The sequence below is a fragment of the Crinia signifera genome, chromosome 9 (genome assembly GCF_055691185.1).
Source record: "Crinia signifera chromosome 9, ASM5569118v1, whole genome shotgun sequence".
NCBI lineage: Eukaryota > Metazoa > Chordata > Amphibia > Anura > Myobatrachidae > Crinia > Crinia signifera.
The window spans coordinates 82682395-82754483 of NC_139225.1; the positions used below are offsets into that span (position 1 = coordinate 82682395).

Below are 72089 nucleotides of genomic sequence, written 5' to 3' on the forward strand. Positions count from 1 at the left end.
GGGCTAGAGACACGGGGCTGGGCTCGTTGTAAAGCCCTGGTCCTCAGCTACAAAATGAAATGACAGGGGGGGGCACGTGCCAGGGTGCCCCCCCCCCTGAATCCGCCACTGATCATGCCTATTGGGCATGTCTGTTACCACCTACTGGGCATCAATGTAGCGCCACTTAAACACATAATGCCCTCAGTAGTTCCATTTACACACAGTGCCACTCACACATCTAATGCCTTCCTGTAGTGCCACTGACACACGTAATGCCCCCTTTAGTGCCACTTACACATATAATGACCCCCGGTAATGCTGCTTACACACTTGTATAATGGCTTATACCACTGTAAATCATTACTGATATTATGATAGTGTTTGAAAACAGCAGAGAGTTTCTAAAAACGGGACATACATTTACTAGATGGGCATTTTATTGAATATGGGCAGTTGCCTGTAGCAACCAATCAGATTTTAACTATTACTAGCTAAGCCCGCTAAAAGCAAAAGCTTCAAAAGCTGGTCTGCTACCTTGTGATTGCTTCTGTGTTTCTTTTTGTGTGATTGCCTCTGTGTTTCTGTATGTGTGAAAGAGATGTAGTTTCACTCGCTGCCAGCAGATGGCAGTGTTTCGGTTACACACAGACATTAGACTATATATAAGATCTTCTAGAAGGTTCTAAATAAGAAGTAGAATCTGTTTGGTTTTCATCTTTATTATAACTTTCATCTTAGTAAATTTTCCCCAGACTGTCTTTATCAGTGAACATTTTAGAAAGAAGGAATGTGTTAAACAGGAAATGTTGAATGTTAGTCGAGTGCCTCCAGCATAGGTACTAACTTTGTGGTCCTTGAACACTACCATAAACCAATATATGTGCAGTTTTTGCCATAAACTATATACTTTTTTGGTAATATGGATAAATGGACGCCCAGTCATTTTAAATTAGTAAATCGACCAGGTCATCAATATATGTACTCAGGGCAGATTGAGGCCTAAAAGTGACCCATGAAAAATTCTGGAAGTGGCCTCATGTGGGAAAAATCATAAATGTGAGGAGCCAGCATAACAGTAGGTGGGATTACTACATCAGTATACCTATAAACATTGATGACAGTCAATGCTAAAGCATTGGCCGGGGGGTGGCAAATGCAGGCATAGTGGTGCGGAGTGGGGGGCATGCTGCATTGTGCATCACAGCCTTCATGCAATATAGTAGAAATAGACTGCGCTGGACAGTCTATCTCTACTTGCGATACCGACCATGCATCGGTATTGCAAGCACCTTAACATTGTGCGATTTTTGCTAACTTTCCTTAAGTTTTTGACTATATGTAGGCAAAAATTTAGGGCATAGGGAAGGAGCATTGCCATATATTTGTATCATGCGACATGATACCCCACACTGATCCAGGTAGAGCCCCTCAGACACACTGCACCAGGTTTACACACACCCTAATGCCAATTACACACTGTCACACTGCAATGCCCGTTACATATTATGCCACACACCGTAATGCCTATTATATATTATGCCTCACACCGTAATATGTATTACATATTATGGTAATGCCTATTACATATTCTACAACACACCATAATGCCTATTACATATTATACAAGACACCATAATGAATATAACACATTATGCCATGCATGGTAAGATCTATTATTTATTATGCCACACACCATAATCCCTATTGCATACTCTACAACACACAGTAATGCCTATTACATATTATATCCCACATATCTATTCCATATTATGCCACATAACTGTGGCTTACCTACATGCTTGTTGCCAGGAGTTACATGCTCATTGGCAGTAGTTACATGCTTATTATCAGAGTTTTCATGCTCTATGCCAGGGGTTACATGCTCATTGCCAGGGCTTACATATCTAGATCCTGGGGGTTATATGCTCCTTGGCAGAGGTTTCATTTCAGGCTTGTTTCCAGGAAGGGGGGCGGGGGTAAAATGCTCATTACCAGGGGTTACAGACTCCTTACCATGGGTTTCATGCTCGTTGCCAAGGGGACTTACATGCACATTGCCCAATGGGGATTACATACTTGTTGCCATGGAGAAGTTACATGCTCATTGCCCATGTGGATCTACATGCTCATTACCTAGAGGGAATTACATGTCTATTGCCCAGGGGGAGTTACATGCTTGTTGCCAAGGGGGAGTTACATGTTCATTGCCCAGGGGGATTTACATGTTTGTTGCACAGGGAGAGTTACATGCTCGTTGCTCTGGGGCTGTTACTTGTTTGTTGCATTTGAACCCCCCGAATCCGCACTTCTGGGTAGCACTGGATGCTCAGTGCTCCCCAGATGCTAGAGGCACATCTTTGGAGGGGCGCAGTGTCTCTGTATAAGAACAGAGGCTCTGAGCCCCTGAGGCACTGTATGGCTCCTGTAAGTTATTTTTTTTATATGTAAGGAGCCATGTGCTTGGATCTAATGGCCTCCCTGGAAACATCCTGGGGATTTTAATGGCCAATCCGCCATTGTATTTACTTGTCCAGAGACCTCTTTTAATAATCAATAGCTAGAAAGTTGGTCATGCTTTCATGCATTTGTGATATGTTGTTGAAAGTGTTAAAAAATGGTTATGTTCATCCAGTGTCAGACTGGGGTATATAGGGCCCAATAATTGAGTGCAGTTGTAGAGGTCAATACTGATTGTGCATGTATGATAACGTAGACGAGTTCAACATAAATTATATATCTGTGATTGCAGATGCTTAATATGTATCTTTACCAATAAAGAATGTGGAGTAGCATCAAGAAGATTAAAATGATAGGAGGCAGAAGAAAAGAATTCACTGATAAAATTAAAACATCCATTAAAAGATATAGATTATTTCATAGAATATATATTATACTAAACTAGAATGAGTGAGATTGTGTGAATTTTCTGGACACATGATCAAACATCCACTTGTTCAGTTACAGCTTAGCTTTTCTGCAATGCGTGTTCATGTATAAAATATTCATGATTCAATGGTTCTAAGTAGAAAGAAATATGGGACACACATTAAAAGAATATTGGTGGGAAACCATCTGGAGACGAAAATATGTGTTAATGTAGTTTAACATTTGGCAAAACATGTAAAAAGAAATGATACATTTCAGGAAAGAGAAATTAACACTTTGCTATGAGATAAGATAGATTTGTGCTTCATCACAGATACTGCTATGTCCTATTAAACTGGACAGGAAATTCTACAATGTAATGACACATTGCTCCCTAATGACTGATCATTTGAATGCTGGTAAATGACTTGGTAATGTTTGTGATTCTCAGAATTCTTATTGTTTTATAAACTGTTTATTTTCTAGACATTACATAAACAGAATTGATCCGGGAAAGATTCTCAAAATTACATAGTAACTGCTTCAGTGCATAACTTATCTTGAAATATAATTTTTTAACCAATTATATTTTAAACTGTTGCCTGTGAGCAGAAAACATCATCATAAACTTAATTTAAAAAATGAAAAACATTTCTTTCTAACACTGTCAGTGTCACAGAATAACATGCTATTGGTGACTGTACCACTTTTGGGGCAACACTGACAAATTAATTTATTTTTCTTTCAGAACTGGACAGATACTTTACAATATTTGGCTGCACTTTTGGGTCGGAGAGGGGGGGATCAATTACCCATGGTAAATCATCCTAGAGTTACAAATTGCACAAGTTGTGTTTACAATAGTGATCTAGAAATCCAGATTTGTTATTAACCTCTAAACGTCCTGTATGCTTTCTCTCATGTCATTCATTCAGCCATGCAACCTCAGTGCTACAGCAGTCATCTGACTTAATTCACCAATGGACTTCATCATGTTACTATTTAAAACTGGCACTCCCAGCAAACTGGGTCATAGCAATGATTTCCCTCTGGTACAGTTCAGGATCAAAGGTCTTTGCTACCTGTGTACTGCAAGTGCTACAAAATATATTTGTCCATTTCCAAGATCCTGTCCAGCACCTCCATGTGCCCTGTTTCAGTGCTGTCTCCAGCAGATTTTTTGTATCCTGTATAAGAGTATCTTGAGATATTCTGATATCCTGCACCTGCAAGCAGCCTCATTATATCTGCATATCCTGCTACAGGAAGTGTCTTCAGTACAGCAGCATATTCTGCATGTTAGTACAGGTAGAGTCTCCTGTATCCAGAGATCTCTTATCCGAAATTTTCCAAAAACCTTGTTTCTTTTAGAATATTTAGGATTTTTCAAAATTATTTCCCCCCCGCCCCTTTCTTCATACTTACCAAGTCCCCCGATGTCCACGGCAGCCTTCAGGAGCTTCTTCAGCGGGCCCAGGAGTGCATTGCACGGGTGCACTGGTGACATCACCGGCGCGCCTGCAAACTCACGCAATGCACCCCTGGGACCGCTGAAGCAGATCCTGAAGGCAGCTGTGGAAGCTGGGGGACACGGAGGATGCAGGGGGACACCAGGGGACCACAGGGAGGACCAGGTAAGTATGTAAAAAAAAATCCCAAAACTGTAAAAATCCCTTATCCAAAATGCTCGTGGTTTCGAGCATTTCGGATAAGGGATACTCAATCTGTATTTCTAGATATACTAATTACTTCATTATACTGCTTCAGTTAATTCCTACAGTACAGTATATACAAGTGATCTGATTTCAAAGTCAGCACTACCCTGTATACTGTATCTTTTTATGCAGCATTTATATCTACACCTACAGGGCCATTCACTCATGAACTTGTATTTAAATGCCACATGTAATGGTTGGTATGTTTTGTATTATCTTTGATTTTTTTTCATAGGCTGGTGTCCTCCTCGGATCTTCACTAAAGGGTTATTCCTACCTGATTCAAGGGATGGAGTGTTTCCCGTCCTCAGGACCTCTCAATGTGGTGCTGAAGTCCTGGATGTTGTACATTCTTGTCCTGTTCTGAGTTTCTACATCCATTCTATGTTCCCTGCTACTGTTGTAGGGGTAAATCCAGAGGATAGCTAAGCCTCGCAACTCATACAGAATCTCTCTTACTGGTGAAGTGTACTGGGAGAAGAAGTCCAGGTTGATTACTGTGCAGCTTTGGGATTTCTGTACAGTCTGCAATTCATCTATACAGGTTCAGCCTGCCCTTCATCTATACAGGTTCAAATAAGGCTATCAGGATTCCAGTCCAGTATCCTGGTGGTTATCTAAGGTCTGAATTTGTCATCCAGCATAACCCTCTAACTATCTAGTTTCATCATTGCCTATCACTCCATAAGCCCCCCATATTGCTTCCTTATCTCATCAATCACAAACAAGTTTCAAACCTTAAGGTGCCTTGATAAACTACCTTAAAGTGTGAAATGCTTTGGAGGTAAGGGAAGCACCCAGAAGAAGACCTGTAAGAAGCTAAAAAGACATTGCACAGCCGTTGCCACATGCTCCGGACTCGTCACAGACTCCAGCATATACATACAGCAGCCAGCCTGCCAAACCATAGGATAAGTTATGGAAAGCATCCCAACATTACCCCAGCTATCGGGTGTACTCCCAACTAAATACCTCCACAAGGAGTGTAAACATTTAAAGCAGGCATTCCCAACCACGGTCCTCAAGGCACACCAACAGTGCAGGTTTTAGTGATATCCAGGCTTCAGCACAGATGGTTCAATCTGAATCCCTCAGATACTAATTCAGTCACTTGTGCTCAAGCCTGGATATCTACAAAACCTGCACTGTTGGTGTGCATTGAGGACCGTGGTTTGGAATGTCTGATTTAAAGTGATACCGCTTTTATCATTTATTTTATCATTTTATTTATATTTGGATTGATTTGGTTTTTTCTAATTTATCAATATATTTTAAAAGTATTTATTCATTTACTTTTATTTTTATTATTATATAGAATTTGTTTTTCATTTCTATTATCATTTTAATTTTAATTTTCATATCTATTTTTATTACCTTTCACAATTGATATTTCCTCTTCCTATAAAAACTGCTTTACTCCATCCCCACCTATTCCCTCCTGAAACCAGAAACAAACTATCTCAGCAGCTACTGACTAAGCGTAACCCCAACAAAGGAAATAGTCATTTCATCTACCCACTTGTTGTGTGGTTATTTTATCAATTTAATCTTTCAGATGATGGCAACAATCTGTCATTAGCTTCAGTTAGTGTAAAATATAATACAGTTTTATTTTGCCTGCATTAAATTATTTTAGAATAGAACAGTCTATTTCAAAGTCTGTGGCAAAAAAACTGTTTTGTGACAAGAGAAAGTAACTGCTTACACAATAAGGAGGAGAAGAGAAGATGTTGGACAATGTGTACATATGTTATAATTCCGATGTCAATTTGATTATCTATCTATCTATCTATCTATCTATCTATCTATCTATCTATCTATCATCACATTTTCAAGTAAAGATGTTTACAAATATATTAAGGGTACTGGTACTTGTGTATTATCACGACGGCCATGATCGCAGATTGAATTTTATGCAAATTGCATGTAATATCGCGTACAATTTGCATACGATTCAATCTGCAATGCAATTTAGCACAGCACCACTATCCCAGTCAGCCCGAAGCCTTGGGACGCAGTATGTATCCTCCCGACCTGTTCATACCCCCACTATCCACATCGGTGTGGAGTTGACTTTATAAAGTGTGGCGAGCGCAGCGAGCCACCGAGCCCGAAGCATGGAGAGCGCAGCAAGCCCTGTGACGGGATGTGAAAAAGGAGCCCGAAGCATGGTGAGGTGACGCAGAATACACATCAAGTAATCCATGTTCCCTCGCGGCGTTCGCTGTGCTTGCCGTGCTTTGGGCTCATTTTCCGCGTCCGCTCGCCACGCTTTGGGGTCGTTTTATGTGTCCACTCGCGAGGCTGGCTGCGCTTGCCACACTTCCGGCTTGGTGGCTTGCTGCGCTCACCACACTTTAGAAAATCAAATCCACGCTGACGTGGATAGTGGGTTATGAACAGGTCGTGAGGATGTCCACCGAGATGTGCTAAATCGCACCGCGGATCGAATTGTATGCAAATCGTATGCAAAATGTATGCAAATAGCATCCGATATATATATATATATACGATTCGATCTGCTGGGAAGTGATGCCGTGAAACTAAACAAGTACCAAAATTAAGATTTTGGCTTAATTTATATTAACTTGATTCATTCCATTTTACTAAGCTAATATTGCACTTTTCTTCATTGAAGAAGTAGATCTAGAGTTATTGTTTTGTTAAAACTCCCCAGTAGTCTTTATTACCACAGAATTACAATGTTACAACCTCTTTTATATCCCATCTGTTTAACAAAACGAAATCTTTCTTTAGTAATTAAAACAATAATTGTATACATTGACTGGCATAGCGATGTAGCAAATGTTAAAGGGATAACATTATCATATAATCCATTTAATACACTGTTACATTTTAAAAATAATGGTACTTGTTTACTAGCAGGGTGCCCAGATTTCTTATGTACGCTATCGTAGCGAAATCGCATCGCATGGGCCGTGCAATGCGATTTTTTTATGTCATATATTCACTGCTCTGCTGGCCCCAGGGGATTGCATCGCATTGCATCTCCCGCAAAATCGAATGCGATCACATGCGATTGTATAGGGTGCGATGCCATGCCATTAGCTATACACTTGTATGCCATACAATGAGGATTTACTGACCCTTCCACTATCCACGCCACCCTGAAGTGTGGTGAGCGGTGGCAGAACGCGTCCTCCCAACCTTTTCATACCTCCACTATCCACATCGACATGGAGTTGATTTTATATAGTGCGCTCGCCACCGAGCCAGAAGCTTGGTGAGCGGACACAGATTACATTACATGTATTCCGCTACGCTCACCACGCTTCGGGCTTGGTGTCGCTGCACTCGCCACACTATATAAAATAAATTCCACGCCAACATGGATAGTGAGGGTATGAAAAGGTTGGAAGGACGCATTCCGCAGCCACTCGCCATGCTTTGGGGTGGTGTGGATAGTGCGGGTATTCCTTAATCTTATAGCGTCTCATATAAGTGTATAGTAAAGTAAATGGCATCGCACCCTCTAAAATCTCATGCGATTGCATGCGATTTTGTGGTGCGATGCGATTGCATCACACCACCCGGGGAATAAAATAGCAGTGAATAAATTACATAAGAAAATCGCATCGGATCGCATCGGATGCAATTTTCTTACGCAGAATCGCTCGCTAAGCAATTTGCTTAGTGGGCTCCCTGCTAGGAAACAAGTACCAAAAAAACACATTGCGGGGGGGCGTGGCCTGGACGTCTATGGAGTAGGCGGCAGATCCCCTGAGCTCCCTCCATACATCCTGCAAATTCATCCTGATCTGCTGACTACGTGGACCCTGTTCCCTACTGTTCCCTACATCGGGTGAGGGAGATCCTGCCTGCTGTTCTGCACCCCCGCTGGTGGATTCCTGGGACCATCTGGCTGCTAGATTGGAGGTAACGGGGACCACGGCCTACATCTAGGCACCGCTGGCTTCTGTCTGCGCCGCCGAGGCTCCACTCCAGCGCTGCCTCTCCGGCGGTTGTAATGGGCGAGAGAGATGGGTGCCGGATTGCTCCCTGTAAACAGAGCGGAGTATGCGCGAAGCGCTCCCGTCTGGGTAGCGCTGCCGCGGGCCGCGCAGGGAGAGCTGGCGCCTTCTTGCCCGCGAGACTACCGGGCTGTGGTGTCTGCATTCGCCTGATAAATATCCTGCTCGCCCCCTCCCTGGGGAGTGGATGTCCTACCTGCTACTTTGAGACAACAGGGTGTGCTCATTGTGGTGCTTTACCGGCTGGGTGACCTGCTTTTCATCCCCATTGTGCGTGATGCTGAGCCGGGATAGACCTCGCCACGTGCTCTGAAACACTTCTCCCTCTACTGCGTCTGTAGCTACAGTTTCTCCAGTCTCCCCACACAGAGCCATATACCTCGCGCAGAGGGGACCAATATTGCCTGTTGCCGACTACCGTAGTGGAGCTCTCCTGGGTACTTCGGACCTCTCTACAGATACATATATATATATTGATACATCTTATAATCTCCTGATTTGTGACAGTGGTGGGCACTGATAGCGTGCTAGCCGCTGCCATCCCACTGCTGACTCGTTTGGTTGGAGTTTTGGTCTGTCTGAAGCGCTGATACCCTCATAATGGGTTGTGTTTTTCCAGCCAGTGAGAGCAATTTACAGAAAATCCTTTGTGCCATTACTATTTCAACCCAGAGGCTTCTCCAGTTATTTGACACTGCTCCTGTGTATACTGCCACACCATGCTGTTTGAGCGGACAATGCAGAGAAGGAATTTCCCTGGATTTACACCCAATGTCTGAATCTGTCAACCCAACAGCACCTATGACCGAATATACTTTGGACTCCTTGACTTATATACCTGTCCTAAAAGATGAATCTGTCTGTTGTTATTCTGCTGAATATTCTGATGAGCCTTTACAAAGTCCATATATACTGTTCAGTGCACATGCTATATGTTCTCCTGCTTATTCTCTTACAGGATGGGACAGTATTACTACTGATTTGCTTCTACAACACAGGCTGTATAGTACATGTGCGACATGCTCTTATGTTTATTCTCAGGAACAATGGGACAATACTGTCTTTCTACCTTCTTCCTTCAATAATGCCGAATACTGGCCAGATTAGGGGAGGATATGCGTGCTTGACTCTGCTGTTATTAAGAACCTGGCCGGTCTGACACGTATTTCCTTCTTATGTGCTTTTTCCTATTATGCTATTCATATGTTTGTATTCTGTGTTTTTTTTGTTTTTGTACGACAGGGTAATATTAAACTTCTCTCCTGCTGGTTATGAGAGAGATAGGTTTGCCCTATCTAATACCATGGGTCCACCGCCCCAGTCGATCCACATTGCTATGCTCCTTAAATTGGGTGGGTGGGGGAAGGCACACTGAGTTGATTTTTTTACATCAAGAAATGGAGAGTTGGCCTTAATATTTTTGATTATTCATATTTTTTTTTATATATTTACAGTACCTAACTGTCATGCATATATATATATATATATATATATATATATATATCCTGTTTTTTCTTTTTCCTTATGCTGCGTACATTTCACACTCTTTGCTGTGGCTAATTTCTATAATGCAAGTTTGTCTGTAGATTTTGGGTACATATATTTAACAGATACTGGGTCATTGCCCCATACAGTCCATTTGTCTGTTATCCGTGCATGGGAGAGAGGGAGGGTGGGAGGGAGGTGGTTTAGATTAGTATATAGTAGCTTAGTATAGCTCTAGGGGGGGGGGGGGGGGGTTAAGGTTACTGGAATCCAAGTATTTCCTAGGTTGGGGTTAGGTTATACAGGGTGGGGGGTTATGGGGAGGTTTGTTTTGGGTAGTTATGGGAAGGTTTGATTGGGGGTTTGTTCATTTTTACTTAAATAGGTAGACAGTCATTTATTTTTTTATTCTAACCGGATATGCTATTATCCTAGGTCAGCTCAATCCAGGGTGGCTTTGTACTCTTTAATATCCACATCCTCCATCATCACATACACTTGTTTATACTTGTCTAGCCATCCCCGAATGGCACCTTCGGGTGGTTGGGCTTTTATTTACTTGTATTGGTAGCAATTTACATATCCTGATCCCAATGTACTGTATATATTTTCACAGTCTGTATTGCCATCTGATGCTGGAATGTTTCATATCCCCTATGTCTTAAATGTCTACCCTTAGCCTTGTTTTTGGTATAGGTGTATTCCTTTAAAATTCAATAAAAATTACTGAATTAAAAAAAAAAAAAAAACACATTGCGACATTTAAAAAAAAAGCTATTGTTTGTATTATTTTTATTATTATAATACAGGGTTTCAGAGACAAAGAGCACAGATGTCATGGATAATAATAAGAGAACAAGAGGAAAGAAGCCCAAAGGCAACAAAGGTGAATAAGTCCCAAGGCGGAAACACTTTTCCTCAGCCGAGTCCACAAAGGAAGGGTCACCACTCAACCCTGTATTGGTGCAACTTGTTTGGAGAAATGGACCAGGGGCGATGAAATGTTGTCGACACAGCTATTCGATGATCTCAGATGGGTGAGATATACAAAACAATAAAGGCATGTATCAGTGAAAGATCCGTATATACAATAGGATGCTTCAAATAATTCAATAGATGGGTATCTACAAGCGTATCCTCACTCTCGATTAAAATGGGTAAATGGTGCACATAAAGGTTTCTTTTATGCCTATTCAGGATTCACCACAGGTGCAAATTCAGAAGTGGGTAAAGGATGTGTACCATAGTCACAAATTAATGTGCTATTATAGACGCATCTGGGTATCTTTTAAGGGATCTCCTGTCTCTGGAAGATTTCTCCTCCCATACAAAGATATGCAAATGTAAAGACAGAAATGCCTCTTTCAGTGTTGATGGTACAAATTTAATTATTCAAAGAAATACACACATCAGCTGGGATTACAGGATGGAAAAAGTCTGGTACCTTGTGACTGGGGTATTGGCCTTATACCCCAATCCGTAACCGTGCACATGCAGTAATTCCCAGCATACAAAACAATACAGAATTGCTGTTTTGTATGCTGGGAATTACTGCTTGTGCAAGCATTGCTTACATTAAATAAAGATGTTCCTTTACAGTAAAAAGTGTAATAATTTGGGTAATTAAACTAAAATGGTGTAATCCACTATGGTACTGTGCAGGGGATGCAGTTACGAATCACAGAATCCCGACGTTCAAAATCCCACCGCCGAAATCCAGAGAATTTCTCCCTCTGTGGGTGTCCACGACACCCATAGAGGGAGAATAAATGAGTGTGCCAAGCGTAACGAGGCACAAGGCCCGCTGCGTTGCGAGTGAAGCAGGCCCGCTGCGTTGCGAGTGAAGCGAGCCCGCAAGAGATGGTCCCTGATGAAAGGGAACCTCTGCCGGCGGTGCCGCAGATGTAATCAACTGGTCGCAGGAGCAAGCTCCTGCGAGCAACGATTAGAACGGGGCTGAAAACGGGAGCGCGCACCCAGCGATTTATGGGCGGGGCACACTGCCATCACTGGCAATATGGTCTCCTGCGACCATATTTCCAGCGATTTCAGCACCTATCGCCCCTGTGTGTGCACAGATTAAATATTGGTGATAATGTATAGCAAATGGTTTATGGTATTTAAACACACTTACACCAAAGGTACATAGTAGGATAGTTTAGAAATGCAATTACCTGAGAAATAGCACATTATGATCTCCATACGCATCAGATCCCTCTTCCGCGTACTCCTAAATACCGTAGGTTGGGTAGTTTCAGCTTCCTGCATGACTAAATGCATTGCCATCCTCCACATAACGTGGTTGGGAATAGGCAATGTTATGTAACATGCAGCAAGCCTGGAAATCATCACTACTTTTTCTGGGTTGTAAAGCAGTATACCTGATGATCTGTCCAAACACCTGAAATGACTTTTCAGCCCCCCGATGTTGCATTCCATGACATTGCGGGTGGAAATGTGTGCTTCATTATATCGGTGCTGTGTAGGGCCTTGCGGGGATCCTAGAGGTGTCATGAGCCATGGGAGACACACATTTCCTGATTTACCTTAAAAGAAAAAAATTAGGTCAGTACAGTATATGGTAACATATGTCCATTTGTTTTTAATGAGCAATGGGAAAAACACTGATATTCAAAGAAGTATGGTAAAAGAGTGGGACTGTTTACACCTATATTTTGGACATATCGGAAAACAAAACACACTAAAGTGCCTCTTCAGAAAAAAAAACATGCACTATAGTAAAGGTACACTTACTGTTGGTAATTAGTGGATTTAAAAACAAGCCTACCCATATTTTAGCCAGACTGACATCACCTTTAAAAGTGATTGAGGGTTAGATACATTTCTGGGTATACTTTACACACTATTCACACACTACTCAGGAGTGCATTAAATGTTTAGTATGTAAATGAACACATAATAGCACTATACATAGTGGCCAATGATTTACAAAAATTAAAATGTACTTACCAAGTAGCCAGCCCTCCGGCATTTGGTGGTCCTGGAATCGATCCCAGAGGGCTGAGTGATGTAGAATATAGGCATCATGGCAGTTCCCTGATTAGCCTACAACCACACTGAGTATTTTGGGGTTGGCATCACATACCACCTGCACGTTAAGAGAGTGACGACCACGCCGATTGACGTAGACGTGTCCCCTCACATGCATTGTCCGAAGCCAAATGTGGCTGCAATCTATGGCTCCCAGCACATTTGGGAAAGCTGAGAGCCATAGAAAGTCAATTTAAGGTCCTGCCACTCGGACTCACAACGTGGGAATCTGATATATGTGCGCCACAACTTATTGAAAGCAAGTAACACTTGAGTTAAATGCTTAGAGAAAGTGGCTTGTGAGACCCCCAATGACCACAGCCTTAGTGGAGCCTGTGGCCACGAAGTAGAGTGCACACATTAAATTCTGCAGCCCAGACACTGCATAGTTGGCACCCCCATAAGGGTCCAAATCATCTCTCACCTGCTCATATACTGTAAGTTCAAAAGGTTAGTGCGGTTGAGCCGAAACCTCCCCACAACCTGTTGATCAGAGAGGGAGTCCAGGTACAGCCTAGCACGATACCTACGTGAAGAATGCAGTATTCGGGGTACCTGTATCTGGCACGCAGCAGCCTCTCTCCTCTTGCGCAGCTCCTCCAAATGACCAAAGTCACAAACAGCCAGCTCAACACCACTCTGCACAATCTCCATCTCTCAAACCCTCACAAGTGTCCTTAATGATGTTTGGGTATATGTAGGAGAGTTTATGAATACAATTGTGGACACCTGTGTGAAAATTAACCAATTCTGCATTTGTACAAAGTTGCTTTTGGGTCAATTCGCTCATCAGGACCTGGTCTGCATCATTGGCGATTTTTAGACACTTTTGAAATGCGAATTCCGTTAGCGCATTCCATTCAATAAGCAATTTGTAGAGTTTTCAATGCAAAAAAATTAATACCGGCGAGTGAAAAAGTGTGATTTATTGCACAAATTCGGCAATTTACATGACTTAGCGCACCCTATTAAGTAAGCGGTTTTGCCAAATTGTGCGAAAACGCCATTTTGTTGCCTAAATATTGCACAAATTCGACTAGCGCATCCTATTAAATGTCACCCAGTGCATCTACCATCTATTGTACTTCCTGACTCTGAACCATCTGGCTCTCCTGCATTGCAGAAATCCCCAGCTTTAAGCTATCTGGCTCACCTGCATTGCTGTAATCCTCAGCCTCAAGTTACCTGGCTCACCTGCATTGCTGGAATCCCCAGTATCAAGCTACTTGGCTCTCCTGAATTGCTGGAATCCCCAGCTCAAGCTATCCAGCTATCCTGCCCTGCTGATGACTCCAGCCTGAAAGCCACTCAGCTATCTTGACTTGCTGGAATCCCCAGCTCAATCTAGCTGACTATCCTGCCCTGCTGCTATCCCCAGCCTGAAGCTACTCAGCTATCTTGATTTGCTGGAATCCCCATCTCAAAATAGCTGATTATTCTGCCAAGCTGGCAACCCCAGCCTGAAGCCACTCAGCTACCCTGACCTGCTGGAATCCCCAGCTCAAGCTATCCAGCTACCCTGCCCTGCTGGTGTCCCCAGCCTGAAGCCACTCAGCTATCCAGACCTGATGGAATCCACATCTCAAGCTATCCGGCTATCCTGTCCTGCTCTTTCATTTTATCCACAGCCATTCCTCTTAGCTCTAGTGTGAGTGCTTCTAGCGAGGGGATGTAACCTGCTGTTCATATGCAACTACTGTAAGTCCAAACCTCCTTGTGGGGGTTCCTGGTGAATACCACAGTTCAGTTAGACTCCACGCCCTCGCCAAGAACTTTAGACAAGACTCGCATTATGCTAAGCACAATCACATCGCTGGCATCCCCAGCATCTAGTCATAAAGACTATCCTACTTCGCTGGCATCCCCATCATTCAGTCATAAAGACCTTCCTGCAGTACTGGCATTCCCAGCTTCAGTTATCTGGAAATCCTGCTCTGCTGATAAACAGCTTCTCGTCTTCCAGTCCTCCTGCTGGGCTGACATCCCCATCTTCAGTCATCTGGAAATCCTGCTCCACCGATAAACAGCTTCACGTCCTTCAGTATTCAGTCATTATTCATATCCTCAGCTCAACTCATCTGTAATTCTGCTATGCTGATATCCAGTTTCACATCTTTGAGTATTCCTGCATTGCTTGTGTCCCCAGCTTCATTTCCTTCTAACCAAAGACTGTTAACCTGTCCTGTCTTATGAGCAAATCTTACATTAAACCCACTAGCTTCTGTCCTCGCTACTCCAACCCACTGGCAGCCTATCCTCATCCGGTTTCACAACTTACCCTACCCGTGACATACAGGAACAATCATGAAGCAGAAACTGCTAACATGCAGTTACAAAAGTTGAGCTGAGGTGCAGATGAAGTTGCTTGTAAGTAATTAGTGACTATGCTCAGGTATGGCAATAGCTGCAGGCTGATAATCACTGGCTAACTGAGGTGAGCTGATGCAGCTGACAATCAAGACACATACTGTAGGTACATATCTGAAATAAGGAGTCAGAGCTGAAGTATAGTAGAGTGGGCTGAAAGCTTCTATGAATGGCAAGGACACATACAATAAATACATACATAAACTGTCCATACCATAAACTCCAACATGACCCATTCCATTAGGTACAAAATGATCTGCTCCTGGAATTCCCTCTTAATGTATGATTGCCATCATCTGTATCTAAGTACCCTTCTCCTAAATTAACTAATTCAACACAGGTGATGACAATCATACATTAAGAGGGAAGTCCAGGAGCAGAGCATTTTGAGCCTAGAGGAAAGGAAGGTATGCTGTACAGCAGGTATTCCTGCTCCTCAGTAACAGCCAGGACCATCAGCCAGGGCATCGCTGCAGCAACCCAGTTTCTTAGCATCAGCTAGGACAGGGCAGCAGTGTGAGCCATTGGAAGTAGCGCAGCAGATAATAACATTATGATGATGAGGATGATGATAGTGATGATCATGTTGATGGGACTGAATGAAGATTTTAAGAGGGCATTGTTTCCATTTATATTTGTTTTTATATATATATTTGTAACTAAGTAAAGAAGGTTTGCAACAATACTGGGAAAAGTAATCTTACAAATTAATATACTGTAACTTTTACAATGTGCATTATGTATTCAACAAGCCACCAGAAGTAATTTAGCAAAATGGGGTGAGTACATAGAGTAGAGAAGTGAACCAGCTGAGGAGTAGCTTATATCAACCAATCATCTTCAAGTTATCTTTTATAAAAATAATTTTGTAAAATTATAGATAGAAGCCGGTTTGATGCTATAGCCAAATTCTCAACTGGTCCAATCTTTTCACTACTTGATACATCACCCCTAATAATGTGCTGCATTGCTCATTTCATACTATTTTACATACATTTGTACAATTAAGATCCCTTCACTGCTGAGTTTTTTTTCCTCACTCCCATGCTATGGCCATTTATCCCCTTCCCCCTTGTAACATTCTAACATAAGTAATCTTATACAGTTCCATAATAATTATAGCATGTATTTTCTAGAAGTCATTGCATTTTCAGAAAATAATTAGTGTATTTGCTCATATTATAGTAAATCATCAAATTGATATTAAATCAAAATGACCAAAGGTGTTTATTTTTCTTCACAATGCAAGATATGCTAAATACATTTTGGGAGTTATTTTGGTTCACTCTTTCTGACAAATTTCTTCTTAGATGAACAAAACTATGTGCACTGCAGGTGGGGCAGATGTTACTTGTGCAGAGAGAATTCGATTTGGGTGGGGTTTTACTTCAAAGTGAGATCGATATTGCAGTGTAAAAATAAAGCAGCCAGTATTTACCCTGCACAGAAACAAACAAAATAACTCACCCAAATCTAATTCTCTCTGTACATTGTACATCTGCCCCCCTGCAGTGCTCATAGTTTTGTCCATCTAAGAAGGATTTTGTCAGAAAGAGTGAACCAGAATAAGGCCCTTTGTCCAAATACAAGCAATGCAGTCTAGTTACTGCTTAATCATGTTTCCATCTATTAAAAAAAAAAAAAAAAAAACAGGATTCTACAGTATGTGGAGATTGTCGCAATGCAATCACTTAAAAATGATATTACACTCTTTTTCTTTTGATAGTTTTCATCACCTGAAAATAAGTGTATTTACAATTTGGAGAATTAATATGATGTTTCCAATCACTGTTTAAACCAGAAAACATATCACATTATATGATGGGACATTAGATTATCCAGTACATTGGGATAATGCTATTTTAGCCTTAAAGTATATTATGATTTGAGGATCACAGACCAGTCTGTGCTCACCTTAACCCTTTAAGTGCTGACATCTGTAAGAGATGTTCAAAATATCCGCTATATAAATTCAAATAAAAAATGTTGTGTAAAAAAAGATCGTATTATGATGAATAAAAATGTTTGCATGCCAATTTTCACACCTATTATGAACAATTCACTTGGCACTCAAAAGGTTAAATCATGATCTGTGATGTACTGTTTGCATGTAATATTTTGCAACCTTAATACAATCTTAAATAAAAGTTATCTGTAATAGCTGTTTTAGTACCTGAATACTTTGTTAATAATTTTTTTCAAGGGTACTGTTAACCTATGTAGCAAACTGGACAGCCAAAAGAACAATTGGAATTCCAATAATGTTCCTAGTTATAGTCACCTGAGTATTGGGATAATGTGAAGCCTTCTTGAAATTATACTCAAGTCAGATTTAATAAATTGTACAACTGACAGCTCATATCCAAGGCTCCCCAGAGCAGTATCTCACAGACCTCTGCAATTCTGCATGACTTTCACACAAAGCATATTTCTCTTCTCCATTCTTTCACAATGAACATTTATAAAAGGCAAAATAGCTCCAGCAGTTAGAAGTGCAACCAAAATGGCAGTTAGAAAACTTGACTCAAGGCCTGATTCCGCTTTGTCAGCAACGCAAAAGAGAACAAAAGTGGGCCATGTTGCACTGCAAGTGGGGTAGATTTAACATTTGCAGAGAGATTTAGATTTGGGTGAGGTGTGTTTTATTTTCAAATCTAAATTGCAGATTAAAAATAAAGCTGCCTAACATGTGTGGACTACATGCAAAAGCAGCCAGTATTTATCCAGCAGACAAAAATGGTTTGTTCCAGACACTTGCTTTTTTGCTTTACAGACTTGGACCCTCGGTTTTTCTTTTCCTTTGTATTATGGAGCTGATACAAACCCATTCATTTGGGTCCAAATTCATTCCTGCCACCGATGTTCGGGGTTTGGTATGCACCTGTGCAAACCACAGGCGCGAACAGGAAACATACACTCCAGGTAGGGAGGGCCGGTGGTGGGCAGGGGACAATAGCAGGTAACTTATGAGCATCCCCATAAAAATACTGGCCATTGCCCTGAGAATGCAGGTATGGTGATGCCTGCTTGTGGTGGACAGCTGACATCACATGACATCAGTGCCCACACCGAATTTGGCAGATGGCATCAGGGATAAAAGTCAGTCTAGACTGACTTTCATTACCGAAGTGGAGAAAAATCATTTCATGGGCAGCGACCACATGTGTTTGCCTACACATCCCCTGGCATTCTAGTGAGGGGATTCTAGTGGCGGGGGGCATTCGTTCAGCCAGGTGGCGTTTATCTGTTCTCTAGGCTGTGATTACATGCCTAGTGAACAGATTTGAATCCTAAGTCTCTAGAAGTCCCTTTGTATGCTAATAAATTTGTGTCTGTTTGTTTTATACATAAGCAAAGTGATTAATTATTTTTAGTAACAGAAAATCACTTATCTTTGAATCATATTTCTGACATGCTCTATATATATATATATATATATATATATATATATATATATATATATATATATATATATATATATATATATATATATATATATACAGATAGAGCCATCCTCATCTGGCCCTTTAATGGGATTAAGTGAGCCAAAGTTTTCAGAATTAATCTTCTGCTGCTGAGAACAATAGACGATAATAAGCATTGCTGAGCCATGGCTCACCATGGCTCTCCAGAGAAGTTGAAGAAGGCTCCACCTGTATCTTATAATGCTAAACATTTATTAACATAATTTCAATATATAGTTTTAAATAATTTTCTTCCTTAAATTCTGTATGATATTGTTATTTAATTAATAGCTAATTCATTCTGACAAAAAAAAAATCTTAATGAGATGATGGGTTATAAATTTCCAAAGACGTAATACGCATGCAGTGTATTTTTCTTAAATCGATTGTATCATTGATATAAATAAGGGTTTAATAATCATAAAATATATAAATTTTTTCACTAAAATAAAATATAAAAGTTGAGGTTTTTTCATTTTTAATGTTTTTTTTTTTTTAATGTGGATAGCAAACATTAGTCTGGTTCTGTTTACAGTTTGAATTTAAGAGCACATAGTTAAATATTCTTTATAATTGAAACATTTAGATTCAATACACCTTTTTGCTTTACTTTTTAATACACAATTTAGGGATAGGCTGAAGGGGAGACAGGATTAGGCAGTGGCAGGGGAGGTTCAGACACAAAAAATGAAGGGTTAGGCACTAAGGGGGTTGTTAAGGTTAGTCTGCAGGTACAGGGATAGGATCAGGAAGGTCAGTAGGGGGTTAGAATACTTACCTAGCAGGTGTTGTGAATCTGTATATCAGGATGCCACTGTTGGTCTGCTAACTGCTGGAATCCTACATGCTAGCATCTCTTAGCCAAAATGCTAAAGCATAAATATATGTTCTCACAGTCAATCAAGGAACTGCTTACAATAAAGAAAAATACAATGTATTTTTTTACACACCAGGCTCTCATTTTTATTGGCTGCATATGAGCTACATCCTCCTCTATACAAAAGTGAGGTTAGATCAGTCTTATGCCTGATTGTGTAATGTTACAAATGCATTCTGAGACTAACTGTGCACATATGCAGGGTCTCTGAAATCGTACAATAGAGCCCACTTGTGATTAGATAGTCTTAGTGGTTGACAGAAGGTGGGTCCTGATATAGGCTATATAAAGTTCTCACAGTTATGAAGACAATTGTCTTATATGTCGCAGATGGAAAGATATAATATATAATTTTAATTTATTTCTATTAACATCAAATTAGAACATTGAAAGAAGCCTTATAAAATATAGATAAGAGTTAAATTAAGACAAAAGTGAAAATGTGCTTAAAACATATCGTGCAAAGGTGAGTCCACTTAATTCTCCCTATAGAAAATAAAATTCTTACAGCAAAAAATATTTCTGGTGCATTTTTCCTGATATACACAATTGCAAAATTAGTATACTGTATATATATTTTCCATCTCATTTTTGATAGATGACTTGCTGAGAATACTGGTGTATTAAATCAAATAAATGAATAAAGCATGTAGCCTTCTTTTTGTATCTTCTCAAAAAACATCTATCACCACTTCAGAAAATACTTCAGATAATATAGCTCAGGCAGTGGCAAAACTATACATTTTGCTCCCCCAAGCAAAAAAAGTTTGTGCCGCCCCCGCCCCTGTGTGTGTGTGTGTATATATTATATATGTATATATATATACAGTATATATAGCAGAACGAGGGACATAGGCACTCCCGGGGCTTGAGTAAATAATGCAACAAGTCAAGGCTTTGTTCAGCAACGTTTTGAGCTTTAATGCTCGTCTTCTGGCTCACAAAACAAATGTAATACACTCACCTTAATAGAGTACCACCACCGTGCAGGGGATCCCACGCTCCCGTCCCGGTGTCCAGCTCCTATGACGTCGCACCGTCAGCGGCGCATAGCAGTGTCTCCGGACTCACGGGCGGTTGCTAGGCAACCCCTGTAAACAAAAGTGAAGAAAATGTTAAAAACAGTTAGGACGAATGTGAATAAGATGCTTGAGCATGTCATCAATACTTATAATACAAGAGAGCATGCAGTTTCAACAATAAATCAGACAAATCAGCTGCCAGCAGGAAAAGGCAATAATGTGAAATAAACAGGATCGTAGGAATCATTCCTGAGGTAAACCAATAAAGGAAAAATCATAAGAAGCATGTGAAACTGCAATATTCATTAAGACCCGCTGGATGGACCGTGTTGAGTCGGTGAATCCAGCGAGTCTCCCTTTGCAGCAACAATTTACTGCTGTCACTTCCTCTGATATTGGTGGGTATATGGTCTATAATTTTAAAGCGTAAGGTAGATAAATTATGACCTTGTTCCCTAAAATGTCTGGGGACGGGTTGTTCAATACCAGATATTTTGTCTTCCAATGAGTGTCTAATGGTAGACCTGTGGGTGGCCATCCTTTCTTTTAGGGTACAGGTGGTCTTACCCACATACATTAAGCCACAGGGGCACCTAATAATGTATATAATATAGGTGCTGGTACAAGTCAAGACGTGTTTAATCTGGATTTTTACTCCCGAATGGGGGTGGCCAGCACCTATATTATATACATTATTAGGTGCCCCTGTGGCTTAATGTACGTGGGTAAGACCACCTGTACCCTAAAAGAAAGGATGGCCACCCACAGGTCTACCATTAGACACTCATTGGAAGGCAAAATATCTGGTATTGAACAACCCGTCCCCAGACATTTTAGGGAACAAGGTCATAATTTAACTACCTTACGCTATAAAATTATAGACCATATACCCACCAATATCAGAGGAAGTGACAGCAGTAAATTGTTGCTGCAAAGGGAGACTCGCTGGATTCACCGACTCAACACGGTCCATCCAGCGGGTCTTAATGAATATTGCAGTTTCACATGCTTCTTATGATTTTTCCTTTATTGGTTTACCTCAGGAATGATTCCTACGATCCTGTTTATTTCACATTATTGCCTTTTCCTGCTGGCAGCTGATTTGGCTGATTTATTGTTGAAACTGCATGCTCTCTTGTATTATAAGTATTGATGACATTAAAGCTTGAAATGTTGCTGAACAAAGCCTTGACTTGTTGCATTATTTACTCAAGCCCCGGGAGTGCCTATGTCCCTCGTTCGGCTATATGTCAGCTTGGATTTATCCCTGCTTATCATAGTGCACCAGGGCACTTCATGAATTTATGATTAAGGGAGTGCCGACCCTCTTCACACTATATATATATATATATATATATATATATATATATAAAATCACAAAATCCCCAATATTGCGCTTCTATAAAAGAGTGGTCGCTATTAGACACTTAGATCCCTACCAGCAGGAACTCACAATTTTTCAAATACCCACAAAAGTGTCTTTCAGCGCCCTATGTACAATATGTAATGGCCATAAAAGATATATCAATTAAAATATGAAATAATCATACGCCTGTAGCTCCTTGTTTTCTGGAACAATTTTCTGTTTATTTTCAAATATTTTGAATGTTTCGTTCCGGTTAGGAACTTCATCAGGGTTTTTTTTTTTATCTCTTCAAGTATTATTGTCTCTCATAAATTATGGATGCAGACATTATCTCCCCAATGGTGACGTTCATTGACCTTAGATTACTTAGTGGAAAATAAGGCCTTCACAAAAAATAGTCTCTTTCTGAGGTAGAGGTTCTCCTATATTATGGGTGAAAAAAGTTTATTCCACCTCAGAAATGCTGTCAACTTGATAGTCCAATTGTAAGCAAGTAAACAGACTCAGGTGGTGGTTCCAGGTCTATGTGTGTTCCTTGTGTACTCCTTGGAGTTCAGCCATCAAGTGATCAGACCGAGGCATCAACAACACTTCCTGTTTCTGTATTTGTAAAAGTACAGGATCATACCCTCTGACAATGATATTCTCGATCAAGTGATCCAGCCTATCAGAGATCTTAGATGTATCACTCATCACCCTCGCTATCCTCATCATTTCAGACCGAGGAAGGCCTCTCTTAATGGCCTGCGGATGATTGCTCAGGGCCATCAAAAATGTTTTCCTTTCAACATTTTTATAATACGCATCAGTTGATAATACATTATCCTTAAGACACACCGCCACATCAAGAATTTGTGTCATAGTATCATTACAGGAAAAAGTAAACTTGGTGGTTGAGTCCCTGGAATTGACTTCCATGATCAAAGCATCAAATAGCTCCTGTCCACCCGTCCACAAGACAAAAATGTTGTCTATGTAATGGGTGTACAGGAGCATGTGCTTCTTAATCTCTGGCCTATCCAAAAACATATGTTCCTCCTACTCAAACATGTAGATATTAGGATCCCATGGTGCACCCCCATAGCTGTAGGTAATACCTACCGTCAAACAGAAAGAAATTCTGTTCCAATGTAAGACTAAACAATTTGAGAAAAAGATCATGGTTAAACACAGTATTATCTAGATATTGCCCTAGAAAAGACTGTACTGCACGTAATCCTCCTGCATAAGGGACTGACGTATACAGACTAGCGACGTCTAAGCAGCGCATTAGAGTACCAGGTTGGACTACAGAAATAGGAAGATAGAGGAAAAATACTCTCTTTTTTTGGGGCACTCTTTAACTCAGATTACGCATGGTAATCTGTGTGTTCAGTAGGTTATATTAGAATATTATAGAGGCAGGAGTTGAGGTAACCACACTCTTCACTTGTTACTGTGATGCCAGGTTGGCTGGTTGGTACTTCTCATGTGTGAGAAGGGTGCTTATCTTGGGCTACTGGTTGATAGCTAGTATACAATGTAGTGAGAAAAGGGAAAGGGGAACCCAGGGCCGAGTTCCCAAAATCCCCGGTTTGGGTATTATTGGATTCGTAAAATATAACTTTTAATCAATACATATTTAAAAAATTGGCTAGACAAACATGTTTACAAGACATGAACACACGTACATATAGACAAATATGTTAAACGGTAGTATACGTATTGTACCTCCGTGTATGCGGCAAAATATCAACAATCCTCTATCGATTCCGAGGAAATTGTCTGTATTGGCCAGCAATGATCTCTACCGGTTATGGGTCCCACTTCTCCCAATTAGGCTCAGAAGATATATTCAGTGCAAATGCTCCTGCTGATTTGGCAGAAAGGAGAGAGGGGAGAGATCTGGCAGGTCCTGAGGGCAGAATGAGAGGGGAGCAGTATGTCAGCTCGGTTAGACACCTCCTAATTAGGTTAAACCCACTTACACTCTGTTCAGGCCACTAGTCTGCAAAAGGAATCTAGCAATCCTAGAAACCTATTGCAAATGGGTACCTTGTCTGTTCATTGTTATACTTTCAGAGTTTGTTGCCAAAATCTTGCAGCATTGATTCTGCTACAATTTTTCCTAGATAGGGAAAATGTGTTAGTCATATGTGTACACTGAAACCTTCATACACACTTGCAGTCCTATATCTGCCACGGAGGGCGTATACACGTTGAAATTTCACAGTTCTGATACATTTACAACTGTCACATATCGCATTGTGGAGTTGACTGAATGTGTTGACACAATATTGGGGTATTAGTACTGAGTTATTGGCACCCCATCACTGGTGCCAGTGTTTTAACACATTCTAAATTAATACAGCAGAGCATGGATAAATATTTGAAGCAGTTGTAAGCACCTGTGGGGTATGGGTCTAGTATGCCCGCTAGTGTTTACGGCTCCCTTCCTATGCCTCCTGTTCCTATACAGGTTTTTGTGTCAGTGTTGGAACCGAGGTAGAGCAGAGAGAGATAAAGTAGTCTGACGTTACCTGGGGGGTTAGATGAGGTGTTCCCAGACCAACTTTATATACCCAAACAGAGAGGTAGTGGGGTCTGGTCATGACAGGGAAGGTCCCCCTTCCCGTCTGGCAGGTCCCTCGAATCCAATGGTCAGCTGCCACCTAGGTGGGCTTTTATGGGTATTGTGGGGGAACGCCTCCCCTAGGGGTGTCAGAGAAAGTAAGGATGGCTTCTGGGGGCCCTTAAGTGACAGGCGGCTGCTGCCCAGCTTTGTATACCTACTGGTCAGGGTGGAATTAATACATTTATTTTTGAAGAGGTCACCCTTCTTCAAAAGATGTTTTCAATGCCTCTGACAGGCTGCCACCAGATTGATTTAGGTGGGCCCTTTGGGTATTGCGGGTGAGCGGGCCTGTGTGCACAGAAAGGGGATTCCTATGGTCGGAGCCGATAAATGGGGGTACTGCTGCCCAGTATTATCCCTATGTCCCCCTGTTTAGAGAATCTCCAGTGCAGGGATAGGTTCTGGGTGAGTGGCCCCTGAAAATAGTGAGGTAGCCAAGAGGGCCTTAGTGGTAGTGCAGGGTAGTACGCTGCTGCCCCCCTACTTGTAACTGAGTACAGTGGTGGGGGATGAGCGGTACTTGGAGGGTTACTCCGGCGGAATTAGTGATAGTTATGAAAAAGAGAAAAAAGAGGTTTAGCTAGAGTAAAGGTCCCAATGTCGACAGGGGCTACAAGGGTTAATAGTATAAGCCTCCAGGTATTTGAGATTTTCCCGGTTAGACAAAGTGTACATATATATCCCGGTGTAGGCAAAGGTTACCAGGGTGGGTACTGTAGCCCTCTCGGGTGTTAATTGTCCCGATTTGGAGTGAGGAGTATACTGTCTAATGACGGGGCCGTGTGCGGGCAGTTGCTGAGATACTTTTCAGCATAGATTAATCTATATTGCCGGAGCCGTGTAAAGGCAGCTGATGCTGGGGTACCTCTCAGCGCGCTGGTGCGCTTGTGGTATCTGGTTCAGTCTTTTTCGGCTGCCGGCTGCTGGTTCCCATCGGGTGTGTGCGCTGATGCTTGGTTGTACCCGTGCAGGGTTGAGACACTGCTAGCTGCTGCTGCTGTGGGGAGGCGCACTGTGAAGGCGTCACTCCACTATCACCACCAACGATCGTTTCACCTTGGGGCAAGGCTTCTTCAGGGATATATATATATATATATATATATATAGAGAGAGAAAAAGGGGGATGTATGGCGCCACCTGTGTTTCTGGACTAATAAATAACCTAGTAGTATGGTTATGATAGGTAACCTTTATAAAAAAGGAGGGGGTTGTCAGCTGGTCCTTTAAGGAAAAACACCTTGGTAAGGGGTGTAAATAACAATTAGCAGCAAAATTGGATAAAGGATAGCGACTACCTGTACCTATATAAAAAACGTATCCAGTTGTAAAAAACAAAGGATTTTTATTCAAGTACACAGTACTAGTTAAAAGAGCAAACAATGGGTAAAAATAGAAAAAAAACACTTTTACGTAAAATATGCAAAATATTATAAAAAGGCCTACAACAGAATTCGCTATAAAAAAGGGGGTGAAGGGGGAGAGAGATAAAGCTGTAATAAGTAAATAAAACAGGATCAAAAAGAAAAAAACGTTTTCTTAAAAGCTGAAGTGGAGTGTCACTTATCTAAAAGGGAGGAGTCAGCAGGCTGTACCCAACGCGTTTCGTCGTAGAGACTTCATCAAGGGGTGAGGGAGGTGAGTGCCTGGAGCTCTATTTATACTGTATAGGTATGATGGACATAGTTATGAGGTCACTTCCTGTGGGATGTGCCTATCGTTTCTAAAGTGGGCAGAATCGTGAATAACTGTCTATGATCTAACTAGGTGTTTATGTGGCACGACCCTGATGCTTACTGTCTAAAGCAAAATTGTTAAAAGACACATTAAATAGCAGAAATAAAGTTAATAACAATCGTGGGTACAATGCCCCACTTCCGGTGGGCGGACGTTACTTCCGCCCCACTTCCTGTGTACAGTGATGTTAATAGTCTGTTCACTTTCCGCCACACATCGGCGGAAGTGTATGCATGCCCCACTTCCTTCTTGCAGTGGGCTGCTTCTCATTCGTTTTTGCGAGTGTCAATCATTGTTCAGCCGGGCACTTGGTTTTTTTTCTCTGTGTATTCGGATATGTTGTCTCCCGGCGGCGGCCATTTTGTGGGGGATTTTCATATCTTTTTCATGGTGGAGCGGCCATCTTTCTGGAGACAGATGTGTGAATTCAGTGTTCATACTCGTTTTAGCTCATGGGATTGTAGTGGCGATTTCAATTAGACATAGGAATGGAGAATGAAATATATTAATATAAATTCATAGTTATATTAACACAATATATTTACAAAAAGAGTTCCTAATAAAACGACTAAGTATATATGATTATAAAACCATAAAGATATATAAGCATATAAATTGCATAAAAATAGCAGCGTTTTTTTTATTTTTTTTATTTTATAAATAGCAGCAGTGATGAGACCAATTAGTATAGCAGCAGTGTGGTATATCAAGGCTATAATAGCCTGTGAATAGGTATAAGATAAGTGCAATGGTATTTTTAGGGGCAAAAGTGCCTTGAAGTGATAAGAGGAGTGCAAATAATACTTGATGAAAATATATAAAAAATATATAAAAAAATTATACATTTTTTTTTTTTTTTTTTTTTTTTTTTATTTATACAGACATATTGTGAATAAGTGAGACGGTGGTACTACGTAAATCATTTTTTATATAATTTACTTTATTTTTTGATGAGAAAAGTGGGAAAATACATAATGAAGAAGGAAAGAGTGAGAGAGAGAATAGAAGGAGAAAGAGAAAGGGGGGTGAGAAGTCCTGGTGCCAAACGATTGTCCATATCATGAGGTTTTTCTTCCTTGTGCTGTCTGTACATTACAGAACCTGTTCTTCTCAGGTGGTCACCCGTCCTGGTACTGAACAGGCCCAGACACTGCTTGGCTGCCAAGATCGGACGGGTTTGGGCATTGCCAGCGTGGTATGACTGTAATGTCTTTTTCGTGTGCCCAAAACCTCTCGGACGTAAGTGCCTTCTTGTTCGGACATGAAGAAGGACAGAAAGAAGGGGGGGGAAGAAGGGGGGGGGGCAAGGAGAGAAAAAGAAAAAGAGACAAAAAAAGAGAAAAGAGGGTAGTGTAGTGAGCGTGAGGGAGTGAATTATAAGAACTGAAGGGGGATGTGGATATAATGAAGTGTATTCTTACGGAACCTTTACAGAAATGGAGCGATTTCATATCCCTCATTAAGACCATTTGGGTGTAATGTCTGGAGCTGGAATATCCAGTACATTTCTCTTTGTGATAGCTTCCGTGCCAAGTCGCCTCCTCTTTCTCCCAAGTATACATGTTCGATAGCTTTAAAGGTGAGATCTTCCGGATTCGATGCATGTGTCGTATTAAAATGTCTAGGGATTGCATGATTGTCCAATTTATTCTTGATGCTTCTCACATGTTCTTGTATTCTTATCTTCAGGGGGCGCTTGGTCTTACCGACATATTTCTTCCCGCATGTGCACTCTAGCAGGTAGATGACAGAAGTCGAGTTGCAGTTCATGAATTCCTTAATTTGGAACTCCTTGTTGTCTCCTGTGTCTGTGAAACTTCTCCTGTTCGGATGGAGGTATTTGCAAATCACACATTTGCCACATTTGTAAGATCCTTTGCACTGAGGTAACTTTGTAGAAGGTTTAATGGTCTTTAGCATACTGGGTGCAAGTATGTCCTTTAGGTTCTTGGATTTCCTGTAGACTATGTCAGGTTTAGGTGGTAAGATCTCTTTTAGTAGGGGGTCCATCAGAAGTATCCCCCAATGTTTCTGTAGAGACTTTCTGATGGTGTCTTCATGTCTGTTATATGTAGTAATAAAGGATACGTTTTCTTTTCCTCTTCTTTGTTCTTATACGTAAGTAAAGTAGTGCGACTTGTGTTCCTTGTTCTCTCTGCTGCCTTTTGGATGAGGTTGGTCGGATACTGTTTCTCCTCAAATCTTTGTCCATACAGGGTAAGTTGTTCTTCAAGGTCTTCAGGTCTGCTGCAATTTCTTTTAATTCTATGAAATTGTGAATATGGAATGTTGTTCTTCCATCTTTTCAAATGGTTACTCCTGTGGTGCAGATAGCTATTTTTATCCACGCTCTTAACAAAGTTTTTAGTTGCTACTTTTTTGTTTTCGTTCATCAGGATTAGGTCCAAAAATTCAATTGCTTCCTTTTGTACATTTGATGTGAATTTTAGGTTCATGTCATTACTGTCCAGATTTTTAAAAAAATCATAAAACTGTGACTCTGTTCCATCCCATACAATTAAAATGTCATCTATGTAACGTTTATATAGTATTATCGCGCTTTTGACATCTTGATTGTTGTAGATGTGTACATTCTCCCAGTGTCCCATAAAAAGATTAGCGAAGCTTGGCGCAAAAATAGTCCCCATTGCTGTTCCGCATTGCTGTAAGTAAAATTGATCCTGAAATTTAAAATAGTTGTGGTGTAGGATAAAAAGCATGACATCACAAATAAAATCTCTATGATCAGGTGTAAGGGAGGCATCTTCTTCTAGATAACTTCTGCAGGCTTCCACTCCTTTGCTATGTTCAATGCAGGTGTATAATGACTGTACGTCTATGGTTACCCATAGATATGTCTCCTTCCACTCAAGATTCTCTGTTATATTTAGTACTGCTGTTGTGTCCTTCAAGTATGATGGTAAACATTTAACATATTTATTTAGAAATATGTCCACATACTGAGACAAGTTCGAGGTCAATGAGTCTATTCCCGCCACGATAGGTCTTCCGGGCGGGTTTTCAAGGCACTTATGGATTTTTGGTAGGAAATAAAATATGGGGGTAATGGGGTCTGATCTTAGTAAAAATTGGTACTCCTCTTTCGTTAAAATGTTTGTTCTCAGACCTTTTAATAAGAGAATGCGTAATTCCTCAATGTACGCGTCTTTAGGATCATTAGGGAGTAAGCTGTATGATTTCTCATCATTCAGGAGCCTATGGGCTTCTTTGACATAGGCTTCCCGGTCCATGATAACCAGTCCCCCCCCTTTGTCAGCTGGTTTTAACACTATGTCTTTATCCTTCTGTAGTTTTTTGAGTGCCTCGCTTTCAGAATTTGTCAGATTTTTGTTTTCGATTGGTCCTTGTTCTGTATCGCAGAGATCTTTCTTCACTAGATCGTGGAAGATGCTGAGATTAGATCCTTTTGATTCTAATGGGTAGTATTTGGATGTTGGTTTCAAACCGGATTTGGATTTATTGTCAAAGTTTGATATTATTGCGTCTTCTTTCTTTAGGAAATGCCTTTTGAGTGTCAGCTTGCGTACAAATTTGTTCAGGTCTATGTATGTTTCAAACCTGTTGAGGCCACTTGTAGGTGCGAAGGAGAGACCCTTGCTTAGAAGGGATACCTCTGGGGTTGTTAGTACATGTTTTGAAAGATTGAAGATGCCGTTGTTGGTCGCCTTGTTTGTGATGTCCTGTTGTGTTGTTATGAGGGTCTTTTTTTGTTGTGATGTGTTCCTCCCACTGCCCCGCTTTCCTCTTCGTCTGGCAGTTTTCTTTTTAGTGGGGAGGCTTGCTTCACATTTTCTTTCAGGATCGCTCGCAGGTCCTCTTTTTTCCGTGTTCCTGTACTTGGGGATAAAAAAGAGGCTGATGAGGATGAATCTTGATCTCCACTAGATCTCAGTCGGTGTAAGGCTGTGAATCTGTTGTTGGTCCTCACAGGTGCGTTGTTAGGTGAGTCATAACTTTTGTGTCTTGTTGATGATTTCTTGTGTGGAATATGTTTCCATTTGTTTCTGTTGTCGTGTGGTATATTGTGTTCAGGGTTGTTGAATCTGTTCCAATTCTTGACCTTACCCTGGTCATAGTCCATTTTGTCCCTCAGGAATTTCTTTTCTTTGCCTTTGATGACATCCTCCTCTATTCTTTCTAGTTTCTTGTTTAGTACTTTTTCATTAATTCTATAGTCCTCCGTGTCTTTATGGGTTTCCAGAACTCCTTCCTGGGCTTTTATTGTTGTATCTAATTCTAAGAGAGTTCTTTGTTTTTCTTCAATGAGCAGTTTCATCAAGCTCAGGGAACATGCATGAAGAGTGGCATCCCATTTTTCCATAAACGGGGAGTCCTGGTTCCCAAAGGTGGGTTGTTTTTGGATTCTCAATCCTCTTGGGATCCTATTCACTGTAATATAGTGCTGTAATCCTTGTATGTCCCACCATGCTTTTATCTCTTTAGTGAGTGTTTTTTCTATGGCCCAGAATAGATCATCTAGGTCTTGTGATGGTACGGGTTCCTCTGTCTGTTTACTCTCATTAAAAATACTCTTGCACAAAAAATCTCTTTTTGTGGTTCGTTCATTGTTTCTGAACATGTTTAAAAAGTCCTAACACCGGGCTGCCTTACAATAAATACCAAGAATGTCCAGAGAAAAAGGGGGATGTATGGCGCCACCTGTGTTTCTGGACTAATAAATAACCTAGTAGTATGGTTATGATAGGTAACCTTTATAAAAAAGGAGGGGGTTGTCAGCTGGTCCTTTAAGGAAAAACACCTTGGTAAGGGGTGTAAATAACAATTAGCAGCAAAATTGGATAAAGGATAGCGACTACCTGTACCTATATAAAAAACGTATCCAGTTGTAAAAAACAAAGGATTTTTATTCAAGTACACAGTACTAGTTAAAAGAGCAAACAATGGGTAAAAATAGAAAAAAAACACTTTTACGTAAAATATGCAAAATATTATAAAAAGGCCTACAACAGAATTCGCTATAAAAAAGGGGGTGAAGGGGGAGAGAGATAAAGCTGTAATAAGTAAATAAAACAGGATCAAAAAGAAAAAAACGTTTTCTTAAAAGCTGAAGTGGAGTGTCACTTATCTAAAAGGGAGGAGTCAGCAGGCTGTACCCAACGCGTTTCGTCGTAGAGACTTCATCAAGGGGTGAGGGAGGTGAGTGCCTGGAGCTCTATTTATACTGTATAGGTATGATGGACATAGTTATGAGGTCACTTCCTGTGGGATGTGCCTATCGTTTCTAAAGTGGGCAGAATCGTGAATAACTGTCTATGATCTAACTAGGTGTTTATGTGGCACGACCCTGATGCTTACTGTCTAAAGCAAAATTGTTGAAAGACACATTAAATAGCAGAAATAAAGTTAATAACAATCGTGGGTACAATGCCCCACTTCCGGTGGGCGGACGTTACTTCCGCCCCACTTCCTGTGTACAGTGATGTTAATAGTCTGTTCACTTTCCGCCACACATCGGCGGAAGTGTATGCATGCCCCACTTCCTTCTTGCAGTGGGCTGCTTCTCATTCGTTTTTGCGAGTGTCAATCATTGTTCAGCCGGGCACTTGGTTTTTTTTCTCTGTGTATTCGGATATGTTGTCTCCCGGCGGCGGCCATTTTGTGGGGGATTTTCATATCTTTTTCATGGTGGAGCGGCCATCTTTCTGGAGACAGATGTGTGAATTCAGTGTTCATACTCGTTTTAGCTCATGGGATTGTAGTGGCGATTTCAATTAGACATAGGAATGGAGAATGAAATATATTAATATAAATTCATAGTTATATTAACACAATATATTTACAAAAAGAGTTCCTAATAAAACGACTAAGTATATATGATTATAAAACCATAAAGATATATAAGCATATAAATTGCATAAAAATAGCAGCGTTTTTTTTATTTTTTTATTTTATAAATAGCAGCAGTGATGAGACCAATTAGTATAGCAGCAGTGTGGTATATCAAGGCTATAATAGCCTGTGAATAGGTATAAGATAAGTGCAATGGTATTTTTAGGGGCAAAAGTGCCTTGAAGTGATAAGAGGAGTGCAAATAATACTTGATGAAAATATATAAAAAATATATAAAAAAATTATACATTTTTTTTTTTTTTTTTTTTTTTTTATTTATACAGACATATTGTGAATAAGTGAGACGGTGGTACTACGTAAATCATTTTTTATATAATTTACTTTATTTTTTGATGAGAAAAGTGGGAAAATACATAATGAAGAAGGAAAGAGTGAGAGAGAGAATAGAAGGAGAAAGAGAAAGGGGGGTGAGAAGTCCTGGTGCCAAACGATTGTCCATATCATGAGGTTTTTCTTCCTTGTGCTGTCTGTACATTACAGAACCTGTTCTTCTCAGGTGGTCACCCGTCCTGGTACTGAACAGGCCCAGACACTGCTTGGCTGCCAAGATCGGACGGGTTTGGGCATTGCCAGCGTGGTATGACTGTAATGTCTTTTTCGTGTGCCCAAAACCTCTCGGACGTAAGTGCCTTCTTGTTCGGACATGAAGAAGGACAGAAAGAAGGGGGGGGGAAGAAGGGGGGGGGGCAAGGAGAGAAAAAGAAAAAGAGACAAAAAAAGAGAAAACATGTTTAGAAACAATGAACGAACCACAAAAAGAGATTTTTTGTGCAAGAGTATTTTTAATGAGAGTAAACAGACAGAGGAACCCGTACCATCACAAGACCTAGATGATCTATTCTGGGCCATAGAAAAAACACTCACTAAAGAGATAAAAGCATGGTGGGACATACAAGGATTACAGCACTATATTACAGTGAATAGGATCCCAAGAGGATTGAGAATCCAAAAACAACCCACCTTTGGGAACCAGGACTCCCCGTTTATGGAAAAATGGGATGCCACTCTTCATGCATGTTCCCTGAGCTTGATGAAACTGCTCATTGAAGAAAAACAAAGAACTCTCTTAGAATTAGATACAACAATAAAAGCCCAGGAAGGAGTTCTGGAAACCCATAAAGACACGGAGGACTATAGAATTAATGAAAAAGTACTAAACAAGAAACTAGAAAGAATAGAGGAGGATGTCATCAAAGGCAAAGAAAAGAAATTCCTGAGGGACAAAATGGACTATGACCAGGGTAAGGTCAAGAATTGGAACAGATTCAACAACCCTGAACACAATATACCACACGACAACAGAAACAAATGGAAACATATTCCACACAAGAAATCATCAACAAGACACAAAAGTTATGACTCACCTAACAACGCACCTGTGAGGACCAACAACAGATTCACAGCCTTACACCGACTGAGATCTAGTGGAGATCAAGATTCATCCTCATCAGCCTCTTTTTTATCCCCAAGTACAGGAACACGGAAAAAAGAGGACCTGCGAGCGATCCTGAAAGAAAATGTGAAGCAAGCCTCCCCACTAAAAAGAAAACTGCCAGACGAAGAGGAAAGCGGGGCAGTGGGAGGAACACATCACAACAAAAAAAGACCCTCATAACAACACAACAGGACATCACAAACAAGGCGACCAACAACGGCATCTTCAATCTTTCAAAACATGTACTAACAACCCCAGAGGTATCCCTTCTAAGCAAGGGTCTCTCCTTCGCACCTACAAGTGGCCTCAACAGGTTTGAAACATACATAGACCTGAACAAATTTGTACGCAAGCTGACACTCAAAAGGCATTTCCTAAAGAAAGAAGACGCAATAATATCAAACTTTGACAATAAATCCAAATCCGGTTTGAAACCAACATCCAAATACTACCCATTAGAATCAAAAGGATCTAATCTCAGCATCTTCCACGATCTAGTGAAGAAAGATCTCTGCGATACAGAACAAGGACCAATCGAAAACAAAAATCTGACAAATTCTGAAAGCGAGGCACTCAAAAAACTACAGAAGGATAAAGACATAGTGTTAAAACCAGCTGACAAAGGGGGGGGACTGGTTATCATGGACCGGGAAGCCTATGTCAAAGAAGCCCATAGGCTCCTGAATGATGAGAAATCATACAGCTTACTCCCTAATGATCCTAAAGACGCGTACATTGAGGAATTACGCATTCTCTTATTAAAAGGTCTGAGAACAAACATTTTAACGAAAGAGGAGTACCAATTTTTACTAAGATCAGACCCCATTACCCCCATATTTTATTTCCTACCAAAAATCCATAAGTGCCTTGAAAACCCGCCCGGAAGACCTATCGTGGCGGGAATAGACTCATTGACCTCGAACTTGTCTCAGTATGTGGACATATTTCTAAATAAATATGTTAAATGTTTACCATCATACTTGAAGGACACAACAGCAGTACTAAATATAACAGAGAATCTTGAGTGGAAGGAGACATATCTATGGGTAACCATAGACGTACAGTCATTATACACCTGCATTGAACATAGCAAAGGAGTGGAAGCCTGCAGAAGTTATCTAGAAGAAGATGCCTCCCTTACACCTGATCATAGAGATTTTATTTGTGATGTCATGCTTTTTATCCTACACCACAACTATTTTAAATTTCAGGATCAATTTTACTTACAGCAATGCGGAACAGCAATGGGGACTATTTTTGCGCCAAGCTTCGCTAATCTTTTTATGGGACACTGGGAGAATGTACACATCTACAACAATCAAGATGTCAAAAGCGCGATAATACTATATAAACGTTACATAGATGACATTTTAATTGTATGGGATGGAACAGAGTCACAGTTTTATGATTTTTTTAAAAATCTGGACAGTAATGACATGAACCTAAAATTCACATCAAATGTACAAAAGGAAGCAATTGAATTTTTGGACCTAATCCTGATGAACGAAAACAAAAAAGTAGCAACTAAAAACTTTGTTAAGAGCGTGGATAAAAATAGCTATCTGCACCACAGGAGTAACCATTTGAAAAGATGGAAGAACAACATTCCATATTCACAATTTCATAGAATTAAAAGAAATTGCAGCAGACCTGAAGACCTTGAAGAACAACTTACCCTGTATGGACAAAGATTTGAGGAGAAACAGTATCCGACCAACCTCATCCAAAAGGCAGCAGAGAGAACAAGGAACACAAGTCGCACTACTTTACTTACGTATAAGAACAAAGAAGAGGAAAAGAAAGAAAACGTATCCTTTATTACTACATATAACAGACATGAAGACACCATCAGAAAGTCTCTACAGAAACATTGGGGGATACTTCTGATGGACCCCCTACTAAAAGAGATCTTACCACCTAAACCTGACATAGTCTACAGGAAATCCAAGAACCTAAAGGACATACTTGCACCCAGTATGCTAAAGACCATTAAACCTTCTACAAAGTTACCTCAGTGCAAAGGATCTTACAAATGTGGCAAATGTGTGATTTGCAAATACCTCCATCCGAACAGGAGAAGTTTCACAGACACAGGAGACAACAAGGAGTTCCAAATTAAGGAATTCATGAACTGCAACTCGACTTCTGTCATCTACCTGCTAGAGTGCACATGCGGGAAGAAATATGTCGGTAAGACCAAGCGCCCCCTGAAGATAAGAATACAAGAACATGTGAGAAGCATCAAGAATAAATTGGACAATCATGCAATCCCTAGACATTTTAATACGACACATGCATCGAATCCGGAAGATCTCACCTTTAAAGCTATCGAACATGTATACTTGGGAGAAAGAGGAGGCGACTTGGCACGGAAGCTATCACAAAGAGAAATGTACTGGATATTCCAGCTCCAGACATTACACCCAAATGGTCTTAATGAGGGATATGAAATCGCTCCATTTCTGTAAAGGTTCCGTAAGAATACACTTCATTATATCCACATCCCCCTTCAGTTCTTATAATTCACTCCCTCACGCTCACTACACTACCCTCTTTTCTCTTTTTTTGTCTCTTTTTCTTTTTCTCTCCTTGCCCCCCCCCCCTTCTTCCCCCCCCCCTTCTTTCTGTCCTTCTTCATGTCCGAACAAGAAGGCACTTACGTCCGAGAGGTTTTGGGCACACGAAAAAGACATTACAGTCATACCACGCTGGCAATGCCCAAACCCGTCCGATCTTGGCAGCCAAGCAGTGTCTGGGCCTGTTCAGTACCAGGACGGGTGACCACCTGAGAAGAACAGGTTCTGTAATGTACAGACAGCACAAGGAAGAAAAACCTCATGATATGGACAATCGTTTGGCACCAGGACTTCTCACCCCCCTTTCTCTTTCTCCTTCTATTCTCTCTCTCACTCTTTCCTTCTTCATTATGTATTTTCCCACTTTTCTCATCAAAAAATAAAGTAAATTATATAAAAAATTATTTACGTAGTACCACCGTCTCACTTATTCACAATATGTCTGTATAAATTAAAAAAAAAAAAAAAAAAAAAAAAATGTATAATTTTTTTATATATTTTTTATATATTTTCATCAAGTATTATTTGCACTCCTCTTATCACTTCAAGGCACTTTTGCCCCTAAAAATACCATTGCACTTATCTTATACCTATTCACAGGCTATTATAGCCTTGATATACCACACTGCTGCTATACTAATTGGTCTCATCACTGCTGCTATTTATAAAATAAAAAAAATAAAAAAAACGCTGCTTTTTTTATGCAATTTATATGCTTATATATCTTTATGGTTTTATAATCATATATACTTAGTCGTTTTATTAGGAACTCTTTTTGTAAATATATTGTGTTAATATAACTATGAATTTATATTAATATATTTCATTCTCCATTCCTATGTCTAATTGAAATCGCCACTACAATCCCATGAGCTAAAACGAGTATGAACACTGAATTCACACATCTGTCTCCAGAAAGATGGCCGCTCCACCATGAAAAAGATATGAAAATCCCCCACAAAATGGCCGCCGCCGGGAGACAACATATCCGAATACACAGAGAAAAAAAACCAAGTGCCCGGCTGAACAATGATTGACACTCGCAAAAACGAATGAGAAGCAGCCCACTGCAAGAAGGAAGTGGGGCATGCATACACTTCCGCCGATGTGTGGCGGAAAGTGAACAGACTATTAACATCACTGTACACAGGAAGTGGGGCGGAAGTAACGTCCGCCCACCGGAAGTGGGGCATTGTACCCACGATTGTTATTAACTTTATTTCTGCTATTTAATGTGTCTTTTAACAATTTTGCTTTAGACAGTAAGCATCAGGGTCGTGCCACATAAACACCTAGTTAGATCATAGACAGTTATTCACGATTCTGCCCACTTTAGAAACGATAGGCACATCCCACAGGAAGTGACCTCATAACTATGTCCATCATACCTATACAGTATAAATAGAGCTCCAGGCACTCACCTCCCTCACCCCTTGATGAAGTCTCTACGACGAAACGCGTTGGGTACAGCCTGCTGACTCCTCCCTTTTAGATAAGTGACACTCCACTTCAGCTTTTAAGAAAACGTTTTTTTCTTTTTGATCCTGTTTTATTTACTTATTACAGCTTTATCTCTCTCCCCCTTCACCCCCTTTTTTATAGCGAATTCTGTTGTAGGCCTTTTTATAATATTTTGCATATTTTACGTAAAAGTGTTTTTTTTCTATTTTTACCCATTGTTTGCTCTTTTAACTAGTACTGTGTACTTGAATAAAAATCCTTTGTTTTTTACAACTGGATACGTTTTTTATATAGGTACAGGTAGTCGCTATCCTTTATCCAATTTTGCTGCTAATATATATATATATATATATATATATATATATATATACTAGTACCTAATAATTAACAAAATACCTCCACATCATCATTAATGGGTTATATCTCAGTACCAATAACTAACTGAGTTATGAATGTCAATCCATTCTTTGCATGCTGAAACCAATTTGAAGTACTGTAACTGGTTTCACATAAATAACAGTTTTATAGTTACGCAGTGTTATGGGATAGTTATACTGTACATCAGTGATTCTCAATCTCAGTCCTCAAGTACCCCCAACAGTGCACATTTTCCAGGTCTCCACACACAATCAAAGTTGAAATAATTAGCTCCACCTGTAATTTTTTTCAAATGTATCAGTGACTAATGAGTGCACCTGTTCACCTGCCAGCTGACCTGGAAAATGTGCACTGTTGGGGGCCCTTGAGGACTTAGGTGGAGAACCACTGCTGTACATCATTGTTATTTCTGTCACCTGATCGTCTTCTACTTATTACAATTATAGACTAGATTTGTATTTGAGAAAAGCAAATTAGGTCCATGTCTGCTAATCCGGGTAAAGGAGAAAGATTCTAGAACTTTGTCGTTACTTTGGTAATTCATTTTAATAAACTGTGGACACTGGTGCATCTTCAGAAGGGACTGAAGAGTATCAGAAAGATATAATTGAGGGAGTGATTCACAAAGGTACAGATGATTCTACTACAGGATTGATACTTATAGTTGCAACTGAAGGCCTTCTGAAGAGAATATGAAAATACTACTACAGAGAAATACCACAGGCAGCTGACATAGCTCATTTAGGATCGAAAACTCTCAAATCTTATAAAAAAGCAATTTATTATTCAAAGTGGCTTGTACCATCCAAATTACCTTTCCAAAAGCAGAAAGAGGGTTCTATCAAAAGTTACAGTTTCAGATAATACTTAACACATGCTACACAGAGTCTGGCTTAAGATCACAAACAATTTGTCTATCAACAACCAATGTTGGCTATTTAGTACAAAATATGATCAAGAATGGGCTAAGGGAACAAACAATTGTAAAAACAAGCCATGCAGTATAAAGAGACATATTCAGGTGTACAGTGATGCCACAAAAAATATGCCACATTGAATCTGACAAGCAACTATATGAAAGTTGCGAATTGTGGGTTTGATTACCAATTGTCCTACGCTCCTTCTCCGGCTGCCTTTAGGTTGTCACGTAAGGTCTCCCTCAGACCTTGAAGTAAGGTAGAATTGGTTGGATGTGACAATTTACAGGCGCCAGAGTATTGGTAAAAACAAATGGAGAGAAAGAAAAGAATGTCCCTATGAGACGGTGCACCTAAGAAAGAAAATTTGATATAAAATGTAACTTTTATTTGATATGTTCTAAAAGGCTGCGAATAATTTTAAAAAACATATAACAACATATACAGGGTGGGGTAACATGTATTAAAACAAAGGTGGCAGGCAGACTGTTGCTTTATTATTCTTAGTAATCAGTGTGTGGGTGGGGTTACCCTTGTCTGTACAGTGGATAATCTATCTCAACTGTCAGATCTCATAGGGGGGTGCTTTACAATAGGTGATAATATAGTTCAAAAATGTTCCGGAGACAATTAATAGACTCCTGTCACCTGGATACTGGTCCAAGCTCACTCACAATTAATTATATTTATACACATGCATATATATGAAGATGTGTATTACTCGGTCCCACCTATGGTTCACGCGGGAGTCTGACTGTGTTAATACCAGAAAGACTTGACCCATATGAGACCACGGTTGTGACTCCTACGGGGTGTCCAATGGAGTAGGACTAGCACCCCTAGTGGTCGCCTCGAGGGTATGGCGAATGCGCGCCCAGTGGTGAATCAATGTGAAACAAAGATTCTGGGACTCAGGAGTGAGCTGCAGCCCTTAAAAGGGCTAGAGGAATCTCGCACCGTAACCACACAGATCAAAATGCATATATGAAAAATAATAAACAATTGCAACAGCCTGCTTGCGCACCGCTAGCCGGCACGCGCTTCGCAGGTCAGCTTCTTCAGGGCCCAACATTACATAGTCTTGTGCGACTGACAACCCCCCCCCCCCCCCCCCGTTTTCTGACTATTGGTAAAAACATAAAGATTTATTTTGACAAATCACATATAGTAAAAAATAGTAGATGAATCCTTACCCCTAAGGGTATTTGGAGCCAGCAAGGGATGGAAAAATGCAGGAATGCAGTCCGGAAGTGCACCCCGCTGTGGCCCCAAATACCTTAGCACTGGTCAGGTTCAGTCTAATGATAGTCCAAAACAGTCACTGCCGCCTGGCCAGTCTTGTTAGATATTTGGTACAGATTGGTTGATGCTACTGACCATCTTCTCATTCACTAGAAATAATGTAAATAAAAATGTAAAGCAAAATCACTTAAAAAGTATTTTGAGCATGTTTACCCAGTTGTAACAGTGATTGTACTCTCAAAAAAAAGGACCACTAGATATTATATCCAAGTCACTGCAGTCACAGTCAAGTGAACACAACACTGCTGTTTGGCTACTGCAGTCGTTTGTTCATAATATGGTTGAATTACACAACAACAAGAAAACAATGGTTCCCGTGTTAAAGGAGTTAGCAAATAGAATGCATGTTCTTTCCATCAAAGCTGATTTGTAACGTCAAGTGGAAGTTTTTAGTATACTTATTAACATCACTATTAATCAAATTGAAACCCAGTTTTTTAATGCAGAAAACTTAAACTGTGAATGTAAAAACTCAAAGATCAGCCTTTGTTGAGGAACTGTTCAGACTTTCCAAGGTTCCCATGAGCCAATATTCTGAAGAAATTTCTGAGTAACTTGCTGGACAATTAGTGCTTATTAAATGGATAGTCAGTGTAAAATATTAAGTAATCATCTAATGTCTGTTGTATGTTACACTTCCTAGCATGGTTGCATCACCAGAAAGAAGCTTCTTGAAGTCAAAGCTCATTTAAACCCATTTGCGCAGCATGTTATCTGAAACTTAATTGAGCTCCATTGCAATTGTATCATTAGAGAACCAGATTAAACAATGTGGACACTGAATCAAATTGACTTTTTCATGGACTCAAAGGCCTATAATGAAAAACTTTACTGAGCACTCTACACTGCTGGTTGATTTATATTGTGCTTGTGTTGAGATGACTTTAAGCTGACTCACGTGTTCATAAAAAGTGATTATATAATCAGTGTTTAACTTACTATGTTTAAATATTATTGATAAGGATACTGGATAATAAATCTAATTTTGTTAATAATAGGTATGCTTACTTGTATCCTTGTGGTACGCGTAACCGTATTCAGGCTTACATTTGATTCCAAAGAATTGACAGTTTGCACAAAATGTATTTTATACAATCATTGAATTCTAATCATTCTTTCAATGATATATTACCATATATTATACATAATCATATTTCAAAATTGTTATATATGAATACATTTTTAGTTCCTACAAGTTTGGGTTTATAAATTTTGTTACTTTCCTATTGGACCTAAGATGTATGTACCATACAGGTTTTCAATCTGAGGTATTCTAAAATCTAGAGAGCAAGATACACAGTAGAGTTCTACAGTACAAACTAAACATCTTTTAACATCTTAGTTGAAATGTGTTGAGCACACAATTTTCAGTTTGTCTGCTTCTGTCCCCTTGCAACATATTCACTCAAATAGAAAACTGCTTATCAAAGTCTCCAGACCTCAAACATTCTGTTAAGAGGAATAATTCAATTGGAAATAAATAGATTGTGTCCTTACTTTTTTCCGTGGTAAACCATTTAAAATGGGGTTGATATAATAATCTAAGTTTGGATTCAGCTCAGTACACACATCAAGTATGGCAAAGAAGTCCAAAGTATTTGACATTTTTGAAGGCTAAATTTTTTTCAAGATATAACCATCAAACTGACATGACAAAGTTTGCTTAAGTTGGAATTTGATTAATGGCTCAGGTATTAAAAATACAATTACAATTTAAAATACATTTAAATATTATTGTGCTGTCCTGATGACTTTCTTCTGATTTTAACATTTAAAAGATAAATATAAAAATATAACAAATATTACCAAACATATATAATATTATTAAAATGTTTCAATACACTACTGCATGTGATCCCTTGAATAGACCTGAAACGATTAAAACAGCATGCATCATTTATTTTAAAGTACATAATTGCAGTAGGAATTAAGTATCTCATTATTTAAGGGTGCTCTATAAAGCTGAAATATTTGCTGAATCCGCTTTAACAGTATAGGTAACAAGTCGGTTCTTGTCCTTGTAAGCCATGCAACAAAACTAAATTTCAGGAATTGGGACTGTGTCTATTTTTGTTTGTCTTTGTGTTTAGTACTATTAGGATAAGTACACTCTTATACATTCTCTTGATATCTTTCTCCGGTGTCATTGAAGTCTATCACCTAGTAATTGTTTACTGGTACTACAAATGGAGCAGCTCTCAATGGAGCTGATCCTGGTGATAGAATTGCCATTCGCCACCTAGCTCCAGCCGACAGAAGGGGGTGCGCTTGCATGAGGCACATGCATGTCCCGTTCCATCAGAGTCCTCCAACACCCGCCACTGGTCCTTTTTACCTCCCCGCAGCTCCCACGAAGCCATCCACAGCCCCCAGCAGCTGCCACCACTACCCTGACTGCCTCCCTGAAGTGGAGACGGGCAGGCGAGCTGCTCCCCACAGCCTTGCTGATGGGGAAGTGCATCCCCGGCAGATGGCCCTCCTGTCCGCCAACCTGAATCATCTCAGGACATCTGGCTGACAGGCGCTCCATCTGAATATACCCTGAATATTACATAGATTTCATGAGATACTATATTATTTAAAACATACAGTATCAGGAAAGTAAGGCAGCGGATACTACATGACTGTGTATTTCTCATTCGTGTTACAAATAAAGGACATTGTAAGCTATGTTTGTTCTACTGTATACTTACCATTCAGTCCAGGAGTGACCCCCTGTGACCAACAGGGGTAAAACCTGGTACTAGATCACAACAGCAGATCCCCGTACTATCCTTCCTTCTTTTGCTAAAAAAAAACTTAGGACTCTGCATCCTCACCTATCCTATTCACTGCCCATTGAGGCACAGAGGTAGGAAGTAGCAAAGCAAAGCCGAGCGAGAGTGAGCATTCTTCCTTTTGTGGTATATTCTAATGACCTATCATTTTTATCCTATTAAGTGTACTCTGCAAATAATTTATGGACATACTGGGGGGAATTTACTAAGAATACGAATACAATATATATACGAATGAATACGAATGTATACGGCTAAAACAGCCGTATGCAAATTCATGTTCCGGAGGGTAATTTACAAAGCAGTCAAATATGACTGTTTTTTAAACCCCCGATGGCGTATTCATTCGTAGTATACGGCCGCTGATACGAATTTGTCTAGGCAGACTGCACAGATCAGTCAGATCTGTGCAGGCTGCAATGTGTAAAAAATGGAAAAATAAATAAATAATAAAAAAAAAAAACGGCGTTGGGTCCCCCCCATGGCCGTAACCAGCACCAGGCTGAAAGAGCCGCGGCTGGTATTAAAAAAAATCATGAAACCGGGCAAATATGGCTTCACTGATTTTTTTTAAACCAGCCCCAGGCTCCAGGGCCGGGGCTGGGTCCCAAAATACGGGGGACAAAATGACTAGGGGTCCCGTGGGCTTCAAGAACCAGCCCCAGGCCCAACCAGCCAGCAGGTTAATGCCACAGCCGGGGAACACTTATTATAGAATTTATTGGCTCCTGATTGGCTGCTAGGCGGCCAATAGAATCATTCTGAGGAGAGGCGCTGAAGATAAAACCTCAGCGTATCTCCTATTAGTTAGTGCATGGGTACCAATGGAACATACACATTTTTTTATTTTCTGGAGACCTGGACTACATCGGACAGAAGAGGACATGATCTTTGCCGGAGGACCTTGGTGAGTAGGATTTCCTTCCACAGGTCCCCAAATAGATTTCTTTGGATCCTGGAGCCCCGGAGCCTGGACCCTGGACCCAGGGACCTACCTACGGGCTCAATAAAGGTAAGTATCAGTATGTATGTGTTATGTATGTATTATACTTTTATATTTCATGTGTGTGTTTATTTAACTATTTATTTTACTGTGGAACTACAAGTGCCAGTGGGCCCTTTAATGCCCCGCATGCTGGGACTTGTGGTTCTCCAAGTCCAAGAATGCAGGGAAGGCTTGCTGAGACTCATAGTTCCACAGTATAAGACAATAGTTTTTCAATCTATTTTTTACACTTCAATCAGCTCGATAACCACCGCCCGGGGCATTGAGGACAGCACCAGGCTTCAGCCTGGCCAGGAGTCCTGGTGGGGGGTCCCCTGTATTGTGGAGGTCTCCACTCTCCCAGGACCCCTGGCCAGGCTGACTGGTCAGTAGGGATGAATGCTTTGACCACGGGACCTTATATAATAAGTGTCCCCCGGCTGTGGTATTACCCTGCTGGCTGGTTGGGCCTGGGGCTGGTCCTTAAAATACGGGGGACCCCTAGTCATTTTGTCCCCTGGATTTTGGGAACCAGCCCCGGCCCTGGAGCTGGTTTTAAAAAAAAACCAGCAAAGCCCTATTTGCCCGGTTTCATGATTTTTTTAATACCAGCCCCAGCTCTTTCAGCCTGGTGCTGGTTACGGCCGTGGGGGGACCCCACACCGTTTTTTAAATGTATTTATTTATTTTTCTATTTTTTTCACATTGCAGCCTGCCCAGATCTGACTGATCCGTGCAGGCTGAAGCCAAATACGCCTGGAAAATGAAGTGTATTTTCCAGGCGTAATTGACAGGCAATTAGCGGGCGTATCCTGCTAATTACCAGTCGTATTGAAAATACAGCTGGTTAGTAAATTAGGAATCACCATTCTTTTGAATGGTGATTCCTATTCGTATTCGGTCGATGGTGTATTCATACGTATTTGTAAATACAAATACGAATGTCCCATCAATACGAATATGAATAATCGTATTGGTGGCATAGTAAAATACTTTACTATGAAAATACGATTTTTTTTAACGAATTTATTTTAGTAAATTCCCCTCACTGTATTAAGATAACCACAAGGTAAACAAATTTTAAACATTGTGGTACCCCAACTGTGACTACCATCAATACACAAATGAATTTTTGCCATTTTGTGCTGTTTTTAGCTAAATTGAATGATAATCGGGTCAACTAATGACTCAGGATTAAGCAAATCTCAGATTGAGATTATTGAGTAATTTGGTTGATATATCTCCCTACAATACAATTACATTCTATCATTACAGTATATGTTTATACATACATATTTTTGTATCTACTGTATTTTTGTATCTACTGTAAGTTTTGTGCCAACTTTTGGACAGTGTGTGTGTATCAACTTGAGTCTTACATAAAAAAAAAACAATGAATTGAAATATGAATTTTGGCAATAGAATTGCCCCAGCAAAAACAGTTATCTTTCCCATACCCCCTGAAGTCTTAATCCAGCTCGGGTTACAAGTGGCATAGGTAGGAATATATTATTGATATCTAATTTCCCACATTTATGTTTGTTGCAGCAAGGTGCAAGTCCCTTAGATCTTCAATATGACTACTTGGACATGTTTAAGATTAAGGGCCAGATGCACTAGGCTTCAAAAATGATAAAATGGAGAGATAAAAAACCAACCAATCAGCTCCTGCCTGACATTTTTCAAACACAGTCCGTGACATGGCAAGTAGGAGCTGATTGGCTGGCTGTTTATCACTATACATTTTATCACTTTTAAAGCTTAGTGCATCTGGCCCTGAGTCATCTAGGTTTCTGGGGACTGGAGACAAATAAATTCCATACTCTCAGTAGATCCTTGCTTTGATAATCTGTAATATGCTCCAGTTATCAAATCAGCAGGAAGATCCAATAGTGTAAGATGGGTGAGATGTCAATTTAGTACAGATATCATAAAAACTCAGTACACAGGGGGTTATTCTGGTTCACTCTCAAAGGCACAATCACACTGTAATGGACAAAACCATATGCACTACTGGTGGGGATGATCTAACATGTGCAGAGAAAGTTAGATTTGGGTGTTTTATTGTTTCTTTGCAGGGTAAATACTGATTGCTTTATTTTTACGCTGCAATATAGATATCAGTTTGAAGTACAAACCCCACCCAAATCTAACTCTCTCTGCACATGTTACATCAGCCCCACCTGCAGTGCATATGGTTTTGTCCATTAGAGAAGATTGTGCCTTTGCGAGTGAACCAGAATAACCCCCTTATAGTGGTTAGATTACATAATGTAATGGGCCATTATGTCATCTTTACAAGTTTGAATCTGACAGGGTATTTAAAAAAAGTCAAAACTGTAATATGCTTTACATCTACAGTAAAGTTTTACTGTCAACAACAAAAATATATAACTTACTTTGAAGGTATAAGGTCATCCAAGCTTCATGTGGTTCCTCTGCTAATCTCATCCAAACAGGGGATGGAGGGTTATAGCTGTGCTGGTCTTTGCTGCCAAGGCTGGTCCCCTGGAATATAGCAGAAGGTGCTTCTGTGGTGTGTGGACCAATTACAGTGCCAAGTGAAGAAGGACAGTGGAAGGTGACACAACCAATTAGATGCTGTAGACAAACATTCGCATCATAAACCATAATAAAGTGTCAAAGTCACTTTTCTCTTTATAAAGACTTTTCTAATAGTATAACACTACATGAGAATAACAGTGTATTCTAAAATATTACTATATCAGATAATGATCTATGCAACGCACAGATTTTCTTTTCAACAATCATTTGCATTAATATGTAATTTTTGCATAAAACCCCAGGGACATTTTCTACTTGTATCTGTCGATTAAATAAATCTAAAATAATTTTTTATCAGCAGGCTTCATATCATAACTAATAACTTTCCCTTCTTTCTTCTCACGATATGTGTCTGCTGGATTCCTTTGAAGTGAAGTTGTTTAAGAAAATCCTGTTGAGTTAAATAGTTTCAGGAGATTATTTCTGTTGTTACAGCAGGAAATAATCTCTTGAAGAATACATTCTCATGAATACTACAATCATTTGTTCCTTACAAGTGTTTCTAAATAAAGTAGATTAACAGAAAATCTGTGATCCTGTGTTTTTTTTCTTTTCCTTAACACATTCTGTGACAATGACAATCGCACTCCAGCATGCAGCAAAATTAAAGAATAAAACAATGGATTGGTGAGTGCATATGAAAAGTGCTCATTGAAACCGTCTCACTAAATCATTTGTTAATGATCCTGGAGTGACAAGTCGATCAGCTACAAATGCTATGTCTGAATTTTTATATCCGTTTTCTGACTAATCTGGTTTTTGTCCTATGAAATATGAAATATTAATTTGCATGAAACGGGTGCATAGATAAAGTGTTTTGCTAGAGATTTTAAATCCTGAATCCTGTAACATGAGCATATACAGTATGTGACATGTTTCCAAATGCCTAATTTCCAAAGTTTCAATTTTTAGATGGACAGTCCTGTTTTCTTTGGACTATCCTGCAATACAAAGATTAGAGGATTAATTGAACTTGGGTCACAAATCGGCAAATTCGGAAATCAAGTGATTATCATATGACTGCAGATGCCTACCATATGAATCACACATGCATGAAGGGAAATAGCGTATGAATCATACTGTAAATGCAATCCCCCCCGCGGGGATTTTTTAAGGAGGGTCTATGATGTCAGCTATGACCACTTCCACCCTGTCTCAGTCACAGATTATTGGAAGCCTCAGACCTACTCACATTGCACCGATGGCAAAAACTCTTTGATGGTTTGGGTAATTGTGTGTGGTTTTGTGAGTGTATTGCGATTAGCGATTCATTTTCAATTATCTTGCAATTTAGCAAGAGATGTTTTCTCTTTCTGTCTGGGCGGTACTCCTCGCAGTCCACTAATAACTCTCACATTAGTGATCCATGCTTAAGTAGGCCCCAGGGCATTTGAAAAGTTAGCAGTTCACAAGGCAGTTCAAGGAAAGGATGGCCATGCACCAGTCATCCATCCGACAATCGCTGGGTACCAAAAAAGTGGACGCAGAACAGCCAGTGTGCAACATTTCCGTGAACATGGCCATGGCCTATCCACCTTATGCTGTAAAATTATAGAACAAATTCCCCTTAAATTAAGTGGAGGTGATAAGGGAAAAAAACACTTTTGCAGCATGAGGCAAGGTGAATTTTCACTCACGGAAAAAAATTCAACTGCGATGTCGGCCCTGGCTTCAATCGTGCGGCTGTCATTAGGAGGTGCCTGTGCACCCCCGGCACCCCCTGTGCGCACGCCTATGGTTGACACATGTGTCGACCTCTTTTTATGGGGAACCTATTCATTTTAATATCAGTAAAATGATAACACTCCTGTTACCTACATAGATACTACCTTTCATAAACCCTTAATGTAAGAACATTCTCTCTAATATTTGCGCCAAGTTACTGGTATTAACTATGAAGACCGCTATTGTGCATCTGCTAACAGGATCACTCTTTACAGGATCTACAATAACTTGTTAATAATTTTTTACACAAAGTGGATCAAACCTAGGGAATCATTCAACCCCCTGGGTTAATTTGTATATCCACTTCGACTCCAGTTAAAGCAATTTACTTTGCTCTGTTGCCTCCTCTTATACTCTCTGTCACGTGGTCTATGATTTTGTACTGTAATGTCGCCATGCTATGGGTTTTTTTTACTGAAAAGTGGCATGCTACCGGTTGTTCACTGGACCCTGTGCTGAGAGCTGTCCTAAAAACTGTTCTATGCTGTGCCATGCATCTTACCGACATAGTATAACCCGCATGGACAGATGATGACATAAATGACTAATTTGGTTGAACAGGTTAGGGGCCATTTGATAGGATAACGCCTACTCAAATGTGGGTGTGGGATCATGTCCCCTGCAACAAAATAGTTGCAGGTGACACATCCCAAACAACTATAGCATCCATTCTTCCTTCATAGGAAGTGCTGTGTTGTATTTTTTTTAAACTGTGTCAAATCTGGCTTAACTAACAGATTCTTGAGATTAGCACTGCGTCGGTAGCTAGGCATTAGCCATGTATTAGACAAGGGGAGTTCTGGATCTGTAGTTATAATCGACCACAATATTTTCGCTTTTTCAGCTATTTGTCTGCTGCCTGTGTGGTTGTTTTTTTGGGACCTTTGCTGGTATTTAATAATTCCTCCCTAGTTTTGGATAAGGCCTTACGTCTGGCTGCCTTCAGCTCCTTAAGTGGATAACCCCTTTGCAAAAATGTATGTGTCATCTCTTGGAGCTGGACCTCTGTGTCCTTTGGGTCATTAGTAGATCTACAAACCCTAATACTGTATATTGAGAATACGGGAGACCCTTAGTAGTAGACATCGGATGGAAACTATCATGGCTTATGATGGTGTTCCGATCCGTAGGCTTACTGTACAGGCTAGTTTGTATTTTGCCCATCTCCAGTAAGATCTGTAGAAATCAGATAGACTTCTTGCTGGTTTGCATGGTTAATTTTATAGGGCTGTTAGACTCATTCTGTGTTTTGATGATCTCTTCCAGTGATTGTATATCGCCTTGCCATCACTCTTCCAGTGATTGTATATCGCCTTGCCAAAACAGACGTCTTGCTGTGTCAGAATGCATGGTCACAAAAGGTAACCCGGTCTGCAAAGGATTGCAGACCAGAAGTCTGTATGCTGACAGAGGACTATGGGACTTGTAGGAAATCAACTAATTAGGGTCCAGCCGGCATATGGAAGTACGATATAAAAGGAGTTAATTTGCCCATGATCAGGACACCTTGAAAAAGTCCCTTGCATAAGGATGAAACGCGTTGGAGAGCTTGGCAATTGATCTTCAACTGTTGATGAACGGAGAGGGCCGCAATATGCCACAGTGAGGGAGCACAGTGTCAACACCACTGCTGAATTGTGTTGCATGCGCTTAAGGAACTGTTTGATAACCAGTTCCTTACACACTTGGTTATTATCAGCCCGTGTCCTGCTCTAAGGATTCATTATTGCACTCAGTGTTTTTATGGATGAAATTGTTTTTAAAATATATTGTATCATTTGATGTTGTGGATTCATGTATTAAAAAAAGTGTGAGATATTTGTGAAACGTACTTCACTATTGCATTCTTTATCTTGCATGCATCCACCATATGGGAGAGATTCCTGCATTGTTCTGAAGTTGAGCGCCTGAAAGGTTGTGTTTCAAATTTTTGTTCTGGTGTTGGTGAAGGGTTTATGAGGGAACCATAGAGACACTGACCTTTTGGCAGCTTACTAGTGCGCCGGTCTATCATTGTACCCATTCCTGCTGTATATTTGAGTATAGTCCTGTTGCACTTTGGAAAGCTTCTCTCGTTTATATATGAGGAGCTCCATTTTATACTGGTCCACTTGAGCTTGCACCTTGGCCAACAGGTCCTGGGATTTATCCACTTTAATTTGAGCAAGGTGTTCCATCTCAAAGTGTCACGACTGGGGATTTGGGACCCGGGAATGACCTTGGTGGCTAGCTGACAACCCAATGGAAACAGGACGGAGGCAAGTGGATACAAATGAGTAAAGTTTATTGCATTGAATGAACTGGTACAGGGGACATTTGAAAGTCTGTAAAAGTCTTTGGAAAGCTGGGAACTGATAAGTTACTTGGAGGCACGGGAGCACAGGAGCTGGAACGCACAGAGTAGGTCCACTGGAGTGCAGGTGCCGGAAGCACGGAGTTGGACCACTGGAGAGCAGGTGCCGGAAGCACGGTAGGCAGTGGTGAAGGTGGTTGCGGGTGCAGGTACTGAGGCACGCAGAGGCAGGTGGACACAGGTGCAGATGCTGGAGCGTGCGGGTGCAAGTGGTCACAGGTGCAGGTAACTCGGAAGCACAGGTGCAGGAAACTCGGAAGCACAGGTGCAGGAAACTCGGAAGCACAGGTGCAGGAAACTCGGAAGCACAGGTGCAGGTAACTCGGAAGCACAGGTGCAGGTAACTCGGAAGCACAGGTGCAGGTAACTCGGAATGCAGGAACAGATGAACACTGGTGCAGATGAACACAGGTACAGGTGAGTCGGAAGCACAGGTGCAAGTAACTCGGAAGCACAGGTGCAGGTAACTCAGAAGCACAGGTGCAGGTAACTCGGAATGCAGGAACAGATGAACACTGGTGCAGATGAACACAGGTACAGGTGAGCCGGAAGCACAGGTGCAAGTAACTCAGAAGCACAGGTGCAGGTAACTTCGGAAGGCAGGAACAGATGAACACTGGCACAGATAAACACAGGTGCAGATAACTTGGAAGCACAGGTGCAGGTAACTGGGAACACAGGTGCTGGGACAGGAAGCAGGTACTGGATACGGGTACAGAATAACACTGGTGCAGGTACTTGTAATGCAGGAACAGGTGAACACTGGTGCAGGGTCTTGAAGGCACACAGGTGTAGGAACGCTGGTGCAGGGTCTTGGAAGCACACAGGTGTAGGAATGCTGGTGCAGGTACTTGGAGACACACAGGTGTAGGAATGCTGGTGCAGGGTCTTGGAAGCTCACAGGTGTAGAAATGCTGGTGCAGGGTCTTGGAAGCTCACAGGTGTAGGAATGCTTGTAAGCAGGATACAAATGCTGGGTAACTGGAATACCACAGAGCTTAAGCAGGAACACAAGCTGAAGCTTCCTTCCAAGTTATTGACAATAATGCAAAAGCAAAGTGTCTATGCAGGGCTGGGAGGATAACCCCTCAGAGCAGCACTGATTGGCCATCCGGGTGATTGGGAATGGCCACACCAGGAACAGTCTCTGGATGAGGCCAAAAGGGAACTTGTATCTTTCAAGTGGTAACCACAGAGTTAATGGCTGAATCAGAATCACCCAGGTGCTCATTACAAGCTCAGATCTTGATCTTGCTGCAGCAGGCTGAGAAACAAGACTGACAGGCAGGTAAGACAGGACAAACACACTGAGTTCTGGCAGGATTGTGACAGTACCCCCCCTTTACGGGTGGCCACCGGACACTTCAGGAACTTTGAAGAAGAGTCACAATTCTGCCTCATCATCAGAACAGGTGGACCATCCATCGTCGATGTAAACGGAATTCCCGTTCCATTGGACACGATAATGAGGATGACTTCCGTCCTGAAGGAACACTTGACTTGGACGAAGAGGACCACTGGAGAAAGACGTAGAATCAAATTCATCAGGGATAACTGAAGTATTTTTGACTGGAACTGAGACACGAGAAGATCGGGCCCTTGAGGCTAAGGCACCACTAGGACTCAAATTAAATCTTGTTCGATATCCAGGGGCTTTCGGATAGCCATCTTTAGCATCTAACTGAATTTCTCTCAGAGGTAAGACATGGCAAGGTGAAACAGGATTTTCAAGGAAAGGGGTAGAGTCATAATCCTCATCATACTCGGAATCAGAATCCATGTCTAGAGTTAAGACTGCCTTGCTCTGACTGGAGGTTTCTGAAGACTTGTTGGGGCAAGGTACCGTAGAAGGTTCCACTTGAGAATGAGACAAAGAAACACAGCCAACTCTTAAGCTCATGGGTACAGACCTTGAAGATGTGGGATATTCAACAGAAAACTCGAAGGAATCTTTGGAAGGAGACAGAGCCATATAATTTAGTTCCATATCTATGGACTGAGTCTTCGGTGACGACTGTGAACCAGCCTGTTTTCTGGCAGCCCGAAAATTTTTGATATATTGGTCAAGAAGAGCTTGATCTTGTTCGGGGAGTTCCATCTTGGAGGACTGAGCTAAATCTGTGTTAAAGTATAGAGTCTCTAGAGTACTAACTGTTTTTTCAACACAGTGGGAGTCGATAGAAGACAGGCTGGAATTATCAGGATCAGGTAAGTTTGGAAGAGTCTCTGGGCTGAAGGATAGTACAGACGTGGAAGTAGACAAACTTGGACCAGCTGGAACCGGAGGACATCCGATTGTACTTGAACCAGCTAGGACCGGCAGGGACTCTGGATTGACGGATGGGACCGGATGATAACTGAAGATGCTTAAACCGTCTGGGACCGGCATGGACTCAGGATTGATGGATGGCAACGGATGATCCCTGAATATACTTGAACCGGCTGGGACCGGCATGGACTCTGGACTGACGGTTAAGACCGGATGAGAACCAGAGGTGTCGGAATCGGCTGGAACCGGATCATCATTGGAGGTACTTGAACCGGCTGGGACCGGAGTGGACTCTGGACTGACGGATGGGACTGGATGAGGTCCAGAGGTGTCGGAATCGGCTGGAACCGAATGAGCCTCCTGACTGACGGCTGGAACCGGATCATCAATGGAGGTACTTGAACCGTCTGGAACCGGAGTGGACACAGGACTGCGGACCCCCACTTGGGGCTGAAGACTGCGGACCCCCACTTGGGGCTGAAGACTGCGGACCCCCACTTGGGGCTGAAGACTGCGGACCCCCACTTGGGGCTGAAGACTGCGGACCCCCACTTGGGGCTGAAGACTGCGGACCCCCACTTGGGGCTGAAGACTGGATGTGGTCAGAATCACTTTGTTCTTGGGCTTGCGGAGTGAACAATTCTCAATGAAGTGGTCTGGATTACCACAGTAGAAACATAAATGGAGAGACCTGCGTCTTTGGCGTTCAGATTCTGAAAGCTGGGACCTCCGCTTGCCCTGGACAGAAATTTCGCTCTGAAGGTTGGGAGGCCTTTCAGATTTCACAGGCACTTTCACTGAGACTCCTTTCACTTTGGAGCTGTAGCTGATGGGCTTCACAACCTCAGGAGTGTAACTGAGTAACGTAGTTATTATGGGAAAAATTTTTGCCAAAAGTTCTTGCAGCTGGATAAGTGAGTGGTGGTAGGTTCCCATTGGTATTGCTGTCAGATTTTGCATAGCCACTTTAAAGTCACTAGCCAAGTCCAGGGGCTTTTGCATACTGTCACGACTGGGGATTTGGGACCCGGGAGTGACCTTGGTGGCTAGCTGACAACCCAATGGAAACAGGACGGAGGCAAGTGGATACAAATGAGTAAAGTTTATTGCATTGAATGAACTGGTACAGGGGACATTTGAAAGTCTGTAAAAGTCTTTGGAAAGCTGGGAACTGATAAGTTACTTGGAGGCACGGGAGCACAGGAGCTGGAACGCACAGAGTAGGTCCACTGGAGTGCAGGTGCAGGAAGCACGGAGTTGGACCACTGGAGAGCAGGTGCCGGAAGCACGGTAGGCAGTGGTGAAGGTGGTTGCGCGTGCAGGTACTGAGGCACGCAGAGGCAGGTGGACACAGGTGCAGATGCTGGAGCGTGCGGGTGCAAGTGGTCACAGGTGCAGGAAACTCGGAAGCACAGGTGCAGGAAACTCGGAAGCACAGGTGCAGGAAACTCGGAAGCACAGGTGCAGGAAACTCGGAAGCACAGGTGCAGGAAACTCGGAAGCACAGGTGCAGGAAACTCGGAAGCACAGGTGCAGGTAACTCGGAATGCAGGAACAGATGAACACTGGTGCAGATGAACACAGGTACAGGTGAGTCGGAAGCACAGGTGCAAGTAACTCGGAAGCACAGGTGCAGGTAACTCGGAAGCACAGGTGCAGGTAACTCGGAATGCAGGAACGGATGAACACTGGTGCAGATGAACACAGGTACAGGTGAGTCGGAAGCACAGGTGCAAGTAACTCAGAAGCACAGGTGTAGGTAACTTTGGAAGGCAGGAACAGATGAACACTGGCACAGATGAACACAGGTGCAGATAACTTGGAAGCACAGGTGCAGGTAACTGGGAACACAGGTGCTGGGACAGGAAGCAGATACTGGATACGGGTACAGAATAACACTGGTGCAGGTACTTGTAATGCAGGAACAGGTGAACACTGGTGCAGGGTCTTGAAGGCACACAGGTGTAGGAACGCTGGTGCAGGGTCTTGGAAGCACACAGGTGTAGGAATGCTGGTGCAGGTACTTGGAGACACACAGGTGTAGGAATGCTGGTGCAGGGTCTTGGAAGCTCACAGGTGTAGAAATGCTGGTGCAGGGTCTTGGAAGCTCACAGGTGTAGGAATGCTTGTAAGCAGGATACAAATGCTGGGTAACTGGAATACCACAGAGCTTAAGCAGGAACACAAGCTGAAGCTTCCTTCCAAGTTATTGACAATAATGCAAAAGCAAAGTGTCTATGCAGGGCTGGGAGGATAACCCCTCAGAGCAGCACTGATTGGCCATCCGGGTGATTGGGAATGGCCACACCTGGAACAGTCTCTGGATGAGGCCAAAAGGGAACTTGTATCTTTCAAGTGGTAACCACAGAGTTAATGGCTGAATCAGAATCACCCAGGTGCTCATTACAAGCTCAGATCTTGATCTTGCTGCAGCAGGCTGAGAAACAAGACTGACAGGCAGGTAAGACAGGACAAACACACTGAGTTCTGGCAGGATTGTGACACAAAGTGTGTAATTTTTTCTTTGGTTGCATTGTGTTCCCTGGTGGCCTCCTCTATCACTAATAGGATTAGGTCCATAGAACATTTGTTCATTACCGCAATCCATCGCTTGCAAAACTCCACACTATATCGCCCAATTGTGGGTGTATCATGGACCCTGAATCCCCTCAGGATTTGTTTGGCCCTAAAATGGTGAGATATGAATTTTATGTGATTTTAGAGAATTATCAATGTATTCTGGCTATATGTATTTTAGACATTAAATCTTTTTGTACTAGATCAACCAATCCCTCATTTTTTTCACCCAACTTTACAGGTTTCATTACCTCACTTTTTACAAAGTTATACCAAGCGCAGCTCAACACCCCTTTCTTTTCTTGTTCAGTTCTCATCAAATGCTGGCTCTTTCAGCAAAATATGTTCCGCTTCAATATCAGAGAAGCTGAGCATTTCATACGTATGACACTGTTAAAGAAAAGGGGTGAAATCTTGTCCCTCTGCCTGAGAGGTGATCATTGTGACAATTTGTAGTGTAGTTGGAACAATGTTGGTAAATAATAACACCACTGTCATCAAATGCTGATGAAGACAAATCCTGGTAATTACTGGCTGTAATTAGGCTAGTTGCCTTGGGATGTCTAAAATCCTGTGCGGTAGCTCTGGACTTGTAAATCTTTTGCTGTAATCCCTGGCACTCCAATTTCCCCCAACTATGGAGGTCTATCCATGTGAGTCATACTACGTCGGTAAGACGGAATGTCAATTAAAAACCCGCATGGCACAGCATAGAACAGCTATCAGGGCAGCTCTCAAAACACAGGGTCCAGTAAACAACTGGTAGCACAACACTTTTCAGTACAAAAAACAGCATGGCAACATTACAGTACAAAATCATAGACCACGTCCAAGAGAGTATAAGAGGAGGCAATAGAGCAAAAAAATTGGTTCAACTGGAGTCGAAGTGGATATACAAATTAAATACAATTACGAAGAAGATGGAGTACACCAATAGATGTGATAAATCAAATTAATAAAGAAAAAAATGAATTTTTATTTTATAAAATTACACATGTTCAACAAATGTGTAAATTCACTTCATTATTATAGACAATACAAGACAAAGACAACACATAACATAAATTAAAGGCTGGCACCTTTCTATGAATAAACAATATATTTAAATATATATATGGCTCATTAGACACCAAAGCTTTATCTCAGTCTTGGATTCAAGAATTAGAGGCTATATAATTACCAGTCCCGCAACTCAGATAGTATGCTTCTCCTGGCTGGTTAAATGCAGGCTCCAACGGTATTAGAAACGTAGAAACATAGAATTTGACAGCAGATGAGAACCACTTGGCACGTCTAGACTGCCCCTTTTTTAAACATGTTACCTCGAACCATATTTGATCCTTATTTTTATATCAATATGCTTATCCCAAGCATGTTTAAATTGTACTACTGTATTTGCCTCTACCACCTCTGATGGGAGGCGATTCCACTTATCTACTACTCTTTCTGTGAAGTAATTCTTCCTCAAACTTACCCTGAATCTTCCTCCCTCTAGTTTCAGTGCATGTCCTCGTGTTCTGCTGCTCCTCTTCCTGTGAAGAATGTCTTCCACCTGTACCTTGTTAAAGCCCTTGATATATTTGAAAGTTTCTTTCATGTCCCCCCTTTCCCTTCTTTGCTCCAAAGTATACATATTAAGATCTTTTAGTCTTACCTGGTACGTTTTGTGATGTAGGCCATGCACCATTTTAGTTGCCCTTCTTTGTACAGTCTCTAATGTATTTATATCCTTCTGCAGATATGGCATCCAGAACTGAACACAGTACTCTAGATGAGGTCGTACCAATGACCTATACAGTGGCATCATTACTTCTTTCTTTCTATTGCTGATACTTCTCCATATGAAACCAAGCATCTGACTTGTCTTCTTCATTGCTTTGTTACATTGCCTACCTGCCTTTAAGTCCCCTGAAATAGTGACACCTAGACCCCTCTCTTCCTAAGTAGTTTCCATTATCGTGCAATTTATACTATATTTAGGCTTTGGATTTGTGAGACCCAAGTGCATGCATTTGCATTTTTTGGCATTAAACTGTAGTTGCTATGCTCTTGACCATTCCTCTAATCTACCTAGATCATCAATCATTTGTTTTACCTGAGTATTTGTAATCTTTTTAGGTTTTACCGGGATTGCACTCCGGATTTCATAAACACAGCCTTTTGCCAGAGAGTTTGTGTATATGGGAGTTGCCAGCAGCTGTTGCGTCCAACAGCGCTTCTCCCAAAGTTGTGGAGGCCGGACTTCAGGGCTTATAATCAGTGATGGTATGTGTTTCTCTGCCTGCGGATAGCAGCTAAGGAAGCCGCTGAATGCTACCCGCCGAAAGCTACCCGCAGGCGGAGAAACGCGTACTATCACTGATTATAAGCCCTGCAGTCTGGCCACTGCAACATTGGGAGAAGCACTGTTGGATGCAACAGCTGCTGGCAACTCCCATATACACTCTCTGGCAAAAGGCTGTATTTATGAAATCCGGAGTGCAATCCCGGTAAAACCTAAAAGGATTACAAATACCACTGGAGCCTGCATTTAACCAGCCAGGAGAAGATTACTATCTGAGTTGCAGGACTGGTAATTATATAGCCTCTAATTATTGAATCCAAGACTGAGATAAAGCTTTGGTGCCTAATGAGCCATATATATATTTAAATATATAGTATATTAATAGAAAGGTGCCAGCCTTTTATTTATGTTATGTGTTGTGTTTGTCTTGTATTGTCTGTATTAATGAAGTGTACTTTACTAATTTGTTGAACATGTGTAATTTTATAAAATAAAAAAATCCTTTTTTCTTCATTAATCTTGATTTATCACATCTATTGGTGTTGTGGACTAATAATTAACTGAATATGGCTGCGCCTCTCATTGTACTAGTGTCAGCTTGCAACCTGTACTCCATCTTCTTTGTTCTATTAAAAGGCTCACACCCTTTGCTGAGGGGCTGCAACAATATTCAGTAAAAACAAATAATTGATCTTTTTATATATTTTATTTTAAAAAAAGAGAGACGTGCCATCCTCTATCTGCGCTTCTGTATGACCCTAGGGCCAGTTGGGGCATTTGGAGTGCCTCCTTTGTCAGGCATACAGCTAATACAGTGAATAATCATTCACTGTATAACCTGTATGCCTGACAAAGGAGCTTAGAGCTCCGAAACGGTTGCATTAAACTTTGCTTTCACTAAATGCCTGGAGTGCCGGGCGGTATGTTACCTACTGCGGGACCTACCTACAACTTCTATATATATATATATATATATATATATATATATATATATATCACAAACACATTGGAAGCATATCTTTCTGCACTAAAAAGTGGTGGAAGGCCACTGAATACGGTACACCTTTTGACATTGGGGTGCCTTTGTTTTTTTACCTGTGGTGAAGGGAAACTAAAATTTGAAATACTACACTAGGAGGCGCCCTTCTCACCCTCTTTTTCAGATAGATATATATATATATATATATATATATATATATATATATATATATATATATATATATATATATATATATATATATATATAGCTATTTTTCAGCAGGCTCCAGCAGGAACCATGTGCACTGCAGGTGAGGCAGGTGTTACTTATGCAGAGATAAGTAGATTTGGGTGGGGTTTTACACCTGCCTCACCTGCAGTGCACATGGTTTTGTCCATCTAAGAAATATTTTGTCAGAAAGAGTGAACTAGAATAAAGACCTCAGTTCCTGCTGGAGCCTGCTGAAAAATAGCCATATATATATATATATATATATATATATATATAAGTCTTTTTAGAAAAAACAGCACTCAATTTAAACGGAAAGAAAAGGTTGGTTGGTGCAGGGTCCAGAAAGTATTTTAAATAGCACTTACCCAGCCTAGGTGAATAGGACAGGAAAAGACCATCACTCGAGGTTTTAGAAGAAAAAAATTGTATTAGGAATAAAGCATGTTAGTACATGTACATTATGGCTGACCCAACAGCCGTTTCGACTGGAATCCAACCAGTCTTCAACAGGCTGTTGCCTGTTCAACAGGCTAATACAATTTTTTTCTTCTAAAACCTTGAGTGCTGGTCTTTTCCTGTCCTATTCACCTAGGCTGGGTAAGTGCTATTTATATATATATATATATATATATATATATATATATATATATATATATATATATATATATATATATATATATATATAGACGGGGGTGGGAGACACTGCACTCAAGCGGGTTTAAGCTCAAAAGAAGACACCACACAAAGGGGCGTCTGGTCGACGTTTCGGATGTCACTCCTTTATCTGAGACCAAATATCCAACAATGAGCAGTCATACACAACATACCTTTATACCGTGAGAGCGTCCCTCCCATAGCGAGCGGTGCGGTGGTGGTTTCACGCTGGTTACACACCGCTTCCGGGTGCCGCCTGACCTCTCACCCAGCGTTGCGGCGTCATGACACCGGCGTCTCCCCGGAGCTTCTGTGTTGCTTGGCAACCCGCACGCCGAAACCGCCAGCCAATGGGGACACTATAATGACAAAACATAAGCATAAGACATAAACAAAAGCAACCAGTGAGAAAACAACATAAATGCAGACATAAATACAAAAAGACACGCAGTATAATGTCCATTGGAAAAGCTAAAGAAACATGTTAAAGGACAACTGTTCATTAAGACCCTTAGGTCTCATGGTGTCTAATTTGAAAATCCAATAAGTCTCAAGCTGGAGCAATTTTTTGCCCCTATCACCGCCCCTCATGTCAAATGGTACATGGTCGATGATTACATATTTGAGGCATGCGAGTGAGTGCTTAGCACTGACGAAGTGCCTAGCTACAGGCTGATCATTCTCTTTGTTGTTGAGAGCCGATTTAATCGCAGAGCGATGGATGGCAATGCGCTCGCGAAACGTTCTAATGGTTTTACCCACGTAGCCCATGCTACACGGGCATGTGATGAGATAGACTACGTGGGTGGACATGCAGGATACAGGATGTTTAATGGGTATAGGATAACCCAAGTGGGGGTGATGAAAAACTCTGGTGTTGGTCAAACCACTACAGGTGGTGCAGCCAACACAACGATAGCACCCACCGGGCTTCATCTGTACATTAGAGCTGTGTCGTTTAGCTACGTCGGTATTGACCACCCAGTCTCTGAGGTTGCGGCCTCGTTTATAGCACGACATCAAAGAAGAATTTTTTAATTTTTTAAGGTCCTTGTCACTCTGAATGACAGGCCACAGCTGTCTGGACAATTTAGTGATAACAGTATCAGCATGGTTATAATCACGCACCCAACCGATGCGATCAATCAGGTTAGTTGACTTGTTGGATTTCTTTAGAAGATCACTGCGAGGGATGTTATCAACCTTTACTCTGGCCTTGGCCAGGGCAGAGGGGGAGTAACCCCTGTCTTCAAATTTTTTAGTCATGGCATCTAAATCACTCACAAGACGATTTTGATCGTTAGTGATCCTCTTAACCCTGAGGAGCTGTGAATAGGGCAACCCTCTCTTGAGTGCCCTGGGGTGATGACTCCCGGCACTCAAGAGGGTGTTGCGGTCGGTGGGCTTGGAGTAGATGGATGTGGTGAGCATACCATCCACAATTGTGATGCAAACGTCCAGATACTGTATTGATGTCTGGCTAAGATTATAAGTAAATTTGATGGGGCAGTCCCGAGCGTTGATGTCTAACATCATTTGAACAAATGAATCCTGTGAGCCAGTCCAGAAAACGAGCACGTCGTCTATGTAGCGAACGTAGAATTTAATGTAGTCGGCATATGAGGATTGTAAAAAGCACTCCTGCTCGATAGCATGCATGAAAATGTTAGCGAACGAGGGTGCGACGGGAGAACCCATCGCACACCCCGTTCGCTGCTGGAAAAACTCGCCGTTAAATAGAAAAAAATTCTCTTGAGGGTGAGTTCCAGGAGTTTGGTAAAGAGTTGGGTGGGCGGGCCAGTGTAGTTGGAATCTGAATCAAGTAAGTTGGTTACGGCCTGTAGCCCTGCACTATGTGGGATGCTTGTATACAAGCTGCTAATATCCAACGAACACAACCACATATTCGGGATAGCAGCTCCAAACTCATTTAATTTGTTGAGGAGATCGGTGGTGTCTTGCAAGTAGGTAGGGAGTTTCTGTACACACGGCTGCAAGAAGTGGTCTAGAAAGGTCGACACAGAGCTAAACAAGGAATCGCGGGCGGCAATGATCGGCCTGCCAGGCGGACATGTCGGATGCTTGTGAACCTTAGGCAGGCAATAGATGATGGGGGTCTTTGGGAATGGAGTGGTGAGGAACTCTTTTGTGGAAGAGGGGATCCAGTCTTGTCTGACTGCATCTGTCAGGATCGTATCCAACTCTTTTTTATAACGGACAGTGGGATCCGCTGTCAGACGATCATAGGTAGACGGGTCTAGGAGTTGGGAGTAAACCTCCTTTTTGTATGCCTCAATGTCCCATAAGACTATCCCCCCACCTTTGTCGGTGGGAAGGATCATCACATCTGTGTAAGATTTGAGGTTTTTCAGGGCTTTCCATTCTTCCCGAGAAAGATTGGAATGTGCTGGTATCTGGGCAGCGGTGGATTGCACCTGGACATCCAGGACTTTAATAAAGCTCTGTATCGCCGTATTGATAGAAGGTGGATCGAATATCGATTTGGGCTTGAAGGGGTCGAACTGAGAAGGAGGAGCTATAGTTACCTTCTCCGGCTGTTTGCTGAAGAAGTCTTTCAACTTTAGATTCCTTTCGCGAGTGCATTGCCATCCATCGCTCTGCGATTAAATCGGCTCTCAACAACAAAGAGAATGATCAGCCTGTAGCTAGGCACTTCGTCAGTGCTAAGCACTCACTCGCATGCCTCAAATATGTAATCATCGACCATGTACCATTTGTCATGAGGGGCGGTGATAGGGGCAAAAAATTGCTCCAGCTTGAGACTTATTGGATTTTCAAATTAGACACCATGAGACCTAAGGGTCTTAATGAACAGTTGTCCTTTAACATGTTTCTTTAGCTTTTCCAATGGACTTTATACCGCGTGTCTTTTTGTATTTATGTCTGCATTTATGTTGTTTTCTCACTGGTTGCTTTTGTTTATGTCTTATGCTTATGTTTTGTCATTATAGTGTCCCCATTGGCTGGTGGTTTCGGCGTGCGGGTTGCCAAGCAACACAGAAGCTCCGGGGAGACGTCGGCGTCATGACGCCGCAACGCTGGGTGAGAGGTCAGGCGGCACCCGGAAGCGGCGTGTAACCAGCGTGAAAACACCACCGCACCGCTCGCTATGGGAGGGACGCTCTCACGGTATAAAGGTATGTTGTGTATGACTGCTCATTGTTGGATATTTGGTCTCAGATAAAGGAGTGACATCCGAAACGTCGACCAGACGCCCCTTCGTGTGGTGTCTTCTTTTGAGCTTAAACCCGCTTGAGTGCAGTGTCTCCCACCCCCGTCTACTTTTCTCCCTGACACAGCACCTCGGTCATTGACTCTACTGTTGTTCCTGGAGTGCCGGTTACCCCCCTTCTATCTATCTATCTATCTATATATATATATATATATATATATATATATAGAGGGAGAATCAGCCTGGCACTCCCGATGCTTGAGGTACAACTGCCGCGGGTGCTCGGAGGAAACAAATTTGTAGTAGACGATTCAAACAAGCTCTGTCACTCCAGCGGTCTTTTAGTGCAAAAAGGTTTTAATGTGATCCGACGTTTCGGGGCTACAACAACGCCCCTTCTTCAAGGTGTACAAAAAACAAATAACTGTGGGTGCAGGCTTACCTTATATACAGGTGTGAGTGGTGCAGGTGTGCTCCGTAGCAGGGTCTGTCCGGCAGCGTGCAGCCGAACTTCCGGGTGGCGAGGGGGCGGGTGCCGGTAACCCACGTGTACTAGACGTCAGCGTGGTGTTGCAGGGCAACCACTGTGTGTATATGTTTACGGGTTGCTATGATACTATGATTAGGAGAAAAGTGACAGAGATTAGTACAACGCAATTATAATGTGCACGATCAAGTCATATGAAATACATTGCATGTATTATTGTGATCATTATGAGAAAAGAAAAATACGTGAAAATAGACATTGGTTAAAAAGCATTGATTAAAAAGCAGTTGATTATGTATGGGCAAAACCTCAGAACAACCGGTAGCCCGGCATTTCTTCGAACAGAAACACAAGCTGTCTGACTTAAAGCATATAGTTATAGACCAAGTGCCATATTCAATACGTGGTGGTGACAGAGCAGGCAAACTGCTGAAAAAAGAAGCAAGATGGATATATAGATTAAACACTTGTAATCCCCACGGACTGAATGAAAGGATGTCCTTCAACATGTTCATTTAAAGAACAGAGGACTTGTGCTTGATATATACTTAAATGTCCATTAGAAGAAGGGACTACAAAGTGGAAGCTCCGACTAGCATGCATCATTGACCCCGCTTTAAACTGTTGAACTACATAATCAACTGCTTTTTAATCAATGCTTTTTAACCAATGTCTTTTTTCACGTATTTTTCTTTTCTCATAATGATCACAATAATACATGCAATGTATTTCATATGACTTGATCGTGCACATTATAATTGCGTTGTACTAATCTCTGTCACTTTTCTCCTAACAGAGTCTGTCTGCAGTCAGCCTGAGCAGAGGTGAGCAGTATCATAGCAACCCGTAAACATATACACACAGTGGTTGCCCTGCAACACCACGCTGACGTCTAGTACACGTGGGTTACCGGCACCCGCCCCCTCGCCACCCGGAAGTTCGGCTGCACGCTGCCGGACAGACCCTGCTACGGAGCACACCTGCACCACTCACACCTGTATATAAGGTAAGCCTGCACCCACAGTTATTTGTTTTTTGTACACCTTGAAGAAGGGGCGTTGTTGTAGCCCCGAAACGTCGGATCACATTAAAACCTTTTTGCACTAAAAGACCGCTGGAGTGACAGAGCTTGTTTGAATCGTCTACTATATATATATATATATATATATATATATATATATATATATATATATATATATATATATATATATATATATATATATATATATATATATATATATATATATATGAGAGAGAGAGAGACAGAGAGAGAGACAGAGAGAGAGAGAGAGAGAGAGAAAAAAAAAAAAATAACAGTGCGCAAAAACTTATGAGTAAAAAGCCAGTGTCCAAATCTGAACAATAGTACCACAGGAGTGTATCCTCCACACAGTCTCTTTCAAATGCACTCAGGTGTATATAGCCCGGCATATACTATAATATATATATATTATAAGAAAAGCACATGAGGAAAGGTCCCCGGGAGAACTTAAAATGACAGTTCCATGCATGTCGTCCAGGGTGTATGCACTATATTGTTAAGATGCGAGCTCCCATGGGTGATGAGCAATGTTCGCTGTCATCTGTACATGCAACTCAGCCTATGGAAATTAAATCGTTAACAACAGCTATACTGATGGATGTGGCTACTGATAATAACATTAGTGAAATTGCTAATTGTTTATGCACAATATCGTTTGTACGGCAGTTTCAGGGAGGTCATGTGACATCATAAGTAAAATTGCATTGTTTATAGTGTCGTATGGTCTAGACCATTCTGTTTTTTTGTCCCCGGATCAAACAGAAAGGCCGTAATCTCTCTCCCCATCTCTCCAGTGACTGCTGTCACATACATCTTCCCCTGGAAGGGACACCCCAAATACAGGGACAGAATGGGAAATGTTCTACGATTTCCACAGTGGCTCAGATTATTGCAGGAATATGGTCTGGCATTCCAGTGTCTGGACCATTCTGGTTTTTACCCAATCCCTTGATAATACATTATAAATTTGAACATGAGTTTATTATAATTCCTGTCTGTTCCATGTTTATTCATATACTGGAAGTAACCAACAGTATGAAAATGCAAGCTAGGTCTCTCTGGGTAAGGGCACTATAACATTTGCCCTAATTGGCACCATTAATTGCCCACAATGTCAAGGATACTACTATATATTTCAGATAAGAGCTACACAGGTTCCTCAGGTATACATTATTAAATAAATCTAACATAAGATAAACTGGATATTGAAGGAATGTTCGGCATCTCTCTTGTTCTATACTCGATTTGCTCAGATCTCAGCAGAAGTCATTAAAATTATGCCAGCAGCCACATAACATTAGCATTTACACAACAGTACATAAAAGGATTAAAAGCATAAGTACAAATGCAAGTTCTCAGAAAACATGTATCAAAGGATTTCAAGTTGCTTTATGACAATAAGACTCAGCAAAATGCAGAATGACATTTGTGTCAGTGTAGGGGGTGGTGGATTAATAAAGTTCCTTCCCAGAGGAATGTTTGAGGTAGGCTACCCTCTAACCATGAGAGCTCAAACACCACTGTAATCTCATGCAGATGCCCTTGAAAGAACTCCCAAAGAAGGATTACTTAGGAGCTTTGCTGCTCCTTATGAAGTCTTAACTTAAAGCATGACACATATTTCTGCAACTGACAACTAGAGAGTCAATTTCACAGCTTTCTGAAAGTGCCAGACAATACAAATATCATCACTGGTTATTGCTGCAAATAGAACTTTGTTATTTTCTAGTAAAAGTGAGTATTAAAGATAATGAGAAAAAATATACAACATTCCAATTGTTATAAAGAATAATTAAGACACATTTCCAGATCTCCACGATTAATTAATATCCAGCAAATCCAGCCACATTTAAAAGAAAAACAATATCCAGTTAACGACTCATTTATTTAAGTATTGCTCCTGGTAAATCTCTGATTTATTACATCAGTTTTCTTTATTTTCACATACAATTTTCTATTTGTATTGGCATACCTACTGTATATCTTATCTAAATTCAATAACTTGTTGTAGATTTCTATTTACCACGTACAGTATAAAGTATACATAAAACTAAAAAAATCACTGAAGAACACACTTTAAACATATTGAAGAACACACGGTGATGCAAAGTTAAAAAATAATTATTTGCCATCGTGCTAAAGGCCTTTCCCAAAGCTGTAAGGAAGCTGGTGAAAATTGTTATACTTTTACACCCTTAACAATCTTTATTGAATCAATCTGAACATTCCAGGCCACCATATAGCGTATTATTTCTGACTGAGGCATTCATTTTCACTGTTCCATGGAAGCCTTTGTCATTTTTCCAAAATGTTTATAGACACTACTCCAGAGGTACACACTAACATTCCTTTTAATACAGTTGATGTCTACTTGCAGAAATCTAGTGTACAATGGGGAATATCCAATTGAAGGTGTGGAATTTTTCCATAAAAAAGAACTGCACCCATTTTTCTATTACTGTTTGTATGTGCACATCCAATTATCTATCAATTAAAAAATGTAAAAAATCAGGCATGATCATTTTTCTGGCAAAAACTTTCGTGGATAAATATGGTTGAAATCAGCCAGCACTGTACCCCAAAAATGTTAATCAAATAATGGTAACAGAATAGATTAATATTACTGTCCCCCCAAAAATACAGTATGTTGGGCTTTTCAAATGCTTCAAATTGCTGATTTCAAATTCTAATAAGCTAACTGTTAAATATGTGGTGCATGAAAATAAAAACGTTGCTTTTGGGATAATATAGTGCAAATTAAAAATAAACTTTTACCTCTTGCAATGTCCCATCCAAACAATACCTCCATATACCTATCCGCAGGGCCGGTGCAAGGTTTTTGGGTGCCCTAGGCAAAATTTCTGCCTTCTGCACCCCCCCCCCCCACCCACCCACATCGCCAATTACCCACTTTCCTAACAAATCAGGTGAAAGTGCATAGGCAGCATCTTATATGTTTCTTTGCTGCCATTCATACATATCCATACACTGCCTCTCTCATACATCCATCCATTTATACATACACTACCTCTCATATATCCATCCTGTACATACATACTGACTCTCTCATATATCTATACATACACTGCCTCTCATATACACATTCATACATATATACACTGTCTGTTTCGTACATATGTGCATACATACACTGCCTCTCTCATATACATACTGTACATACATGCATGCACGCACAGCCTCAAGCATACATACATACATACATACATACATACACATACTGTACTGTCTCTCTCATATATACAGTCATATATGCAATGCTTCTACTATATATACATACATGGCCATATGTACAGTACATACTGTATATGCAACCATGCAAAGCATAACTATATATCCGCTCCTCTCCAGCCACAGCACATTGTCAGTTTTGTATCCCATAATAGGAGCACTGCAGCCAGTACCTGAGAGCTGCACCACCACCAGGAACAACAACCAGCAGTTCCTGCTTCCAGCTGCTGTCACTTCTGCCATCACCTTAATGTTGCCGCCGGCCAGGTCATCGCTGCTACTGGTGGGGAGGCGCTGGTTCCTCCTGCTGGCGCTAATAGCGCAGCGCTGCTGCCGCTGGCAGGAACTGAAGCTCGTCCTGACACTCACCTGTGGGGGTATGCGGGGGGGGGGGGGGTGACAGGTGTTTTGGCAGCCTGCCGAGTCTGGGGGAGAGGGGTGAAGCCGAGTGGGGAGAGGTAAGCTTGATGCAGTTGCCACCGCTGCTAAGTCGGGGGGGGGGGGGGCGTGCAGGAGGCTGATGTGGCTACCGCTGAGTCCGGGGGAAGGGGGATGCGGGCGCTGCCTATTAGGACCTCGGGTGGGGTGAGGGGGGGTGGGAGCTGCTCCCAAATGCCGCCCTCCAGTGGCCGGCGCCCTAGGCAAATGCCTAAAGTTGCCTAGTGGTGGCGCCGGCCCTGCCTATCCCACCTTTTATGAACCTACTATTCTGCACTTTGCTGAATTTTACAACAATAATAACATGTAATTATTGGTCCAGTTACTATAAGTTAATTGACAATTTTCAATTGCTGATTAATCATTTGGAGGAGGGTTAGGAGTGTCCCAGGACTACTAAACCAAGACCCCAACATCTTACAGTACAATATTTTTTTTCTAACTTTGCACCTGACTGAAGCTGTGAAACAAAATATTCATTCATTCCTATAAAAATTACAGAAGCTAAAAGTATTACAAGTAATTGAATACCAAAAATGTTGTGTACCACAGGAAGAAACATTTACTGCATTCACTTGAATATGCCCCAATGTTTTGCCATGTATTAGCCAACTTTAAATGTAACATTCCAGACTTTTATATAGTATATAACTTTATAACTTTATAATATCTGGTTTCATACTTGATGACAACAAGCTACTTATTCATTTATATATATATATATATATATATATATATATATATATATATATATATATATCTTGGAAGCTAAGCAGTGTTGGGCTGGACAAGTACCGGGATGGGAGACCTCCCGGGAAAATTCAGTGCTGTAGCTCACGCCGGTGAACGTTGGTCAATGTCACATATAAACACTATTGTGGTATCAAAGGGAGGGTTTCGAACTATATTGCAATTATTAAAATTATTAATTTATATTTTATATCTATTATTCATCATTAGTACTGTATGTCAATTTTTAGATACCTTATTCACCAATAAATATATTTAATCATGCTACCCTTGAACTAGTTATTTATAAGCACTTCACTATTCATTATACATATTAATCGATTATTTGTAACAAATAATAAAGCACTAATCACTTTGTGCACTTATCACTTTGTGCACCTATCACCTTAAAAACGCTCAATACCCGTAAGGTATATATTTAATATGGGAAACACCTCTAGTCACCCACATTACGTCTATTTTTAAATATAAGTAATGCAATTTGTCATTAAAAGTCCATTTACGTGCTCTTTTCCATTCCATTCTATGTTGCCATAAGAAAAATCTTTTAGAAAATGGACACCGCAATTCCTGCACTTAGAAAGGATCAGCAGTCTACATTAAAATGGCCGCCGCAATAAGAACTACACAGAGAAGCAGACGCCATGCCCAGCCTCAAGACACCGTTCTAACCACTAGAGAACCTGGACGTCATGACGCATGAAAGAGATGGACGCATGCGCACTAGCGCGAAATGGTCCTACACTGGAAGCCGGCATCTGTTTGAACCAGACGCGGGCGCATGCGCAGTAGAGCTAACCAGACACCGGATGTGTGGCGGAAGTACCGCACACACATCCAATTTACCCTTATCTGCGGATCTATTATGCTTTTATGTCATCTGTGTATATAAGTTGATTGCTATTATAGCGCCCTACTGTATAGGATATAGGAGATTAAATATTAACTGTTTTTCACCCTGATATTAAGATAGAACCAATGAGTGACAGGAAGTGATGTCACTATAGAAACAGGAGCTATACTGGTATAAATATAGGTCTGGCCTCAGTCTACTTGCACCCCTTGATAAAGTCAGAAGGACGAAACGCGTTGGGAGTCTATAGCCCTCCTGTCTCATCTTTATAAGTTAAGCTACCATTTTCTCTCTTTTTGCACCTTATAATTGATTTTAGGAGTATTTTAGGTTAGAACATATTTTTTTAAAAAATTACTAATTGTCTGTTTTTTAAAGGAAATTTCTTCTACCTTGTTTAAATAAATGTTTATATTTTTTATACGTACTTTTTGAAATTTTTTATCCATAGTGAATTATATACCGTGTTTTTAGGTCCACTGCTATTAGACAACTTTTTTTGGTTTTTAACAAGTGCTGACCAGCACACTCAGTATTTACTATTTTAGAGCAATCAGTCGCCGCATCTTCATTTATTGAACACACACATATATATATATATATATATATATATATATATACTTTCCAAAATAGAGGCGTCACTCCGGGACTTGTGAAAGCAAATATGATTTATTAGCTTCTAGGTGGTCAACGGCGTTTCGGGAGTTAACCCTTCGTCAGGACCAGAAGACAGTCAAACGTGCAACAACCCGTTTGACTGTCTTCTGGTCCTGACGAAGGGTTAACTCCCGAAACGCCGTTGACCACCTAGAAGCTAATAAATCATATTTGCTTTCACAAGTCCCGGAGTGACGCCTCTATTTTGGAAAGTGTACTGGTGGCTGCAACACCACATAGGAAGGCACCCGGGCAAGCGATATCATCGATAAGCGAGGAGTGCCGGACATTCACCTACATATATATATATACAATGCAATACGCTGGCACTCCGTGGGTGATTGTACAGAAGACAACTTGCCGGGGTGCACACCGGCGGTAGTAGACAGGGGTTCGGGAAGCGGCACTCACACGGACTTGCAATAATGACACTACACAATGTAGGTAGATTGACGTTTCGGATGTTATTCCTTTTTCAAAATCAAAGACCTGGTCTTTGATTTTGAAAAAGGAATAACATCCGAAACGTCAATCTACCTACATTGTGTAGTGTCATTATTGCAAGTCCGTGTGAGTGCCGCTTCCCGAACCCCTATATATATATATATATATATATAAAGCAGGTATATATACCTAAGACACCACCCATAATCACTAATGACCCCTCCCCATCAGCTGGAACACAATCCCACTTCGACGGGTGCCAGGTCATTGAGAAGCACAATGAAAAAAACAATTAAGACATAACAACACACTTAATAGTATACAAATAAAAACATTAAAAAAACATGGAATATAAACCCATGCATTTAAAGAACAATACACATAAATATTTACAAAAAGCAAGTGAAATGAATGACAGTGCCGCAGGGTGATGAACTGCATACACACTGTGGGATCTTGGTCTAATCAATTTCTTACATCAATTTCTTAACAGTATACTGTAACAAGACAAAATTCATGTGTTAATGGACACAAAATACACATTGTTAATTTTACAAAAAACATTGTAGTCCTACCATTTCATTCAGCCCTTTGGGGGCCAATGTGTCAAGTTTAATAATCCACTTAGATTTTAACTGCAAGAGTTTTCTTGATCTGTCACCACTGCGAAAAAAGGGGTGGGACATGGTCTATGATCTTGATACTTCTGTAGTTTCACAGCGCCAGCATGGTGCCGTGCTACTTCCGGGTTCTATGCTCGCCACGAAATATGTCAAAAAAAGTAACTTAACTCCATGCCAACATGGATAGTTCATACCCCCACTATCCATGTTGGCATGGAGTTGATTTTAAATAGCGTGGCGAGCGTAGCGAGCCACCGAGCCCGCAGCATGGGCGAGCGAAGCGAGCCCCGCAAGGGGACTCAGACGCACGGCGCCATACTGGCGCCGTGAAACTACAGAAGTACCATGATCTTATATCTCAATACAGACAAATTGTGCTTAGCTATCGCAAAGTGTCTGGCTACCGGATGTTCACTGGTGCCAGACACTAATGCTGCTTTAATAGCAGACCTATGTTGC

The 72089-nt window shown here is 41.1% G+C and overlaps 3 pseudogenes; 1 reads left to right on the top strand and 2 right to left on the bottom strand.

The window, feature by feature from the left end:
• Positions 1 to 27623: 27623 nt before the first annotated feature.
• Positions 27624 to 27743, bottom strand: LOC146039816 (5S ribosomal RNA; annotated as a pseudogene).
• A 5154-nt stretch (positions 27744 to 32897) lies between these two features.
• LOC146039817 (5S ribosomal RNA) lies at positions 32898 to 33017 on the bottom strand (annotated as a pseudogene).
• A 3534-nt stretch (positions 33018 to 36551) lies between these two features.
• Positions 36552 to 36671, top strand: LOC146039818 (5S ribosomal RNA; annotated as a pseudogene).
• The last annotated feature ends 35418 nt before the right edge of the window (positions 36672 to 72089 follow it).